We start from the raw sequence: 72089 nt of genomic DNA, 5'->3' as shown, positions 1-72089 counted from the left end.
CTGTTGTAGGGAGCAAGGAACAGACAGAGGAGCTAATTAAACTCCGGGGTGAAAACGACCACCTTTTTACCGGGGCCAAAAATACGGCCACAGTCGGCTGGAGGTAACGGTTGAGGCTTTATTCACTATACGTATTGCATTTGTATGTAAAAGTTACGTAAATTAACCCAAATCATGTACAAAGACCAAAGTATAAAAATATAATATTTGGATCACTTTAAATTATGCCACTTTTTGTGAATCTTGTGTGTTTACCTTTTGTCGTGCTTCTCTCTTGTTTAGAGCAATCCTGCAAAAAAATGGGCCTGGAGGGTGTGGTGGAGCCCCAGCAAGCCAAAATAAAATGGGCCTGGAGGGTGTGGTGGAGCCCCAGCAAGCCAAAATAAAATGGGCCTGGAGGGTGTGGTGGAGCCTCAGCAAGCCAAAAAAAAATGGGACAACTTAAAGAAGAAATATAAAGTATGTGCAGGCTTGGATAATGATAAGGAAAGTACATATGTTTTACCCAGATTAATTAACACTTAAGTAACCTAAAAAAAATCTCCAAGTAACTGTTCCAAAGTAGTTAAAATGCCTTTGTTCTTGGTGTGGTCATATAGCCTACACCTTAAAAACAGTCCTTAAATGCATTTTGGCATCAAGCCTTCATCAGGAAATCAGATTGATCTTCTTTGTTTCTGCATCACCCATTTCAAAGAGCACATTAAACATATATTTTATGAGTCCACTAATTTTTTAACTCTTTAAATAAACATTGCAGAAAATTGTATCTGCTGATTGATTTCCTCTGCTTTAGGAATGCAAAGATCCAGGGACAGGGCAGGGAGTTGGTGGAAAGCCCACTGCTGCTACCTGGCCCTGGTTTGTCCTCATGGATGAGGTATTAGGACAGAGGCCCTCTATTGCCCCGCCTGTCCTAATTGCCTCCATCCCTGAGGACACACCAGGGCAGGGTGCTGCAGAGGGTGAGCAGCATGAGGAGGAAGAGGAGGATGATGATGAGGAGAGGCAGCCAGGAGGGCAAAGGAGAGCAAGGAGGAAGAGGAGGAGAGTGGATGAGGAAATGTTGGTGTGATGCCTTTAGATTAAAGGCATTAGTTTATGGTGGAATTAAGTTGCATAAATAAGGTTTAAATAACTTAGCAGTTAATAAATAGAAGTAAATTCATGTTAAAATTGTTTAAAATATTTTTATGGGTTGAAATTTGAGCAGAGTGAGACATCTCTTGTACAAACCCTCTTTGTTGATTTTGTGTGTTTGGAAACACGAACGAGTGAGCGCTCTTACCTGGCACATATCTTTGTTGTACTTTCTCCGGCAATGTTGTGAGCAACAAGTCAGTAAAATAAGGGAGAAAACGACTCATGCAAATGCTGAATGTGGCTAAAAGCGCCTGTGCCTTGGGAAACATTCGTCTTTGTAAGTAGCAATGTGTTCACAAAGCACTTGTACATGAGCTAAAAGTATTTCGACTGTTTGAATGTAAAGTGATACATGTGTGTAAGCTAGGCTAATTAAGTGTAGAATTTTATATCGCTAGTCATTTATTTTTCCTTTCTGTATTTTTCAGTTACAAAAACAAAAAATAACATTGTTCATCAAAGATCTTCAGTAAAACCAAGAAAAGCAAGCCTTGTCTGGGGACCTTTGTTCAGTTTGTTCGCTGGCTGTCTAGCTCTATATAGTTACGTGGTGTGAGGACAGCACAGTAAAAAGACGACTACTCGGCGGGTTCAGGCATACAGAGCTACATTAAGCAACATGAGTCTACGTTCAGGGAAAAATTATCTGAAAGACTACGCTGCTGAACAGCAAGATAAAACAACCGGTGGTGAACAACAAATAGAGGTTACTGCTCCACCAGCTTCAATGAAACTACAGTCTCAACCATTTGACGCCAAGTCGCAGATATCCAGAGCGCCATCACGGCGGTCTCAACGGACATCATCATCATCAACAGGTTCTGCAGCGGCAACCGCCTACGCCAAAGCTCAAGCAGCGCGAGCTCGTCTGGCCTACGCTGAGAAAGAAGCCCAAATGATGAAGCAGAGGGCCGAGCTGGATGCTCATCTGCATGTCCTTCAGTGCCAAAAGGCAATAGCCGCAGCTGAAGCAGAGGCCTCAGCCTATGAAGAAGCAGAGATTCAGAGTGAGGAGATCTGCAGGGAGCTATGTGTGGAAACTGAGTCCATTAGTACAGAGCAGCGTACTAAGGAGTATGTTCAACAGCAATGTGAGTTACTCTTCCCAGACACTCAGCACAACGCAGTACAGCCTCCTGAAAGAAATTACAATGAAGGAGACATACAAGTCATTACTCAGTTAACTAATCCTGTGGGAACCAACACTCAGACAAACCCCCCACCAGTGAACAGAGAAATTAAACAGGAGCAAACAGTGAACACATGTGTAACCAACACTTACCTGCCCAACCCTACAAGGCACACTGCCAGCCTTAACAACAGCACAACTGAAGCAAACAATGCTCAAGATTTTGCTAAATACCTCATTCGCAGAGAATTAGTGAGTACAGGTCTCCTGCAATTTGACGATAAACCCGAAAACTATTGGGCATGGAAAACCTCATTCATTAGTGCAACTAAAGACCTGAATTTGTCTCCCAGAGAGGAAGTAGACCTGTTACTGAAATGGTTGGGTCCAAAGTCATTTGAACAGGCCAAACGCATTCGTGCTGTACACACCCTCAATCCTGCTGCTGGTGTCAAGATGGTCTGGCAGCGCCTCGAGGAATGTTATGGATCACCTGAGGCCATTGAAGATGCACTCTTAAAAAAGGTAGAGGATTTTCCCAAACTCACTTACAAAGATAATGTTAAGTTGCAAGAGCTTAGTGACATCTTAATGGAGCTACAGTGTGCCAAACAAGATGGCAGCCTTCCTGGGCTTGCATACCTGGACACGGCGAGAGGAGTCAGACAAATAGTTGAAAAACTTCCCTTCAACCTACAAGAAAGGTGGACAACTGTAGGCTCGCAGTTCAAAGAGGCTCATAATGTGTCATTTCCCCCTTTCTCAGTTTTCTCACAATTTGTCCAGCAGCAGGCGAAAATGAGGAACGACCCAAGCTTTGCTATGTCCACTTCTGACAGGCACATCCCTTCTCACACAGAAAAACTGAGAACTTACAGTCGCAAACCTACTGTAGCAGCACAAAAAACGGACATAGCAGCAGAGCACAACCAAAACAGTCCCAGTCCAAAGAAAATGGAGGAACCTGATCGTCAGTGCCCGATCCACAAAAAACCTCACCCGCTCAGAAAATGTAAACTTTTTAGGGACAAACCCATGGAAGAAAGACAGGCCTATCTAAAAGAGCTTCACATCTGCTACAGATGCTGTGGATCTGTTCGACACATTGCAAAGGACTGTAAAGCAGTGGTCAAGTGTATTGAGTGTGAAAGCCCTAAGCATACATCAGCAATGCATCCTGGGCCTGCTGCCGCCCCAAAGAGCACTGCACTGGAGGATGATGGCAGTGAAGAGCAGAGTGAAGACTCCCCTTCAGTCGTGTCAAAGTGTACAGAGGTATGTGGCCAAAGCGATAGTCCACGTTCATGTTCTAAGATCAGTCTGGTAAAAGCATATCCCGCAGGGCACAAAGACAAGGCTATTAAAATGTATGCTGTAATAGATGAACAGTCCAATAGGTCACTGGCCAAGTCTGAGTTTTTTAGCCTTTTTGATATCAAAGCTCCGTCTACTCCATACACCTTAAAGACTTGCTCTGGCAAAGCACAAACCTCAGGTAGGAGAGCTGTAAACTTCGTACTTGAGTCCAGGGATGGAAAAGTTAACATCCAGTGGCCGCCTTTGATTGAATGTGACTCTGTTCCAGACGATAGAACTGAAATACCCTCTCCAGAGTTAGCTCGGCATCAGCCTCACCTCCTCCCAGTTGCAGACAACATCCTACCTGTCGACCACCAGGCGCCAATCCTTTTACTCCTGGGTAGGGACATCCTTAGGGTCCATAAGGTACGTGAACAAATTAACGGACCTCACAATGCTCCATACGCCCAGAGGCTAGACCTAGGATGGGTTATTGTGGGAGAAGTGTGTTTAGGAAGAGCACACAGGCAGTCAGATGTCAATGTCTACAAAACACACACCTTGGAAAATGGTCGTGCATCCTATTATGAGTCCTGCCCGAGCATAATTCATGTTAAAGAGGATTATGGGGTTACTATGCCCACCAGCTGTGACACGGACACTTTAGGACACTCTGTGTTTGTTGGATCTGACTGTGATAACAAACAGGCCATGTCTTTTGATGACAAAGCATTTCTGACAATAATGGAAAACAAAGTTTATCAAAATCAAGAAAACAGCTGGGTTGCACCTCTGCCCTTTTGCTCTCCGAGAAGAAGGCTACCAAACAACAGAGAGCAAGCTCTGAAACGCCTCTGCTCTCTTCGAAAGACTTTGGAAAAGAAACCACAAATGAAATATCATTACATCCAATTCATGCAAAATATGTTGGATAATGACCAAGCCGAGCCTGCTCCGGCCCTGCTCGAAAATAAAGAACATTGGTATCTTCCCACATTCGGTGTATACCACCCACAGAAACCAGATCAAATAAGAGTCGTATTTGACTCAAGTGCAGAATGTGATGGAATCTCCCTCAACCAGGTGCTGCTCAGTGGACCTGATTTAAACAACTCCCTTTTAGGAGTGTTGTTGCGCTTTCGAAAAGAGCCCATAGCTGTGACAGCTGATGTGCAACAAATGTTTTATTGCTTTGTTGTGGATGAAGACCACAGGGACTTTCTGCGTTACCTGTGGTATGAAGACAATGACACTGCAAAAAATATAGTCGAGTTTAGAATGAAAGTTCACGTGTTTGGGAACAGCCCATCACCCGCTGTCGCCATCTACTGTATGAGGAAAGCAGCACAGCAGGGTGAAAAAGAACACGGATCCAAGGCGAGGCATTTTGTTGAACATCAGTTCTATGTTGATGATGGGCTCACATCAGTCGCCACCCCAGAGGAAGCAATCAACCTGCTTGTGAAAACACAAAACATGTTAGCAGAGTCTAACCTACGCCTTCACAAAGTGGCATCAAACAGTAGTCAAGTCATGGAAGCTTTCCCTGCTGAGGATCGTGCAAAGGATTTGAAAGATTTAGACCTAGCAGTGGACCCTCTTCCAGTTCAGAGAAGCTTAGGACTCTTTTGGAACTTAGAATCTGACAGCTTCACTTACCATGTATCAAGCGAGACAAAACCATTCACACGGAGGGGAGTGTTGTCGACAGTCAACAGTCTCTATGACCCTTTGGGCTTTGTTGCTCCTATAATAATGCAGGGAAAAGCTCTACTCAGAGAACTGTCATCTGATGGGAGAGACTGGGACACACGAGAGGTGGGTCTCATGGAGAGACTCTTTGCACGCCCCTTGATAACCTCCTGATGCCAAGGTGCTACCGCCAAGGTGCTACCGCCCAGGTACGTTAAGCACAATGAAACTAAAAGAACTATGCATTTTCTCTGATGCTTCCACTGTAGCTATAGGGGCAGTAGCTTATCTGCGTACAGTCGACAGTGAAGAAAAATGCCATGTGGGCTTTGTGATGGGGAAATCCAAACTTGCACCCCGCCCTGCACACACAGTGCCACGCCTGGAGCTCTGTGCTGCTGTGCTTGCCGTAGAAATGTTTGAGCTCATCAGAGACGAGCTGGACATGCATGTGGACAATGTGACATTTTACACAGACAGTAGAGTTGTGTTAGGCTATATACACAACACTTCCAGACGATTCTACATGTATGTAGCCAACAGGGTGACACGCATTAGGACATCCACACACCCTGATCAATGGCATTATGTGCCAACTGAGTTAAATCCAGCTGACAAAGCTACAAGATTTATTCAAGTAGCTGACCTGCAGAACAGCATCTGGTTCTCAGGTCCATCTTTCCTGTACTCTGACATGCACACAGGTGCACACACTGGCCCTTTTACACTCATTGAACCAGGAAAAGACGGAGAGATACGTCCAGACATGAAGGTTTTGAAAACTACAATTTCAGAGTCACAGCTGGGCTCTGAGCGTTTTGAGAGATACTCAAACTGGACCAAACTATGCAGAGTCATAGCCAAACTCATTCATGTCATCATATCCTTCACACAAAAGACAAGTGGACTAAGAGGATGGAAAAGTTTTAATGAGACACCAAGCATCCAAGAACTCACTCAAGCTAAAGTTGTCATCATTCAAGCTGTCCAACAGGATGCCTACAAAGAGACACTCAAAAACCTTCAGAAAGGTAAACAAACGGACACAAAACTTGACACACTGAAAAAGCTCAATCCTGTAGTTGATGAAAACAACCTGTTACGTGTCGGTGGTCGCCTCTCCTCCACTAACCTCACAGAGGAGGAAAAACACCCTCTGATTATCCCATCTACCAGCCACGTTGCCAAACTACTTGTAAGTCACTGTCATGAACAAGTGGCTCATCAAGGGAGGCACATAACTGAGGGAGCCATCCGTGGTGCTGGTTATTGGATAGTTGGAGGTAAACGTCTTGTTTCGTCTGTCATCCATAAGTGTGTCCTGTGTCGTAAGTTAAGAGGAAAAATGCAGACCCAGAAAATGGCTGACTTACCCAGAGATCGAGTTACCCCTGAACCACCCTTTACCACTGTAGGTCTAGATGTGTTTGGGCCATGGACAATTGTAACACGTCGCACAAGAGGTGGTAGTGCACAGAACAAACGCTGGGCAGTGATATTCACATGCATGTCTACTAGGGCTGTGCATATTGAACTGGTGGAGACTATGTCTGCTGACAGTTTTATCAATGCATTAAGGAGGTTTTTCTGTATTCGGGGCCCAGCCAAGCTTCTGCGCTCAGACAGAGGCACTAATTTTGTGGGAGCTTGTAAGGAACTAGGCCTGGACTCAGAAAACACAACAATAGGAAAGTACCTACAGGAGAGAGGATGTACATGGACATTCAACTCTCCTCATGCATCACACATGGGAGGCTCGTGGGAGCGCCTCATAGGGGTTGCCAGGCGCATTCTAGATGCAATGTTGTCACGAACAGAACAAACATGTCTCACTCATGAGGTGTTAAGCACATTTATGGCCGAGGTGATGGCGATTATTAATGCAAGGCCTCTTGTTCCTGTATCCACCGACCCCGACAGTCCTGCAATACTCACCCCAGCTATGTTACTAACACAGAAGATGAGTGCTATTTCTGCCCCTTCTGGGAGTTTTTCATCAGGACAGTTGTTTGGAAAACAATGGAGACATGCTCAACACCTTGCTGATACCTTTTGGAAGAGGTGGAAGGGAGAGTATCTGTCCACTCTACAAAGCCGTGCGAAGTCGATTGAAACCAGACCTAACATCAAAGAAGGAGATGTAGTCTTATTAAAGGACTCTCAAGTCAGCAGGAATGAATGGCCCATGGGACTCATAGTGAAAACATTCCCCAGCAGTGACAAGAAGGTCCGCAAAGTGGAAGTGCGGACTGTGCGAGATGGGACTGCTAAAGTGTTTCTCAGACCAGTTTCTGAGGTTATTGTTTTGCTTGCAGAGACTGAATGAATATTCTTTGATGCTAAATAATCCATGTGTTTGAATATGGTGCATGATGTTTTGGTGATATAAAGTGTTTATATCAAGTGGGGAGCATGATGCCTTTAGATTAAAGGCATTAGTTTATGGTGGAATTAAGTTGCATAAATAAGGTTTAAATAACTTAGCAGTTAATAAATAGAAGTAAATTCATGTTAAAATTGTTTAAAATATTTTTATGGGTTGAAAAACTATCAGAGTGAGACATCTCTTGTACAAACCCTCTTTGTTGATTTTGTGTGTTTGGAAACACGAACGAGTGAGCGCTCTTACCTGGCACATATCTTTGTACTTTCTCCGGCAATGTTGTGAGCAACAAGTCAGTAAAATAAGGGAGAAAACTACTCATGCAAATGCTGAATGTGGCTAAAAGCGCCTGTGCCTTGGGAAACATTCGTCTTTGTAAGTAGCAATGTGTTCACAAAGCACTTGTACATGAGCTAAAAGTATTTCGACTGTTTGAATGTAAAGTGATACATGTGTGTAAGCTAGGCTAATTAAGTGTAGAATTTTGTATCGCTAGTCATTTATTTTTCCTTTCTGTATTTTTCAGTTACAAAAACAAAAAATAACATTGTTCATCAAAGATCTTCAGTAAAACCAAGAAAAGCAAGCCTTGTCTGGGGACCTTTGTTCAGTTTGTTCGCTGGCTGTCTAGCTCTATATAGTTACGTGGTGTGAGGACAGCACAGTTGGACTTGATCAGAGAGGACATGAGGCTGCAGAGAGAGGCTGAGGAAAGGAGAGAAAGAGAGAGCAGAGAGAGGATGGAGAGACTTTTTAATTTATTGGAGAGGATGGTGGACAGGAGGTGATTTATTTTTCTTTTTTGAAGGTTTACAGTTCTATGTTGTTTGTTATTTAAATTGTTGTTTGTTATTTAAATAAATAATACTTGTTAAATTGTATATTGAATTTTTATTGTCATTGTGTTCCTTGTTACAACAGTAAATGATTTCATTTTTATGTACAAGTATTTAATAAGTCATTTCTATTTACAAGTGGGCATTCTTGAAATGTACAACTATTTACAAATGATCAGCAGAAATGACTATATACAAAGAACATATATACATTTTTGACTGAGCAGGAGTCCCTGGTGGTGCTGCTGGACAGGATGGGATGCCACGTTAAATACCTTGGAGTCCTCTGGCTGTGAGTGGGACATCATCTCGGGGGAGGGGGATGCCTGTCTCCACTGTCCACAACATCGTCCATCAGGGTTTGCAGGGCTGACGGCTGCCATGTTACTAAAGGTGTTTAAAAAGAGCCAAGTAATAATTACTTAAACAGAACTGTTTCCAAAGCAGCTTGAAATTGAAATATAGCTATAAAATGACTATACTTGCCCTCTAAAGGTAATCATGGTCAAGTATACCATCCTCCAGGGCAGACACCTCAGCAGACAGCTGATCCCGCCAGGGAGCCCCACTGGCTACCTCCAGCCCGTTCTCCCCCTCATCCTCCGGCATGTCCTCCTGCACTCCATCCTCTGGGGCCATGATGTCACCGGCACCCAGGCAGATGTTGTGCAGGCAGGCACATGCTGTGATGACCTGTGGAAAAGAAGAAGAAAACGATTTAATTCTTAATTGTAATTCAATTTTATATAATTACTTAAAAGGTATTCACCATTAAACAATAGGCAATAATTCTCTTGTGTAGTGACATACCTGAGGCACAAAGGTGTGGTGCACCTCCAGCGCTTGGAGGAAGATGGCTCGCCACCTCGTCTTCATCATTCCAAAGGCACGCTCTATGATGGAGCGTGCCCTGGAATGACGGCTGTTAAAGCGCTGGGCTGCCACACCTTGTACCGGCTGCTTGTAGGGAGTGATGAGGGGGAGTGGATGCTGGAGACATGGGTACCCGCCGTCTGCCAAGATGAAGTGCCCTGGAGGAGGGTAGATGCCACGCCTGTACAGTGGGCTGTGCCGGAGTACTCTGGAGTCGTGCACCGACCCCGGCCAGCCCACGTACGTGTCAATGAAGCGGCCCTGATGGTCACACACTGCCTGCAATAAAATGGAGGAAAACAGTTTCCTGTTGCGGTAGCAGTGACCATCAGGGCCGCTTGGAGGCTTGATCCTCACATGGCAGCCGTCGATTGCTCCAGCAGCTTTGCGGAAAGCTCTGTGTCTCGCCAGCCCTGCAAACCCCTGGGTTACTGCCGCCAGGTCTTCTGTGGTCTTGGGGAGGTAGATGACCTTGTGGCGAATAGCCACCACCTCCTCAGTAACCCGATGGACGATGCGGTGAACAGTAGAGCGAGGCATCCCGAACACCCTTGCCACCACTCTGTAGGATGTCCCACTCGCCAGCCAGAAGAGGAAAACCAAGGTCTCTATTGTGGCACCCCATCCGTGTCTTCTTTCCTGGTGTAGAAGCTCCAGCAGCACCGCCAGGGACTCTCTGCTCAGCCGGAAGTCTTGGGTGGTGTCATGATCATTGAAAAAGGTTTGTAGAACAGGAACCTGTACATTTATACGGCAGTACATCGGTCTTGTCTGGATGGAGACATGAGGGTAAGAACATGAGGATTAAACTATAGCAATAGAATTATAGCTGATACAGTTCTAGTAAGTGTTAACAGTTCACACCAATAATGCTTTATTTCTTGATCTATTACACTTTGGCTTCTGATGTTTAATGACAACATTAAAGCAGTGATTTAAGTCAGTGTTATTTACAGGGATCTTACACATTTAACTAATCAGTTTAAAGTATTCAAGTCTTACAAATAAAGAAGTTATAAGTTACATTTAATCATATTTGTCAATCTACTGTTTATATGGCTAGCGTTTGCTCAGTAACTGGTATTAATGATTATCAATAGTATGGGTTATTACAGCAGCGGGTTAAGTTACCTCTCCACTGCGCTCTCCCAGCCTGAAATACACGAGTCATCTGTAAGCATGTTTCCTGAGATAAGTATAGCAGAAAAAACGAAATTACCAAATAGGGTAATAGAGCATAAATGGGAAGTATACATGAAGACTGTTAGTCAAAGTAAGGTAATTAATTAAACATGAGGAAGCACACATGGGAAAGGTCAGTACATTCCTACTGAATCTAACATAGTTTTCTTCTAATATCTGCTCTGCCCATCCTTAATACCAGCCATCTCATTTTTTTTTTTAGTGATTACTTTGAATTTTAGAGCGGGCAGTTTTGTGTAAGACGTCGCCATCATCAATCTAAAAGTACAGACGCACAAAAGACACAATTCAGAGACAAGACAGACACAGCTCTATAACAAACACAATCCATACACTGCCTAAAACATCCATTGTTTGGTCTACTTGACAATTATTTTTCAGTTAAATGTTATTATTTTTAATATTAATGTATTCATAATTGTTTTCAACAGATATAATGTAACGTGTCCTAACGACCATAAAAAAATTGGTTCTCAGCCCTGTTAAGATATAAACCGTATATAATATATTTAATGTTACAATATTTAATATTAATATATTTATAACGGTTTTAAGGCCCGTTAAGTTATACAGTCTTATGCAAGTTTGGGGAAAATCACTGCATCCGTTTGTCACTTGCTGAGCTCTTGCTGTGCTGGGACAAGTACAGCCAGCAGTTCCCTATGTTAATCATAAGCCTTTATGATTGATTCCACCTGTCTGTGTAACTGACTAACGAGCCAATCAAAGCAGTTTTTGCTGCAACCTGTCATCTATAAATCCCTACAGGTGCAGAAATGACTGTAAATACAAGGGTGCACATGCCTGTTTTTGATTAAAGGCACAGAAAAATGTTTCTGTTGGGCCAATCAAAATGATTTCACTACTGAAATGTTTCTGTTTCCATAAGGTAGCCTATAACATATGTTAGAGTGAAGCTGCTGCTTGCAAAGCTCAGCAGGTGACAAACTGATGCAGTGATTTTCCTAAGGGTGCCTAAACTTTTGCATAAGACTGTATCTTAACGGGGCTTAATGGCTATAAATAAAGTTTATATATGCTAATATATTTTTAATATTAGAATATTTTAATATTAATATATTTATAATGGTTTTAAGCCCCGTTAAATTATCAACCATTAGCGGATTTAAGCCTGTTAAGCTATAACTTAATCTGTGTTGTTTGGCTTTATTTTGCTGGCTGTAACTACCTTAACTCAGATAAATATGCTTAAATATAATCTAACATTACAATGCTAACAGTAACTTCATCTGTGAAATGTTTAACGGCGAACATTAGCAAATAATTCAATTCAATTCAATTCAGTTTTATTTATATAGCGCATATTACAATCAGACATTGTCTCAAAGCGCTTCACAGGAACCCCCCTAAGAGCACTGTGGCAAGGAAAAACTCCCTTTAAGAGGAAGAAACCTTGAGCAGGACCCGTCAACTTAAGGGGCATAATAAACAGCAACTATAGGCTACTCACCTCACGTCGACAGGAGAAGTGACGCTGCTTAGCTGCTTTAGTCATTACGGTGTGATTGTGCCCTGGAAAGGTTTATATGATTAAAATAAAATTTATATTAAAGGTAGGGCAGGAGATCTTGAAAACTCAGTGAGTAACAGCCAGAATTTGATATAATAATTTAATAATACACACACCCCCTCCTTCTCTCTGAGCCCACCCTGAAGCCACACCTCCATTAGCCAGTTAGCATTGGATGTATGAATCTTCAGTGCATTTCCTCCTGTGTTTATGTTGTTTACAGAGCAGTCTGCTCCCTACAGATATTCAGCTACCTCACATTAGCTGTGTCCCAATTCAGGGTCTGCATCCTTCGGAGTGCGCATTTTAAGGCCGCTTACGTCACAAAGCTGCGCGAAGGCTGTCCCAATTCGCCAAAAGTCGAAGGGTCCTTCAAATGCGTCCTCCAAATGCGTCCTCCTTTTGCCTGAATTTGGAGGATGCATCGCTACCATCCTTCGTGGCCTTAAATATCCCACAATGCTTTGCGGGCCTACTTTTTGTCCAATAGTACAACGACGGACCAAGCGAGCGGCAGCGGCAGGAGTGCCGAATTCACATTTAAATGTAAGTACAGAGCAGTAGTTCGAGAGTTTTAAAATGCTAGCAGTGACAGCGGCATTAAAAAAATGAGTTTCATATTTACAAACATGACGTCCTGTTGATACGAGGCGCTAAAACTAAACGCTTTGATTGAATGTTGTTTCTTGTTGTTTACTGTAGTATAGTATAAAGTATAGTTCACGTGAGGAGCAATATTATCGTTATTATATCAAACGGTCATTCTGCCTGTTGTCATTTTGTTGAAGGAGGAGCAGAGGGAAACAGAAGAAACCTGACAACTGATAACGGAGGAGATGAGACTGGAGAGAGAGGGAGAGGAGAGAGAGGGAGAGGGGGGGGAGAGAGGGAGAGGAGAGAGGGAGAGAGAGAGAGAGAGAGGGAGAGGGAGAGCAGAGAAAGAACGGACAGACCTCAGCTCATACAGAGGATGTTGGACAGCAGTGATTTTATGTTCTGTGTTATTTAAATGGTTACTTATTAAATTGTATATTAAATCGTTCTTGTCTCTGTGTTCTTAAACTCTTCTAACCTTGTTACATATGTGTTTTCACCTATTTATAATTGAAGTAAACTTTTGAACAACGTCTCAGTGACCACAGTAAATCATTTATTGTTCTGTTATGTACAATATTTACAAAGACACAGAACATTTCTAACTATTTACCAGTGGGCATTATGAAAATGTGCAGTTTATTATTTATAAAGATCAGCAGAAAATACTATTCACAAAGAACATATATATAAATGTTTGGCTGAGCAGGAGTCCTTGGTGCTGCTGGACTGGACGATGCCACGGTGAAGACCTTGGAGTCCTCTGGCTGTGAGTGGGACATCATCTGGGGGAGGGGGGTGCCTGTCTCCTCTGTCCACCACATCGTCCATCAGGGTTTGCAGAGCTGACGATCGGCGGCTGCCATGTTACTAAAGATGTTTTTAAAAAGGGCAAAAATAAAAATAATAACTTCCACAGAGCGGCTTCCAAAGCAGCTTAAAATATGAAAAGCTATAAAATATGTATCCTCACCCTCCAGAGGTGATGATGGTCAGTACACCTCCTCCAGGACAGACAGCTGGTCCTGCAGGGAGCCCCACTCTCCTCCACCCAGCAGTAATTCTCTGGTGCAGTGACAGACCTGATGCTTAATGACACATTAAAGCAGTGGTTTAATACAGACCCTGTATCAAGTCTTACGATTGAATCAAATATAAATTACATTTAATCATATTTGTCTATCTACTGGTTATATATCTAGCGTTTGCTCAGTAACTGGTATATTAATTATGATCAATAATATGGTTAAACAGCAGCTTACCGTCACCTCCCCACTGCGCTCTCCCAGCCTGAAGAAAATGAGCCGTCACCGGTTTTGCTGCCGCTGGAGCCGCCTCTCCTCTTCCTCCAACAACAAATAAATATATTAAAAAATTCCAAATGTCTAAATCCACACTGTTGTCCCGCTTGTTGTGTAGTCCGTGTTGTGTCGCTGTCGCTGCTTTTGTTTTTCCCGGGGCAAAATTTATGACGTCGCGCCACAATCAGGAAGTGATTTGAAGGCCAGACTGTCCCATTTACCAACGGTGGAGGATCCTCCGGAGGATCCTCAGGAGGACGCGGCCTCCTGAGACCGCGTAGGCTGCGTCCTCCGAAGGATGCAGACCCTGAATTGGGACACAGCTAGTACCAGACCTACCTGCTCTACTTTAGTCTGAACACCAATCATATTATCATACATGACCTCAGACCTCCTCACCATGGTCCTCCTGCAGCAGGTGCAGCCAGCTGTTGTTTCTGAGGGAGCTGCAGGCTCAGATGATGCTGTGGACAACCTGGTGACTGGTGCATCCTCATGCTGACACACACAGGCCTGTGTAGCAGGGAGGCACCCCACACCTAGAACTGGCCTGTTATCTCTTCAGGTTCTAACATGTTTGGTGCTTCTGTTCTTTTTTTGTTGATCATACATGAGAATAAATATCTGTTCACTGAAAACATGTAACTGTGTTTGTCTATTACAGAAAATATTAAATCTTTGTTATTTTAAAAAGCTGCACAAATAATGAAAACCAGATATGTTGGCAACAGTTCACTGTATTTGGATTTAAATAAAATACATTACATATATATGAACAAAATCAGTGATCATTATTATCACATGCTGTCCTCAGGCAGGTGAAGACTGGTCTGGTGCAGCTTCTGGCCATAAGATCACAGAGCTGTGGAGAGAATATCACAATTACACAATGTACAGTAATTACAGCATAAAGAGAGCAGCAGTAAACTGAACAATGACAACAGCAGCAGGTCTATGACAGAAGACGCTGCTCTGCTCTGCCTCAGCAGAGCTGAGGACGCAGCTACAACAACACAGAGACAACGTAGCAAGTTAAGCAGTGACCATGATAATGACCATGAACAAGAACAAAGTCTTTGTATCCACATCAAGTTTGTCTGCTCATCAGAGAGAAGCTCAGAAAAACCAGTAAATGGAATCAAACCTGCTTCAAAATGCAGAAAGCTGCCGACCAGAGCCTGGTAGCATCATGTTAGCATCATGTTAGCATCATGTTAGCAAACATAGCCTGGTGAAAGCCGACAGCGTCACTAACATCTCCGCTCTTCTCGTACTGGCAAAACATTCATCTCAACAAGTAACTGAACGCTGGTTACGCAGTGATAAAAGATAACACATGTTGTAAAAACAAAAACTCACACATGATCAGCCTACCTGTCTGGAAGAACTGTGCCCACCACAGCATCACTTTGTAGCCGCTTCTGCTCCCTCAGTTGTTGCCACACTGTAAAAAAGGATTAAAGCAATAAGTCAAAGCAACTTACTTCAACTCACTTTAACTTAACAAAATGAGTTATGGTGTGTATGTCATGAGCCTGAGTTGTGATCCCTGTCTTGTTATCATATTGTTTATTTTGTTGGTCCGTTATCTGTTTATCTCTCCTCTGTGTGTCTTCGTCTTCCTCTCTCTCCCTCCTGTTATCTCCCTTCTTCTCTTCTCCTCCTGTCTCTCCTTCTGTTCCTCCGCCCTAATTATCAGCTCCTCCCTGATTGTGTTCACCTGTGTCTCACTCTCCTTATTTAAGCCTTGTGTTTCCCGTTGTCTTTGTCGGATCATTGTTTGCTGTTCCTGCGTTGTGGCTGTCCTGTCGTCGTGTCCTCCCTGCTGTTTCGTCCTCCTTTCCCTCCTTTGGATCATTCAGGGTGAGGTTTGTTTGTTTCTTTGTTTTATTTTTCGTTTATTAGTCCAAGTCTTAGTCTAAGTTTAATTTTAGTTCCCAGTCTTCAGACGAAGATTGTTTGAGTTTACCTTGGCTTTTGAATAAAGCTCGCCTTCCGTTGCCTGAACTTCGCCTGAATTTGGGTCCTCCTTTACACCGCACATAACAGTGTATATATGTGCATGATTGACTTGACTTGGTTGACGGGAATCGAGCAGTATCCAGATATATCCAGATATTTTTTCTGAGTATGAACAATGCAAATGTGGATATATCCAGATTGATTTCAATCCACCTCTCGGAGATGGATGTAGTCGGATTGGCTTACATCTGGCTCAGGTCTGAATGCAAATGCGATGTGATACTTCCGGGTTCACAGGGACAGTGTCGCGTACAAAAGCCGTATGTAAGAAGCCACTTGGGGGAGTGGCAAAACGTCTTCCTCAAAAAAACTATATCCAGTTGCTCCAATTTAAACTCTTGGAAAAGGCCCAAGTCTTGCTTTATGTTACCAGGTTTTGTCTGAGTTTTGAGTTAAAAGAGCTTAAAAGTTCATGTTTCAACAATTCAACAATGGTTGATTGTAACCCAGGTAATGGGGCTAATGCTTTGTGACTAATGGGACAGTGTTAGTTGTAGCGTTGTCCATGCGCTATTATCGTCATTTAGCACACACTGACACAGCAACATGCTCTTTCTGTGACACACTTAACATTGATTGTATGAATTCTATTTATTGCTTGTGTGCAACTGAAGTGAATCATGTACATGTGGAACCTTTAAGTATTGAATCGACATACTGATTTGGTAAGTTAATATTATGTTTCATGTGATGTTAATTGTTGGACCTGTTTTACACAGGCCAGGTCCTACATGCAGATGTCGAGCTACCCTCTAAGAACCTGAGAAAAGCAAATACTTCCTCCAGAGCAGTAGGTGGCATTGTAGCCTAATTCTAACTCACTCACCCACACGGAGACCTGAGACACAGAACTGATTCTGAACTCTGAACTGTTCTGAATACTCTTTTGACTTCATGGAATTCTGAGATCAAGAGAACGGTTTGATGAACTTTGATCATCGACCTTAAGAACGTTCAATTCGGATAAACTTTTATTCTTGGATTGAAACATCTTGATGAACGCTGCTTAAGCGAAAACAAAAACTAAAGTTTCTACTGTGGTATTCTTTGCGTTGTAAATATGGCGGAGAAACAAGCGCAAACAACAAATGTGGTTAAGCTAAGCTACTTTTATTTATTATCTTTCTGAGTTTAAATAAATAATACTTTATCTAAGTTGAGCTTACTCACATTTTTAAGGCAGCAAATGAACTTACGTTTTCAACTTGAACCACATGAATTATTTTTACAGTGCCCAGGTCCTTTGCACAGATGAAAGGAAGCGTCAAATCGCACCGCCGATCATTCCAATACTCAGCTGTAAAGAAACGGTAAAGAAAACACATTTAGACTGGGCACTCTGCTGGTTGAATGAAGAACAACACAAATACAACCTACTATATATGTGCAGGCAGTCTTCCTCTCCAAGATTGTTGGGTTCTCCTTGACCCCATGTTTGGTAGTCAAACTTTGATCCATCAGTCCACATCCACTGTCCTTCCTTTGAAGATTTACACTTAGAGGTAACCATCGTGTCTGACACAGCGCCATCATATGCTACATGTCAGGAAATGTCTTACCTTTACTCCATCATGGCCTCCAACCCATGTAGATGAATATGAGCCACATGCTGTGCGAACAAGTTCGCTGAGGAACGTGTTTTCCGTTCTATTGTGGATGGAGGCCAGATTCCCACCAAGAGAGAGACAGATGCTCTGTTTGCGAAAGACAGAGTTAAAAATGTGGTGTATGTTAAGATTAAGATTAAGAAAACCCTTTACTTCCCACAATGAGGTAACTGACAAAAACAAGCACAGGGTTGGTGTTTGTAGTGTTCTAGTGTTTGGCTAACTAGCTAAAAAAAAGCAGGCTATGCAACATTCCAGTCAGTAGTGAGTGCAGCCATTCCTAACAGGTAAACCGACAATGAGGAAACGTTCTGTGGCAGCCCATCCAGCTGTTGTAAAGATGATTATTTGACATAAGTCCAGCACCTCTGCGTCTGCCGCAGCTTTTTGAACGTTCTGGAAGATGAAACAGCGAGTCTGGAATCGGGTCCAGCCAGGAGGACAACCATGAACTGCAAAACAGTTACTGTTAGACAGGAGTCTACATGAGGGTTCACCAACAGATCTCTCAATAAACACAAGCTTCATTTTACATCTGATGTTTGTAACAAAAATAGTGATAAATAAATATAAGAATGCACTAAATACATGATCAAATCATTCAGCATTTAGTTATTTTCGGTGTGAAAACCTCAGAGTAACCAACCTCCTGTGAAAACCTGTGAAGACAAAAGCAGTTTCAGTCAGTGAGGAGTGATCTTTATAGGTTTATAGATCAGAGTCTGAGTCTGCGGTGAAACTTACACAGCCAGTCAACAGGCTGCTGATCCAGCAGAAGCAAACCAGCTGAAACCCAGAAACCATCTGAAGGGAAGTCCCGAAAGAAAATTCATTCACTGCATGGCAGCATGCAGGGTTCATAGAAACAGTTTCATAATATGAGCAAAGAGAACCTGTAAAATGTTACCTTTGCTGCCGTGAGTCCTGACAGAGACAAACACAGGAACCGTTTCAGAGGGAAACCTGGTCTTTTATACCTGCTCCTTTGTTGGAAGGCTGAAAACACCAGTAGTGTGTTAAAGGAACTGCTAACAAGGAAATACATGATTTCCTCATACTGATCATACTGATACACAATGAAGAAGGTGTTAAGGAAATAAAACACACTGGGAGTGTTTCAATGCCTGGAGAGCCAGTTAGTGTAAAGTGACTTACAGTTTTTTCTGATTGCTTAAACACTATCAATGGTTCTTATAGCACAATTTCTAAAACTATTAATAGTTATAGCAAAATCACTCACTGAGTTTGCAAACTAAAAGCAGAAACACTGCTTTACACTCAGTTTGCACTTTTGTAACACACAATTTGCAATTGTATAAATATAATCCACTTCACAGCATCTGTTTGCTGAACTGTAAACACAACTCACTGCTTTACACACAACTTCCAAATGATCAACACACTCCTAGTAAAACTATACACATGTATGGCTGGTATTTACACTATTTTGCCAACTGTCTGGCTACACTGTCACATGTGAGAACTGTTTTACATCATTAGTTCACTTTGCAATCAGCATGAGCTGTAAATAAGCCACAGCTTCAGTGTGGAGAACAATGGAGGGAGAAGACTGAGAAGAGAGAGAATTAGAGGAGGAACATGAGGAAGAGGAGGAGGACGAAGACTAGGAGGTGAATTTAGAGGAAGAGGATGAGGAGGTGAAGAGGAAGGAGGAAGGGTAAGAAGAAATAGAATTACTGATGTCATCGGAGCTACAATAGTGGATCATGTGATCAACCATGGGATGACCCTGAGGGAAGCTGGACAACAGGTTCAACCTGAGCCGCTACACTGTAGCAAGCATCATAAGGACATATTGATGAGAATGGGTTAGTACAGTTCCCTCACACTAAGTTTTGTAGCTGTACCATACTCTAATGAGAAAAACAACAATACTGTACATGTAAAACTGAAACTGTAACTCCACAGAATTACTAGACATCCAGCATCTGGAAGGAGGCATGCGAGGATATGGACCAGGCATCATGTCAGGCCTGGATACGGCACTCCAGGAGACATGTTCCCCGGTGCCTTGGACTAGAAGACATTGCATGTGATGTTGATGAAATTCTGTGGCCGGACCCAGAGAGACAATGAGACTGATTTTCTCTCTCTTTCAGTGAAATTGTATGTTTTCTTGTGTTTGTTTTGATGTGTGTGAATAAACATTCATACTTGAAATTTGAATCCCTGTGTGTTTATAGAACTATTTATGACAAAAGTTTGACCTCACATGGACAGACCTTGTGCACAGAGAAAGCAAAAGCCAGATGTGTTTTCAGTTACAGTTTTTTCTGATTGCTTAAACACTATCAATGATTCTTATAGCACAATTTCTAAAACTATTAATAGTTTTAGCAAAATCACTCACTGAGTTTGCAAAACTAAAAGCAAAAAAACTGCTTTACACTCAGTTTGCACTTTTGTAACACACAATTTGCAATTGTATAAATATAATCCACTGCACAGCACTCTTTTTGCTGAACTGTAAACACAACTCACTGCTTAACACACAACTTCCAAATGATCAACACACTCCTAGTAAAACTACACACATTTATGGCTGGTATTTACACTATTTTGCCAACTGTCTGGCTACACTGTCACATGTGAGAACTGTTTTACATCATTAGTTCACTTTGCAATCAGCATGAGCACTGTGAATAAGCCACAGGTAAGCTTCAGTGTGGAGAACAATGGAGGGAGAAGAAGACTGAGAAGAGTGAGAATTAGAGGAGGATGAGGACATGAGGAAGCAGGAGGAAGAGGAGGAGGACGAAGACTAGGAGGTGAATTTAGAGGAAGAGGACGAGGAGGTGAAGAGGAAGGAGGAAGAGTAAGAAGAAATAGAATAGCTACAATAGTGGATCATGTGATCAACCATGGAATGACCCTGTGGGAAGCTGCCAACGGGTTCAGCCTGAGCCGCTACACTGTAGCAAGCATCATAAGGACATATTGATGAGAATGGGTTAGTACAGTTCCCTCACACTAAGTTTTGTAGGTGTACCATACTCTAATGAGAAAAACAACAATACTGTACATGTAAAACTGAAACTGTTACTCCACAGAATTACTAGACATCCAGCATCTGGAAGGAGGCATGCGAGGATATGGACCAGGCATCATGTCAGGCCTGGATATGGCACTCCAGGAGATATTTTCCCAGGTGCCTTGGACTAGAAGACATTGCATGCGACGTTGATGAAATTCTGTGGCCGGACCCAGAGAGACAATGAGACTGATTTTCTCTCTCTTTCAGTGAAATTGTATGTTTTCTTGTGTTTGTTTTGATGTGTGTGAATAAACATTCATACTTGAAATTTGAATCCCTGTGTGTTTATAGAACTATTTATGACAAAAGTTTGACCTCACATGGACAGACCTTATGCACAGAGAAAGCAAAAGCCAGATGTGTTTTCAGTTAATACCATCAGTGTGTAGTTGGCACATTGTGTGCTTAGTAATATGATGGTTTGTGTTAACTGTGTGGTACAAAAATACCATTTTTACAAAGGTTTGAAGAGTTAAGCAACATGTGTTAGCTTTTGCAAGAGATCTACAATGTTTTGCTGATTTGGTGTAAGGTTTTTTTATTTGTGTGTAGAGTTTTGCACAAATAGCCAATAGTTACAGAAATGTGCTTAAGCAATCAGAAAAAACTGTAATACCATCAGTGTGTAGTTGGCACATTGTGTGCTTAGTAATATGATGGTTTGTGTAACTGTGTGGTACAAAAATACCATTTTTACAAAGGTTTGAAGAGTTAAGCAAGATGTATTAGCTTTTGCAAGAGATCTACAATGTTTTGCTGATTTGGTGTAAGGTTTTTTTATTTGTGTGTAGAGTTTTGCACAAATAGCCAATAGTTACAGAAATGTGCTTACAGTTTTTTTCTGATTGCTTAAGCACATTTTCTGTGGAATTTACAGTTTTTTCTGATTGCTTAAGCACATTTCTGTAACTATTGGCTATTTGTGCAAAACTCTACACACAAATAAAAAAACCTTACACCAAATCAGCAAAACATTGTAGATCTCTTGCAAAAGCCAATACATCTTGCTTAACTCTTCAAACCTTTGTAAAAATGGTATTTTTGTACCACACAGTTACACAAACCATCATATTACTAAGCACACAATGTGCCAACTACACACTGATGGTATTAACTGAAAACACATCTGGCTTTTGCTTTCTCTGTGCATAAGGTATGTCCATGTGAGGTCAAACTTTTGTCATAAATAGTTTTATAAACACAGGGATTCAAATTTCAAGTATGAATGTTTATTTACACACATCAAAACAAACACAAGAAAACATACAATTTCACTGAAAGAGAGAGAGAGAGAGAGAGAGAGAGAGAGAAAATCAGTCTCATTGTCTCTCTGGGTCTGGCCACAGAATTTCATCAACATCACATGCATGCAATGTCTTCTAGTCCAAGGCACCGGGGAACATGTCTCCTGGAGTGCCGTATCCAGGCCTGACATGATGCCTGGTCCATATCCTCGCATGCCTACTTCCAGATGCTGGATGTCTAGTAATTCTGTGGAGTAACAGTTTCAGTTTTACATGTACAGTATTGTTGTTTTTCTCATTAGAGAAAAACTTCGAGTGAAGGAACTGTACTAACCCATTCTCATCAATATGTCCTCATGATGCTTGCTATATTGTAGCGGCTCAGGCTGAACCCATTGTCCAGCTTCCCTCAGGGTCATTCCATGGTTGATCACATGATCCACTATTGTAGCTCCGATGACATCAGTAATTCTATTTCTTCTTACCCTTCCTCCTTCCTCTTCACCTCCTCGTCCTCTTCCTCTTCCTCCTGCTTCCTCATGTCCTCATCCTCCTCTAATTCTCACTCTTCTCAGTCTCCTTCTCCCTCCATTGTTCTCCACACTGAAGCTTACCTGTGTCTTATTTACAGAGCTCATGCTGATTGCAAAGTGAACTAATGATGTAAAACAGTTCTCACATGTGACAGTGTAGCCAGACAGTTGGCAAAATAGTGTAAATACCAGCCATAAATGTGTGTAGTTTTACTAGGAGTGTGTTGATCATTTGGAAGTTGTGTGTAAAGCAGTGAGTTGTGTTTACAGTTCAGCAAAAAGAGTGCTGTCAAGTGGATTATATTTATACATTTGCAAATTGTGTGTTACAAAAGTGCAAATTGAGTGTAAAGCAGTTTTTTTGCTTTTAGTTTTGCAAACTCAGTGAGTGATTTTGCTATAACTATTAATAGTTTTAGAAATTGTGCTATAAGAATCATTGTTAGTGTTTAAGCAATCAGAAAAAACTGTAAAGTGTGCAGTGAGGGGTTCACAGCCTTAAAGGTACGGTAGGAGATTTCATTCTGATGTACTTTTGGTTAAATTAGTGTAACTTCTCTTTACAGTCCGATTAGTTCGGCAGTTTCACTTTTAAACGAAGAATATTAATGAAGATGTGTTAAAGCACCAGAGTTACTGTCATTTAAAACTGAACAATTTATCACAGTGTCGTGCATTCGCATGAACTTTATTACAGTTTTTTCTGATTGCTTAAGCACATTTCTGTAACTATTGGCTATTTGTGCAAAACTCTACACACAAATAAAAAAACCTTACACCAAATCAGCAAAACATTGTAGATCTCTTGCAAAAGCTAATACATCTTGCTTAACTCTTCAAACCTTTGTAAAAATGGTATTTTTGTACCACACAGTTAACACAAACCATCATATTACTAAGCACACAATGTGCCAACTACACACTGATGGTATTACAGTTTTTTCTGATTGCTTAAGCACATTTCTGTAACTATTGGCTATTTGTGCAAAACTCTACACACAAATAAAAAAACCTTACACCAAATCAGCAAAACATTGTAGATCTTTTGCAAAAGCTAATACATCTTGCTTAACTCTTCAAACCTTTGTAAAAATGGTATTTTTGTACCACACAGTTAACACAAACCACCATATTACTAAGCACACAATGTGCCAACTACACACTGATGGTATTAACTGAAAACACATCTGGCTTTTGCTTTCTCTGTGCACAAGGTCTGTCCATGTGAGGTCAAACTTTTGCCATAAATAGTTCTATAGAAACACAGGGATTCAAATTTCAAGTATGAATGTTTATTCACACACATCAAAACAAACACTAGAAAACATACAATTTCACTGAAAGAGAGAGAGAGAGAGAGAAAATCAGTCTCATTGTCTCTCTGGGTCCGGCCACAGAATTTCATCAACATCACATGCAATGTCTTCTAGTCCAAGTCACAGGGGAAAATATCTCCTGGAGTGCAGTATCCAGGCCTGACATGATGCCTGGTCCATATCCTCGCATGCCTCCTTCCAGATGCTGGATGTCTAGCAATTCTATGGAGTAACAGTTTCAGTTTTACATGTACAGTAATGTAGCTCTCAGCGTAAGTTCAGTCATGAAGACTCTATTCCACATCATTCACCTCTTATCTCTATCCCCTTCCCTCTTCACCATCCTAGCACTCTCCTTCACTGCACTGCACTCTGTCTAGTGACCTCCCACATAGTCAGGTGTTTAATAGATGGCACCTCCCTCACCAATCAGCTGTCGATCTGTCCCTCTCCTGCCCAATCATAACGTAGCAAGAGATTTAAAAGTCTCTGTCTCTTCTCCACCTGCATCTTCAATCTCGCGTCAAACTCCTTATGCCAGATTCTGCTGAAGAAGCTAGTGTTCCCTCTATGCTCACATGCTGGATGATTTCCCCCTCAGACATCCCTGCTTAGTCATCTTCGATCGTGCTGCATGGAGCTTACTGCCTGATGCGCGTATTGATAACGTGAGTCGATCCCTGTACAACGCTATCACGACGATGACGTAGTCGAATTGTCTGCATATTAAGTAGCCATGTGCTTGTGTTTACATGCATTAGACGGTGAGTTCGCTATTCTGTCGTTATAGCTATTGTGCTACGTTTAAATTCATATGGTTCGATAGGACAAACGGTTAGATATTACTAATAATTAAAATAGTTAAATACTGGTTTTAAAAAAAAAAAAAAAAAAAAAAAAACTCCCACCCGGAGTTCCTCAGCATACGCTCATCCCTTCCGACATGAAACCATCTCTCCCCGTTAGAAATGCTGATATAATTTAATAAATAAAAATAAATGAATAAATAAATTTAGAGCGCTTCAAAATCTGCATTCAGATATCTCCAAGCAGCAACTATACCATTCATAAGGCCAACCTTTCACAGCTCCCTTTGGACGGTCCTCCACAGTTCCTAACTTCCGTGTCCATGTTGCCTCGAACCAAGGCTGCAGCATGATCGGTGGACCCGGTCTCTCCTGCTATGAGCTCGCAACATGGTGTTCTTTTAATGATGACGTAGTGCATTCATCCGATTTTCTCAGGTTGTTCACAGATGGTGCACATCCGTGCATGGGTTTTGGGGGGTTCTTTCCTCCAAGGGCAGTGGTCTGCTAGATGCCGGCCTTTAAATTCTCATTGCTTCATTGGAAACACATTTGGTTTAGATAAGGGTGCTCATACTACCTTTCATCAGAACCGTGGCAGCTCACATTCAATTCAATCTCAGGTTATTTATCAAACCATACTATTTAAAGGCATTCGAAGGCTTCTCCCTCTCCTCTAGACTTCCCGTGGCCTATAACCCTTTCAATTCTCCACTAATTGGTTTCAACCCAGATCGGGCGTATTTCTCCTTCCGTTGATCCTCTCCCGGAATCCCTCTTCGCGTAGCTTTTGGTTTTCTTAGAGGAGGCCTCCCATTCCTTCAATCCCTCTAGAAGTCACCTTCGCAGAACTAGTATTCCATCGAACTACTACAAGCTGTTGCAACACCCTAAATGCAGTGGCGCATGTTCAGTAGTCATAGCCTGCACAATTCGTCCTTATGTCCTTTTAAATACATGAGTGGTTCTCTACAGGTTCGTCCCATTCAGATCCTCAAGTCCCTCTGTGACCACAGGAATCTCTCCCTCTGTCTAGGAACTGGTCTTTGCTCATACAACCTCTCGTCAGATCCCCATTGTCCCTTAATCATTATTCGGGTCATCCCTTTAGAATAGGTGCAACTACTTCAGCAGCAACTCAGCGGCTCTGGTTCATGCAAGGCCCTTTAGCTATACTATCACAGCAGTGGGTTCTTTTCATGCAGGCCACATAACCAATGAATTCCTGCTAATCGGCACGCTCGGTCATCTTCTCTCTTCACATTCGTCTTCAGGCCCACCTGGCCTAGCTGGTAGGATTGTTAATAATATTACCGTGATTTCATCATTGTGAGTTTTTCATCATATTACTGGTGGTGGTGTAATGCTCGAATCATGCATGTTATCTCCATGCCCTCCTTTTCTCTATCCTCTCAGCTTTCCCTCAAGCTTTATAATTAATGTACTGTCAGCCGACGGGCTTCGTTTTATTCAAGGCAATGCATCTCAGCCAGTGGGCTTCATTCTGTCAGCTCAAGGTATCCCCTTCATCTCTGCAATCACTTGGTCGATGGTCTTCACTTCCTGTATTGGCCAAAACACCGGACACATGCTCGCATCTCAGAAATCTCTCCGTCCCTGGTGAGTTTCACCTATTATTGCTGTATCGTCAATTCATGTCTGCTAACTTAACTCTCACGGCATTCTCTAGGCCTCATATCAATGCACCAATGCTGGTGGGCTTCATCACGCAAGGCCTTAAACCATCGCATCCATAGCCAGTGGGTTTCGCTCATGCAAGGCCGTAATTCAATGCATCCATAGCCAGTGGGCTTCGTTCACGCTACCCTAAAAATCAGTGCATCCATAGCCAGTGGGCTTCGTTCATGCTACCCCAAAAAATGTATGCATCTATAGTCAGCGGGCCTAGATTCACGTAACCATATCCCCTTATTCACAGCTAGTAGGCTTCGATTCATGCAGACCATACCCCCATGTATTTATAGCCAGTGGGCGTCGATCCATGCAGACCATACCTCCATCCATTCATAGCCAGCAGGCTTCGATTCATGCAACCATATCCCCTTTATTAACAGCCAGCGGGCTTCGATTCATGCAACCATATACCCTTCATTCACAGCCAGTGGGCTTCGATTCATGCAACCATATCCCCTTTATTAACAGCCAGCGGGCTTCGATTCATGCAACCATATCCCCTTTACTAACAGCCAGCGGGCTTTGATTCATGCAACCATATCCCCTTTATTCTCAGCCAGCGGGCTTCGATTCATGCAGACCATACCCCCATGTATTCGTAGTCAGCGGGCCTAGATTCATGCAACCATATCCCCTTTATTCACAGCCAGTGGGCTTCGATTCATGCAACCATATCCCCTTTATCAACAGCCAGCGGGCTTCGATTCATGCAACCATATCCCCTTTATTAAGAGCCAGCGGGCTTCGATTCATGCAACCATATCCCCTTTTTTCTCAGCCAGTGGGCTTCGATTCATGCAACCATATCCCCTTTATTATCAGCCAGTGGGCTTCGATTCATGCAACCATATCCCCTTTATTCACAGCCAGTGGGCTTCGATTCATGCAGACCATACCCCCATGTATTCGTAGTCAGCGGGCCTAGATTCATGCAACCATATCCTTCTTATTCACAGCCAGTGGGCTTCGATTCATACAACCATATCCCCTTTATTATCAGCCAGTGGGCTTCGATTCATACAACCATATCCCCTTTATTATCAGCCAGTGGGCTTCGATTCATGCAACCATATCCCCTTTATTATCAGCCAGTGGGCTTCAATTCACGCAACCCTATCCCCCATTATTCACAGCCAGTGGGCTTCGATTCACGCAACCATATCCCCTTTATTAACAGCCAGTGGGCTTCGATTCATGCCGACCTATCCCCACGTAGTCACAGTCAGCTGCCTTCTTTCATGCAAAGTCTTCTTCCACGCCTTCCCTGCTTCCAGCTCAAGTATATGCTTGCTAAACTGTCTCTATAAATTTTCCCTACTTGAGCGGCACTCGCTAAACTCTCTCCACTCTCCCCTTGGCTTGAGCGCATGCTCGCCAAATCCTCTCTACTTTCCATAGCTCGAGCGCATGCTCGCTAAACCTCTATTCCTCCCCTAGCTTGAGCACTTGCTTGCTAAACACTCTCCCTACATTCCGCAGCTTTAGCGCACGCTCGCTAAAATCCCTATACCTTCTTCGGCTTGAGCGCATGCTCGCTAAACTCTCTCTATACTTAGCTATCCTTAGCTCAAGCATTCGCTCCCTAAGCTCTCTATTCTCCTCTCTATGCTTCGAATCCAACTGCATCTGATTGTCGTAATTTCATTTTGCATGCTGCCTCTAACAATTGTCTTTTCATGCTACATGGTATCTGTTAGTGCCCAAATCATGTAAGTATCAAACTCAATTTTCATCTCCTTCTCTTTTGGGGGGGTCTTCGGATCAGCGGCCTCTCCGCTCGAGCTTTCCCCCCTTTCGGACGTGGTCCTCACGACGGGGTCTAGGACGCCAATGCACATTCACAATTATTGTATTAATAAATTCTTTCTCATTCAGTTCGCTGAGTCTCTCATGATTGAAATGTAGCTCTCAGCGTAAGTTCAGTCATGAAGACTCTATTCCACATCATTCACCTCTTATCTCTATCCCCTTCCCTCTTCACCATCCTAGCACTCTCCTTCACTGCACTGCACTCTGTCTAGTGACCTCCCACATAGTCAGGTGTTTAATAGATGGCACCTCCCTCACCAATCAGCTGTCGATCTGTCCCTCTCCTGCCCAATCATAACGTAGCAAGAGATTTAAAAGTCTCTGTCTCTTCTCCAGCTGTCTCCCGATCGAATCCGGCAACCCTCCTCCACCCCAAGCACCTCCCCATCCTCGCAGTTCAAGGTCTCCCCTCTCCTGCTCTCCTGCTTCTACACCACCACCAGGTCTAGACCCGGGGGGTCTTCGGATCAGCGGCCTCTCCGCTCGAGCTTTCCCCCCTTTCGGACGTGGTCCTCACGACGGGGTCTAGGACGCCAATGCACATTCACAATTATTGTATTAATAAATTCTTTCTCATTCAGTTCGCTGAGTCTCTCATGATTGAATTGATGTTTTTCTCATTAGAGAAAAACTTAGAGTGAAGGAACTGTACTAACCCATTCTCATCAATATGTCCTCATGATGCTTGCTATATTGTAGCGGCTCAGGCTGAACCCGTTGTCCAGCTTCCCTCAGGGTCATTCCATGGTTGATCACATGATCCACTATTGTAGCTCCGATGACATCAGTAATTCTATTTCTTCTTACCCTTCCTCCTTCCTCTTCACCTCCTCGTCCTCTTCCTCTTCCTCCTGCTTCCTCATGTCCTCATCCTCCTCTAATTCTCACTCTTCTCAGTCTCCTTCTCCCTCCATTGTTCTCCACACTGAAGCTTACCTGTGTCTTATTTACAGAGCTCATGCTGATTGCAAAGTGAACTAATGATGTAAAACTGTTCTCACATGTGACAGTGTAGCCAGACAGTTGGCAAAATAGTGTAAATACCAGCCATAAATGTGTGTAGTTTTACTAGGAGTGTGTTGATCATTTGGAAGTTGTGTGTAAAGCAGTGAGTTGTGTTTACAGTTCAGCAAAAAGAGTGCTGTGAAGTTTATTATATTTATACAATTGCAAATTGTGTGTTACAAAAGTGCAAATTGAGTGTAAAGCAGTTTTTTTGCTTTTAGTTTTGCAAACTCAGTGAGTGGTTTTGCTAAAACTATTAATAGTTTTAGAAATTGTGCTATAAGAATCATTGTTAGTGTTTAAGCAATCAGAAAAAACTGTAACTGAAAACACATCTGGCTTTTGCTTTCTCTGTGCACAAGGTATGTCCATGTGAGGTCAAACTTTTGTCATAAATAGTTCTATAAACACACAGGGATTCAAATTTCAAGTATGAATGTTTATTCACACACATCAAAACAAACACAAGAAAACATACAATTTCACTGAAAGAGAGAGAAAATCAGTCTCATTGTCTCTCTGGGTCTGGCCACAGAATTTCATCAACGTCGCATGCAATGTCTTCTAGTCCAAGGCACCGGGGAAAATATCTCCTGGAGTGCCGTATCCAGGCCTGACATGATGCCTGGTCCATATCCTCGCATGCCTCCTTCCAGATGCTGGATGTCTAGTAATTCTGTGGAGTAACAGTTTCAGTTTTACATGTACAGTATTGTTGTTTTTCTCATTAGAGTATGGTACACCTACAAAACTTAGAGTGAAGGAACTGTACTAACCCATTCTCATCAATATGTCCTCATGATGCTTGCTACAGTGTAGCGGCTCAGGCTGAACCCGTTGTCCAGTTTCCCTCAGGGTCATTCCATGGTTGATCACATGATCCACTATTGTAGCTCCGATGACATCAGTAATTCTATTTCTTCTTACCCTTCCTCCTTCCTCTTCACCTCTTCGTCCTCTTCCTCCTGCTTCCTCATGTCCTCATCCTCCTCTAATTCTCTCTCTTCTCAGTCTTCTTCTCCCTCCATTGTTCTCCACACTGAAGCTTACCTGTGGCTTATTTACAGATCTCATGCTGATTGCAAAGTGAACTAATGATGTAAAACAGTTCTCACATGTGACAGTGTAGCCAGACAGTTGGCAAAATAGTGTAAATACCAGCCATAAATGTGTGTAGTTTGACTAGGAGTGTGTTGATCATTTGGAAGTTGTGTGTAAAGCAGTGAGTTGTGTTTACAGTTCAGCAAAAAGAGTGCTGTGAAGTGGATTATATTTATACAATTGCAAATTGTGTGTTACAAAAGTGCAAATTGAGTGTAAAGCAGTTTTTTTGCTTTTAGTTTTGCAAACTCAGTGAGTGATTTTGTTAAAACTATTAATAGTTTTAGAAATTGTGCTATAAGAATCATTGTTAGTGTTTAAGCAATCAGAAAAAACTGTAATACCCATGGAGTCATTGGGTTGTGTGAGCAGCATATACAAGAAGTGACAGTAAACACAATGTTGATTTTCTGTGTCCTCTTCACAGATACTGTGTGTACTACTATACTGCAGTATTTTCTGAGCCAGTCATCTACAATGTTACTAACACAGCCACAACTGTTATTTTGTATGTAATTCAGTGATACAATGATTCTGTACATGGTTGGAAACCTTCAGCTGTAATAGAAGCAGTAGTGCTTTTTATATTGTTAGAATAGAAATGTTTTTTTTCTTCCTTTCAGCTCTTTGGAAAACTCTTCAGATCGATGCTGGATACACCTACACACATATTCTATATAAATAACATTAAACACATTAACACCTACACACATATTCTATATAAATAACACATAGCTATACATACATATACACACACAGTACATATACACACAACTCTGTCTACCTTCTTCACAGGACAATGCCGCGGAAGGGGACGAGGTCCCAGGCCCAAAAGGTGCGCTGGAGGCGGCTGGACCTGGCAGATCGTGGACCACCAGAGGTCACAGCCAGAGACTCTCCTGCTGCACAGGTACATGTTCTTATGTCAGTGTCCCTATTTAAAGTCAAGAAGTGATTAATGCTTCTTCTGTTGTAATATGTTATGATATGGCAATGTTCAGTCAGGTGGTCTTTCAGTAGTCGTAAAGTTGAAATGCTCTGTTCTCCACCATCGACGCCTCCACCACCAACACAGTTGCAGAGAATGGATGCTGCACCCTCCTGCTCCCGTTCTCCAACTGCAGATGTATGTATTTTGCATCTTCCACTCGATTAGTCATGAAATTCTCCTCAGTTTAACAGATCTTAGTACATTCTGTCTCATTCACTGACTGAAGTGAATGAGACAGAATGTACTCCTCACTTCTTAATTGCATAGTTTATTTAGCTTGCATTGTTTCCATCTTGACAGACATTCCGTCATGGTTTTGGTTATTTACATGTACACAATATGCACAACAGCAGTTAAAGTTACATGTGACTTATTTGCTCTCAGATGCTTGAAACACCTCCACCCACCAAACCGTTTTGGCCGTCCCCATCACACTGTTCAGCTTAAATCTCCCATATTTTAATAAGTTTGTTCACTGTATTATTATTCCATCTGTTTAAAATATATATTAAATGAATCTTTTCCCTTCTTTCAGAAATCAACTGAGGTTATGAGGACGATGGCATGTGCCTCAGAGGCTGCCACACCAAGTCGCACAAGTAAGTGTTATAGGTTATACTGTATGTGTGGATGCTCTCATTCTTGGCGGTCTTCAAAACACCATCCTTAAGTCCAGTTGCCTCAATTCTAAACTCTTGTAAATATTATAGGACTATTATAATTTCATGTCAACATGTCGATCTCAACCAACAAGACATTTTTCTCTTATTCAAATGTTCCTTCTGTACAGCGACTGTCTGGATAATGGGGGACAGCTACATCCGACGTGGTGGCGAGAGAGCTGCAGCCACAGTGGGAAACGCCCTTGGGGTCAACAGGACCACCATCTACTGGCTTGGGTGTGGTGGTCTCCGGTGGAGTGATTTCCTCCCCTTCTTCTCCAGGTCCCTACGAGGAAGAGCAGTTCCAGACGTCCTCCTCATCCACTGTGGCGGGTCTTAAGTGTCAGGCTTGTCGCAGCGATGAAGGAGGACCTGCACCGCCTCCGCCTGCAGCATCCAGCTATGAAAATCATCTTCTCTGGGCTCAATCAGAGGTGCAGGTGGAGGGGTGTTGCCAATCCTGGTAACATAGACAAGGCCCGCAGGTTCGTGAACAGTGTTATGGCTGCATATGTCTGTTCAGTTGGTGCACACTTTGTGCATCACACTGACATAAAGTATGACACTCCAGGGCTGTTTTTGCGAGATGGCGTTCATTTAACCGATAGGGGACATGACATTTTTTTAAAGAGTTTCGCCATGGCCATTAAAGCCCAACTTCAACAGCAGGAAGTGTTCTGTCTGACAGTTTGCCTGCAGTTTAACTTGAGTCAAAGGACTTTCAGGCCTCAAAACAGCCCACAGTGTCATATTTTTTTAGCCATAACGCATTCATTTCTGTTTACCAGCTGTGCTCTTCCTCACTCCCACACTCTCTCCCATTCCCTCTGTCCTTCTCTCATACAACGCTAGCCGTCTTGCTGTCTTGCTGAACAGGAAGCAGACCAAAGGATTCCAGGGACCCAGGCAGCTACACTGTGGAGCAGGAATACCAGCTGGACTTCCTCTTTGGTTCAGGTACGTGTTGTAAATGTGACAGGAGGTTGTTTCATGCTCAAAATGTCCCATACACACAGTAACATTTATTTTCATGTTGACATACTTGTTTATAGGACATGAGGACATGAGGAGTCCCTGAAGATTGATCCAGGCCTCAGAGACCATCAGCAGCTGTTGCTCATAAACAGCCAGTAAGTTTGCAGACTGTCATGGCAGTTGTGATAAATGTGAGACATTTTGTGCTTTTTTGTGTGTCTTTCTAGAAAAACCTGAAGACCAACGAAACCTGAAGTTGGCAAACATCAGGCAGAAAGGATGAGAGCAGAGAACTGGTCTGTGGTCAGCACCAGCAGAACCTCTCCTTTATAGGGCTGTCTTGATAACTGCCTCTCATTTCCACCTGTTGTCTGTTCCATTTGCACAACAGCAGCTGAAACTGATCCACAATCAGTGTTGATCCTAACTGGACAGGCTGATTTCAAAGTGCTGCTTCGGACAGTTTGTCAGTGAGGGTGTCAGTGTCAGACACACTCTGTGTCTTCTAACAACCACACCTGCACATAAAAGCCTGGACTGAGCTATAACTGACTGAGACATTAAGAAGACTTTAAGCTTAATTAGTCACCAATGACCTCCTCATGGCATCGGACCGGGGTCTCGTCTCTGTACTCGTTCTACTGGATCTCAGTGCTGCCTTCGACACCGTAGACCATCGCATCCTGCTACACAGATTGGAACACGAGATCAGGATTACAGGAACAGCACTGCGCTGGTTTAAATCATATTTATCTGACAGATTTCATTTTGTTCACACTAACGATGTGTCTTCCACAGGTACAAGGGTTAACCACGGTGTTCCACAGGGTTCTGTGCTCGGACCGATCCTGTTCACCCTCTACATGCTCCCTCTAGGAAACATCATCCAGAAGCACGGCATAAACTTTCATTGTTATGCTGATGATACCCAGCTGTATTTATCCATGAAGCCTGAAGAAACGGAGCCGCTAGTCAGACTACAGGCGTGTCTAAAGGACATAAGGGACTGGATGTCCTCCAACTTTTTACTATTAAACTCGGACAAGACTGAGGTCATTGTTTTTGGACCGAAACATCTCAGAACTAGTTTATCAGATAATACTTTCTCCCTGGATGGAATTACTCTGGCCTCCAGTACGACTGTGAGGAACCTTGGAGTTATCTTTGATCAAGACATGTCGTTTGTCTCTCATATTAAGCAGGTCTCCAGGACCGCTTTCTTTCACCTGCGTAATATTACTAAGATCAGGAGCATCCTCTCTCAGAGTGATGCTGAAAAGCTCATCCATGCTTTTGTCACTTCAAGACTGGACTACTGCAACTCTTTATTGTCAGGATGTCCACATTACTCCATCAACAGTCTGCAGCTGATCCAGAACGCAGCAGCTAGAGTTCTGACAGGAAGCAGCCAAAGGGATCATATCTCTCCTGTCCTAGCGTCTCTTCACTGGCTCCCAGTGGACTCAAGAATACACTTCAAGATCCTTCTTCTAACCTACAAGGCTCTTCATGGACTTGCTCCATTGTATCTGCAGGACCTGATTGTACCATATGTTCCTAATAGGACACTCAGATCTCTGAGTGCAGGTTTACTAGTAGTTCCTAGGATTCATAGAAGTAGAATGGGAGGACGAGCTTTCAGCTATCAGGCACCGCTATTATGGAACCAGTTACCAATCTGGGTCCGAGAGGCAGACACTGCCTCCACCTTTAAGACTAGACTTAAAACTTTTCTGTTTAGTAAGGCGTACAGTTAGCCTTAGACCTAGTGCGTAGCACAGCTATGCTGCTCTAGGCCTACGTTGTCGGGGGGCACAAACATGATCCACTGAGCAGTTTCCCTCTCACCCTCTAACCTCTCCTTTTCTCTCCTTAGTCTGGCTCACACTGGTCTCAAGACCTGGATGATGACCTGCAGTCCGGCCCGTGAAGTCTCTCTTGCTCTACGTTGTCGGGGGGCACAAACACGATCCTCTGAGCACCCTCTGACCTCTCCTCCACTCTCCTTAGTCTGGATCATACTGGGTAATATTGTCTCATAATCTGTGTTAACTGTCTTCCTTGTAGTTCTGTGCCTCGCTCTCGCTCTCTCTCTTTGCAGGTCTCAAGACCTGCATACTGACCTGCAGTCTCTCCTGTGCTCATCGACTTCACTAGCCCCTGCTGCTCATCTTTACTATCAAATTACTATTCCTACTTATGGACCGACGATATATATAGATATCTATTACAATATAATCACTGTTTCATCTTGCTGTCATGTTTGCTCTGTACTGTATCATGTTTGTATCATGTTTGCTCCTCTCTCTCTCTTTCTCCTTCATCCTCTCTCTCTCTCTCTCTCTCTCTCTCTCCCCCTCATCCTCTCTGACTAGCAGCAGGACTGGTTCCCCCTTAAGTTGACGGGTCCTGCTCAAGGTTTCTTCCTCTTAAAAGGGAGTTTTTCCTTGCCACAGTGCTCTTAGGGGGGTTCCTGTGAAGCGCTTTGAGACAATGTCTGATTGTAATATGCGCTATATAAATAAAACTGAATTGAATTGAATTGAATTAATTAGGCGGGCAGGGCTGTTACCATGGTGACAGGCTGACTCACAGAGGCATACAAAGCAGCCATATTTGTAGTCTTTATCAGACTTTAAGCACTATATCACACAGCCTGTGCTTCTTATAGTCTTATGGTTTTATTCCAGCCTTTCATATGGTAAATTCACAGGCTATTCTTTAAGGTCATGACTTCATACTGTTCTTGTCTTCAGCTGTTTCTTTTTCATATCTGCATAATATTAAGATTTTCTGCTTTTCAAAATAAGAGCTTCATCTTTTCAAATTCTTAACCATGTTTCAGCAAATTAAATTCAGATTAACATTCATTTGATAAACATTCAGTTTGCCATGGATACAGGAAAACATTCACAGGCACCTACAGAGGACCTATACTCTGCTTATTGATCAGACTGTGAACATTACAACTGTCATATTGATCATTCTTCAGCTGTCTGTTATTTTTCCACATTCAAATCACAGCCTGAGCTTCTTATAAGCTTAAGATATTATTCCAGCCTCAGACCCTTCATATGGTATATTTCCAGGCTATTCTTTAAGGCTTCATACTGTTCTTGTCTTTAGCATTCTCTACTTTTCAAAATAAAAGAGCTCCATCCGTGCAGATTGGTCAGCGTGTTTCAGCAATTTAAATTCAGATTGCAGATTCTCAGGGAGACAGGCAAACATACACAGGCACATACAGAGGACATCTATCCTGTTTATTGATCAGACTGTAAACATTATATCTGTCATATTGTTCATCATTCAGGTGTTTATTGCCTTTCCACATTATAAAAATCATACAGCCTGTTCTTGTTATAACCTTAAGGTATTATTCCAGACTCAGACCTTTCATATGGCAAATATTCAGACTATTCTTTAACTGCAGCTCTCCAAGTGTTCTCTTTTCAATTCATTAGGGGTGGAGCGGTTCACTAAATCCACGGTTCGGTTCGTATCACGATTCTGAGGTCACAGCTTTCAGTTTGGTTCGTTTTTTTTAACACTCTGGAAATACCAGATGAGCACAAAATATGTATCCTAATTATCCAACATTTACCATATTTAAGAATCAGTTCAGTGTTTCCCATCATTACATCAGGTCAAGTCAATTTCATTTCTTTTTCCATTTAAGAGAACCTTCCTATAGAACAGGTCTACACCTTGTTAAACCTTATTAAACAAACTGAACAGCTCATGTTATTTATCTTATTTGCACGGCAGCATGTCGTTTCTGTCTACATGGTTGTGTGTTTACATTTCACCACTGCTGTCTGCAGACACACACAGACACGTGTGCGCACATACTCTCACCGTCGGACATGCTAGTTGGATAAACTGAACTCTGCAGCTGTGTCTCATTTCAGGGTCTGCATCCTTCACAGTGCGCATTTTAAGGCCGCTTACGTCACAAAGCTGCGCGAAGGCTGTCCCAATTCGCCAAAAGTCGAAGGGTCCTTCAAATGCGTCCTCCTTTTGCCTGAATTTGGAGGACGCATCGCTACCATCCTTCGTGGCCTTAAATATCCCACAATGCTTTGCGGGCCTACTTTTTGTCCAATAGTACAACGACGGACCAAGCGAGCGGCAGCGGCAGGAGTGCCGAATTCACATTTAAATGTAAGTAAAGAGCAGTAGTTCGAGAGTTTTAAAATGCTAGTAGTGACAGCGGCATTAAAAAAATGAGTTTTATATTTACAAACATGACGTCCTGTTGATACGAGGCGCTGTAAACTAAACGCTTTGATTGAATGTTGTTTCTGGACTGTTTACTGTAGTATAGTATAAAGTATAGTTCACGTGAGGAGCAATATTATCGTTATTATATCAAACGGTCATTCTGCCTGTTGTCATTTTGTTGTAGGAGGAGCAGAGGGAAACAGAAGAAACCTGACAATTGATAATGGAGGAGATGAGACTGGAGAGAGAGGGAGAGGAGAGAGAGGGAGAGGGGGGGAGAGAGGGAGAGGGAGGGAGGGAGAGAGGAGAGAGAGAGAGGGAGAGAGAGAGAGAGGGAGAGAGAGGGAGGGAGAGAGAGAGAGAGAAAGAGCGGACAGACCTCAGCTCATACAGAGGACGGTGGACAGCAGTGATTTTATGTTCTGTGTTATTTAAATGTTACTTATTAAATTGTGTATTAAATCGTTCTTGTCTCTGTGTTCTTAAACTCTTCTAACCTTGTTACATTATGTGTTTCATTACCTATTTATAATTGAAGTAAACTTTTGAACAACTTCTCAGTGACCACAGTAAATCATTTATTGTTCTGTTATGTACAATATTTACAAAGACACAGTTTGAACATTTCTAACTATTTACCAGTGGGCATTATGAAAATGTACAGTTTATTATTTATAAAGATCAGCTGAAAATACTATTCACAAAGAACATATATATAAATGTTTGGCTGAGCAGGAGTCCTTGGTGCTGCTGGACTGGATGATGCCACGGTGAAGACCTTGGAGTCCTCTGGCTGTGAGTGGGACATCTGGGGGAGGGGGGTGTCTGTCTCCTCTGTCCACCACATCGTCCATCAGGGTTTGAAGAGCTGACGATCGGCGGCTGCCATGTTACTAAAGATGTTTTTAAAAAGGGCAAAAATAAAAATAATAACTTCCACAGAGCGGTTTCCAAAACAGCTTAAAATATGAAAAGCTATAAAATATGTATCCTCACCCTCCAAAGGGGATGATGGTCAGTACACCTCCTCCAGGACAGACAGCTGGTCCTGCAGGGAGCCCCACTCTCCTCCACCCAGCAGTAACTCTCTGGTGCAGTGACAGACCTGATGCTTAATGACACATTAAAGCAGTGCTTTCAGGGTTATTTGCAGGGTTCTTACACATTTAGCTATTTAATGTAAAGTATTAAAATTACAAACAGACCCTGTATCAAGTCTAACAATTGAATAAAATATAAATGACATTTAACCCTCAGGCGTCACTTTAATTTACTACCCTTTTGTGTCATTAGGGGACAAAAACGTCCACTTCCAAAAAACTGCTATAAAAAATTAACAGATTAATATTTTTTCTTACTTTTTTCTGCATAAATATGTTAAACAACTTCAGCCCTGCTCAAAACTACCAAACATTAAATCATTTTGAGGAACTTAACCCTTTAAATGCCAGTTTGATTACTTGATGTCACAATATTTTTTTTATGAAGAAAACACAAAAAATTAGTTATTTTCCACAAAACAAAAGTTAGATGGCTGAGGCATTATTTTTAAATCTGTCATGGATAGGTCAAAGATTAGCCAAAATATTGAGTTTGATGCATTATTAGTTTTTGTGTAGCAGCAGTTTTAAAATTTACTACCCTTTTGTGTCATTAGGGGACAAAAACATCCACTTCCAAAAAACTGCTATAAAAACTTAACAGATTAATATTTTTTCCCACTTTTTTCTGCATAAACATGTTTAACAACTTCAGCCCTGCTCAAAACTACCAAACATTAAATCATTTTGAGGAATTTAATGGCTGATTTTAGTGGTGAACAGTAGAAAATGTCAAATTTAACTATTTTTTTCAAAAATGAAACCCTTACATCAAGAAATGCATGGTTATATGTTGTTATAGTTATGATATTAAAAAATGTAGTATTATAATAGGAGTTAATGGGACCTAAGTGGAAAATACCATTTTAAACTGCTGCTACACAAAAACTAATAATGCATCAAACTCAATATTTTGGCTAAACTTTGACCTATCCATGACAGATATAAAAATAATGCCTCAGCCACCTAACTTTTGTTTTGTGGAAAATAACTCATTTTTTGTGTTTTCTTCATAAAAAAATTACTGTGACATCAAGTAATCAAACTGGCATTTAAAGGGTTAACCCATTATATTCCTATGCATAAAATCTTTGTGTTTTGGATTGTGTTCAGTAGGCTGTTTTAAGTGTGTGTGCATGTGTTTGTACACGTGTGTATGTGTCCATGTGTGTGCATATGTGTGTGTGTGTGGTGTGGTGTGTGTGTGTGTGCATGCATCTGTGTGCTGTTTCATGTGTGTATGTATTATGGGTGTTGCCGCTTGAGTGACAGGCATATCACAGTGTGAGTTTCCTGCTTCCACGATCGCCCGCCCCCCTAAACCCCGCTCGTGCTCCCCCTCTTTGTCCATATTTGGAGTTTTGGTGGACGTGACGCTGCCAACATGGCGGCGGTCATCAACGTCCTGGAACCTCCCACCGAGCCTCAGAACGGCTCTTCAGAAACAAACGGGTGACGTCACGGAAGCTCTGTCCATAGTTTTTACTGTCAATGGGGTGCACACACACCTGCAGTCTGCCCACAGTTACTGACGTAGCCACTCCATCACACCCCAGCTGACATATGACCGCACCAGGTGGCTGCTGCTATGACAGATGGTGGTTGTCAGCATTCCTCGTTAGTATAGTGGATAGTATCTCCGCCTGTCACGTGGAAGACCGGGGTTCGATTCCCCGACGGGGAGAAAGACTTTTACCAGCAGATAGGATGATACTGACCCTGTACATTGCTGCTGCAATAGAAAACATTTCCCAGTTTGGGATAAAGAAAGTATTTGTTCTGTTCTGTTCTGTTCGTCTTGTGTCTTGTGAGCTTTAGATTATATTATTTCTTGGGCTCTGTGCTCTAAGTGTCTTAAAAATATGTGGTTTCCTTTATTTACAGTGGTGCATGTCATGTGACTTTACTTATGCAACATGTATGATAATGTTCTGTCTCCTCTCATTTCCAGACGTGCAGCCAAAAACATGTGCAGTGATGATATGTGACGGTATCATCATGGTCTCAGAGAGAAGAGCTGAGTGTGTCTGTTCTGATCTTTGTTGTGTCTCTTCTCCCCTGTAGTTTCTGCTTGTTGCTCCGTCACACGTCCTCTGCTGGTGAGCCGCGTCATTACACACAACCGTTAGTTAGTATAATATGGATATACATTTATACACAAAAATGCAATTTCCCCATTGTGGGACTAATAAAGGTTTCTTAATCTTAATCTTAAGACTGTCTGGAGGACACACAGAGTGGACATGGGTCACAGAGTGCTGTTTTATTCAGTCCCAGAGGAGGCTTCTCAGATGGATCGTCACAGTTTGTTAAAGGGGAAAACATAAAGATAAGTATTTTATATTAAAAGTTATTCACCAGATCACTTACACAGAACTGTGCAATGATGCAATTGTTTGTTTTGTCTTTGCTGAACAGGAAGCTGACCAGATTGAATCATTTGACTTTTTCTGCTACAGAAAAGTTTTTCAACTGTAATTTTACAGCTACAGATCCTGCAGAATCAAATCACTGAAGCCGCTTCCGGCGGGGCCTCGCGGTAGCAGCCACCCAGAGAAGCTCCGCACACCGCGGGTGTATTAAGTTGTTTTTCGTAATTTATTCCTACTCTAAACACTCTACTTCGTACTAAATCGAAGTATAAGCGGTCAGGCACTGCAATAATGCGTCTTTTTCGGACTTTCTTCGTGGTCTTCATCGCTTTTGGAGCACTTTTATCATGCCGCGTCTCGGCCGTGACGGAAACACGCCAGGGCTCCATTGTTTACACCAGGGATCAGCTGATGAATCTCCAGCACAGCGGGATGTATGGCCAGCGACACGAAATCCCCAAAGAACTAAGAAGGAAACAATGCGGAAGCAGAGGGGGCAAAAGAAGACAGCTGAGGAAAAGAAGATACAAGCCGTATCTTCCTTCTATCGTCATGGGTAATGTTAGATCACTGGGTAATAAGATGGAAGAGTTAACATCTCTCACAAAGAGCGAGTGTGTGTTTTGTGAGGCGTCTGTAATGTGCTTTACAGAGACGTGGCTGCACGCAAACATACCGGACTCTACCGTGAGTTTAGCCGGCTTTCAGTTGGTATGGGCGGACAGGAACTGCACCGACAGCGGCAGGAAGAAAGGAGGGGGACTTGCGCTCTACGTGAACAACCGGTGGTGCAGCCCGGGACACGTTACGGTAAAGGAGCGTGTGTGCAGCCCGGACATTGAACTGCTAGCGGTGAGTCTACGTCCATATTATTTGCCCAGAGAGTTCTCTCACGCCATTGTACTCGTTGTTTACATTGCTCCCTCGGCTGAGGCGTCGCGGGCTACTGACGTCATCAGCTCTGTGACCGCGAGCACCCAGCACCCTAATGCCTTCATAGCGATTTCTGGCGATTTTAACCATGTTAATCTGAAATCAACTCTGCCCACTTTCAAGCAGTTTGTGGACTGTAAAACAAGAGAAAATAAAAATCTAGATTTACTGTATGCTTATGTTAAAGAGGCATACAGCTCCATAGCTCTCCCTCCCTTGGGCAGATCAGACCATAGCCTAGTCCACCTCAAACCCCAGTATATACCAGCAGTACAGCGGCAGCCGGTGACCACCAAAACTGTACGGAGGTGGACACCGGAAGCCCTGGAGACCCTGCAGGGATGTTTTGAGGTGACTGACTGGGATGTGTTCTGTGACACTCACGGTGAGGATGTAGACACACTCACAGACTGTATCACAGAATATGTTCATTTTTGTACAGATTCTCTAATCCCCACCAGGTCAATACGCTGCTTTCCAAACAATAAACCATGGGTGACAAAGGACATCAAGGCATCACTCAACAGGAAGAAGACAGCCTTCTTGAGTGGAGACAGAGAGGAGATGAGGAGGGCCCAGGCAGAGGTGAAGGAGAAGATTGGAGAGGGCAAGGAGAGCTACAGGAGGAAGCTGGAGAGCCAACTTGCCCGGAACAACTTGAGGGAGGTATGGAGTGGCATGCGAACCATCACCGGCCACAATAGGATCTCCGACCAGCTGATGGATGGAGATCTGCAGGAGGCCAACCAGCTGAACCTGTTTTTCAACAGGTTTGACAGTCCACTCCCTAACCACCCTCCCCCTCCCCCTCCCTGTGATGCACCATTAACACCTGTCTATAACAACAATGTACCTCCTCCCCCTCCCCCTAACCATACTAACCAGTCTCACCACCCCATCAATAACATCACCCTGCCCCCCTTACCCCACCTTCCATTAACAACCCCCCACCCTCCCCCATCAGATCTCTCTCTCTGCTCCACAGTTACCATCACCACAGAGGATGTGAGGAGGGAGTTCAGTCGCCTACGACCGGGAAAAGCTGCAGGACCGGACGGACTCAGCCCCAGAGTACTCAGGGACTGCGCCACACAGCTGTGTGGGGTCTTCCAGCACATCTTCTCCCTGAGTCTGAGCCTGATGACTGTCCCTGCCCTGTGGAAGACAACATGCCTTGTTCCTGTGCCCAAGACCAAACATCCAAGCACACACAGCGACTACAGACCAGTTGCTCTGACTTCACATGTGATGAAGTCTCTGGAGAGGCTGGTCCTGAAACACCTGCGTGCTGTTGTGGAACCATCGCTGGACCCCCTGCAGTTTGCGTACCAGCCCCGTATTGGAGTGGAGGACGCCATCATCTACCTGCTGCACAGAGCACACACCTACTTGGAGGAGGCAGGTAACACTGTTAGAATCATGTTCTTTGATTTTTCCAGTGCGTTTAACACCGTGCAGCCTGCCCTTTTGAATAGGAAGCTCCTGGACATGCAGGTAGAGACCCCACTGGTCACCTGGATCACTAACTATCTTACAGGTCGACCACAATTTGTGAGGCTGAGGAACACCGTCTCGGACACGATAGTGAGCAGCACGGGGGCACCCCAGGGCACTGTACTGTCTCCATTCCTGTTCACACTCTATACATCGGACTTCAGACACTGCTCACAGTCCTGCCACCTGCAGAAGTTCTCGGATGACTCTGCCATTGTGGGCTGTACCAGCAGAGGTCGGGAGGCGGAGTATATGAGTGTGGTGGACAGCTTTGTGGAGTGGTGCGGACAAAACCACCTGCAGCTGAATGTCACAAAGACAAGAGAGCTGGTGGTGGACTTCAGGAAGCACCAGACACTCCCAAACCCGGTCAGCATCAAGGGTACCAACGTGGACATTGTGGACAGCTACAAATACCTGGGTGTCCACATTGACCACAAACTGGACTGGTCCACAAATGCAGAGGCAATATACAGGAAGGGACAGAGTCGCCTGTATCTACTCAGGAGACTCAGGTCCTTTAACGTCTGCCAGACCATGCTGCAGATGTTTTACCACTCGGTGGTCTCCAGCGTCATCTTCTACGCTGTAGTGTGCTGGGGCAGCAGGATGAAGACGGCCGACACCAACAGACTCAACAAGCTCATTAGGAAGGCTGGCTCGGTACTGGGAGTGGAGCTGGAGTCTGTGGTGGAGGTGACGGAGAGGAGGATACTGAGGAAACTCCTCAGTATTCCTAACAACACGTCTCACCCCCTGCACGACACACTGCTGTCCTACAGGAGCACATTCAGCAGTAGACTGAGACTACCGAGGAGCAGCACAGAACGCCACAGGAGGTCCTTCCTGCCAGTGGCCATCAGACTGTATAACTCCTCCCCTTTCTGTAGGGAGAAGCGCTAGATAATCATGTCAGGCATCACTGTCATTCCCTCCACTTGTCTATATTTATGTTTACTTAGCACCTTACATCTCCATATTGTATCCATGTATCATATATTGTGCTCATACTGCGTACTGTACTCTCTTTTGGATTATAGTGACACTTATACTCTGTACTTAACTGCATTTATTGTGACTTGATACCTCTGGCACAAGAATTTCCTTCGGGATTAATAAAGTTTTATCTTATCTTATCTGTATAAAAGTACATGCATCAACACTGGTAATATGAGCTGTTTTGACCTGCACAGTGATCTATGCTAAGCTATTAGCATGAAGAAGAAACTAGCTTAACTTACAGTTGCTGGAGCTCTCAGAATGGTCTGCTCTCTCCCTCTGTCTGCAGCAGAATGTCTTTCCCTCCAAAAGCACCCCGACCGCGCCCGGCCCCTCCCTCTCCCCCAGCCAGATGTCCTGCCTGTCCCCTTTGAGAGGGGGGCCTGTCTGCACTGTGGGACTCTCTGTCCTCTGGGTATCCAAACATGATTTCCAGCACTAACTCAGCAATTCTGTGACACACCTCAGGCCTCCTTCCAATGAAGAAAAAAATCACTTCTTCTAGGAATGTCAGGCTGATATTTGACTATGTTGCTCATTAGCCACTTGCTAAAGCTAAGTAGCTAACTGAGCGGCACACATGTCCAGGGCCCAGAGTTAATGTTCTGAGCCAATTTTGGAGGTTTGGCCATTCTGTGTCTGAATGGCACAGGCTTGAATGTGGAAAAGCCAATCCTGATTTACCGTATTTCCAGCAATTTCTCAGCAATACTTATATAGGCCTTATACATGTGTGCCAAGTTTGAAGGATTTTTTTAGGCCTGAATATCACCTAACTTGCTGCTGATGAGTCTGTGGTTGCCAGTGCCATTTTGTTTGCTGTTGTGTGCTGGGGCAGCAGACTGAAAGCAGTGGACACAAACAGACTCAATAAACTGATCAGAAGGACATGATGGTCTGCTGTGGGTCATGTCTTTGTTCTGCACACGTACAGCTAACATCACCAGTGTTACACAAACACATCATGTGCTGTTCCATTCATGGTAGGAAAGCATGTGGAAGTCACACATTTCAAATCTGTGCTAGCCTCCCTTCATTCAGCCCATATGAAGACAAAGAGTCTGCAGGTCCAGGAAGTTATAATTAACTATCATTAAATAACAAGAACTTATGATGCAGCCAGCACATTTATACCATGAAGACCCCTTTAAAAGAATAAACCTCAGAAACTGGTGTTTTCATCTGCCAAAAAGTGACTGTGGCCCCACAGTAAGTCCAGGGGCATATTTCTGCCTCAAAAGGACTTGATTTCACTCTGGTCTGTGATATTTAACAGATTATTGTTTAATCCAGGAACACTTCAGACTGGTGCTGTAGGTGGACTGACTTGCAGCCACCCTTTCAAATATCTTAGAAATAAAGGTGAGGTTGGAGATCACAGCAGTCTAAAAGCCTGTGGTACTTAACCTGTTGCCAGAGACAGGTTGATCTGGCCACACTTGTGTGAAATCAGCCTGTCTAGTGTAGGGTGAAAGAATTGATTCTGCAGTGTGTGTTCAGATATATAGGAGTGTGCCCCTAACATGAAGTATTCATGTTTAAATGTGTTTATCACTTAATAATGTGATTTTCATAAGTGTTTATGTGTTAGGAAGTTTTATAGAAAATCAAAGTAATTTGAGGATACTGAATGTATTAAGAAGTAATTTCATAGTGTGTCATATAACTTTGTTTTCTGCAGTTCAGGCTGTGGCAGATGAGATCAGTTGTTTTTCTGCTCTCTGGAGCTCCGGTTGGTACGAGATGGTCATAAATTCAGACTAAGGACAGCAGCACCTCTGACCTGATAAAAGCCAGATTCTAAAGGAATGTGTTTTTCTCCTGAGTGCCCATGTTATGGTCATCCCTAGATCGGACTCACAACCTATGAGATTTGAGGAATTGGAGTTTTACCTTATTAGGGAGTAAACACTAATAGTCTATTCGCTGTATGACCCAGGGTCTGCAGGGGGGATAGTAGATGCCCCTGTGGGCCGGCAGGCAGGAACGCCCATGGGGTATATCAATGTGTGAATTCCATGTCCAGTTGTTGTTGCGTTGCTCGTTGTTGCTGTGTGGTTGTTTGTTTTTGTTGGTTGTCCTGTTCTTGTGTTGTTCTTCTTTGGTTCTTTGTGGTCAACAACCCAGAGCTCTGTGACTCAGAATCTGCCTCATTGTTCAATAAATTGTAATCTTCAGACCAGATTTTATCCGCTCCTTCCTCATAAACCAACTCGGGAGGGGATCAGAAGAAACAAGGGGAATTGACCGTTTTTGACCTCCCCATTTTTTCCAGAGTTTCTCACTAATATTGCTTTATTTTTTACAGACCAGACTGGAGCTCTGCCAAGCAATTACTGGGAGATTTCAATTTCCTTAGGCGTCTGACAGACTATGACAAGGATAATAGCAAACCTCAGATCCTGCTGAAGCTGCAAAAATGCATCAACAACTCTGAGTTCCTACCTGAGAAGGTCTGTTTGAATTTCATGTCCAACATTCGGACATGATCTATCGGATCTATCAACAGAACTTCTCTTATCTTTTCTTTTACTTAAAGTAAAAAAAGATTAGAGTTCAGACACTTGGGCAGTTTTGTAGTAAATGTCATGTCAGTATTGGAATGGCAATGTAATTTACATCCTTTATCCACTGTACTGTAGGCTATGTAGATTTAATGATATATATTCTGAAAAAATAGATGGAATTTGACACAGTTTGTTTCAGTGTGCTGGGTGTAATACTTTATCATGTGCTGCTTTTAGGTGGAGAAGGCGTCCAAAGCTTGCGGGTCGTTGTGCATGTGGGTCATAGCTATGGATCTTTACTCCAAAGAAAGAGAAAACATGGTTAAAGCACAGGTCAGTCATAAAGAGTGCAGTTTATTATTACTGATACACATGCACATTTGCAATATTTCTTCACAGTCTGCTGTCTGTTCCTTTGTCACTTTGGCTATTCATCTGCCATGCACCGCTCTGTGTGACTGGTCTGCATACTCTTCTCCCGCTACCCTTACCTACGCAGGCAGAGCTGGATACAACCAAGAAAACACTAAGGGAAAAGCAACAACAACTTAAGGAGGTGGAGGATCAGATGAAGGACCTACAAAATGGCTCTGACACAGGCTCGACTGGACAGAGCAGGGAAACTGACTTCTGCTCTGGGGGACAGCAGATATGCTGGGAAAAAAATGTTGCAAATCTTGAGCAGGACATCAACAGTGTTGTGGGAAATGTATGCATTGCAGCTGCCTGCATTGCCTACTATGGAGCCTTCACTTCCCACCATAGACAGCTGGTAGGTACAGTGTGATGGGATGGTTTAAAACCTTTAGGGCCTCTGTGATAAAGTGTGCAGCTGGTATGGCCAATGTGAGCCTGGTCTAGAGTTTTTTTTTTTAGAAACATATTGTGAAAAAGCAGTAACAGCTAATACCATATACCCTGTTTACTCTTGTTCCCCAGTGGATTAAGCAGTGTCAGAAGCTAAACATACCCATCAGTTCCCCCTTCAGCCTGATCGACTTTCTGAGTGATCCATATGACATCCTCCAGTGGAACACTGAAGGGTTGCCCTGTGACACTGTATCTACAGAGAATGGAATCCTGGTAACCAAAGACCGTCGCTGGCCTCTTATGATCGACCCACAGGATCAGGTGGCGTAAATTAATTCAGAGGACATATGTATTCTATGAAAATAGAACCTCCTTTCAGACACAGTCAGAGACAAAGTCACAGACTGGCCTCCGCCCCAGCATACCTAACGCAACAATACCAAGCTTCCCTTCATACAGTAGAAAGGACACCAACCAGCTCGTTCAGCATTGCAAATTTGCACTAAATTAAGATATTTTCACTGCTTCTTTATTGTGTTTCCATGTCTGATCATGTTTCCTTGAATGCTAATACACTTGGCATCAGCAAGTGTGCACCAGAGACAGTTAGGTCACTATGGAGTGGAATTCACATTCAACAAACCTTTGCTCACAAAATCCCAAACGGCTATCAACTATAATAGGTATTTATGTGCTTTCCAAGAAGCACACATTTGGAATAAAAACAGTATCACACACAAGAACCTTTGTGAATCCTCCTGCCATTGAAGCTACATATTGGGCAGTATAATGAACGCCTGGCATCAAACCATGTTTCTGCAGACATTAAATCACCTGCCAGCTACACCTGTGTGCAATGCCCTTTTGTTCAACACCAGCCAGGAGAGCAGAAGGACCCTGTGAATGCAAGGGTTTACTCCAGTGTTTATTCAAACCAGGGGTTGCATGGTGACTGTAACGGCCGAATAAGTCTGAGGAGCGTTTTTGTTAGACAGAAAAAACAAAGGCACTGATGATGCAGAGTGACATGACAGTTAAATCTTCATAAATTAATTAGTGTTTCATTAGAATTGTAGTGTGTGTGAACCTGGCTTCGATTAATGTAAAATGTGTCCTTTGGCATGTACATTTTTTTCTGTTTTCCAGAAATGTATTAAAGTTACAATCATCAATTTCACTGTGACTGATTCTGGCCTGGAGGACCAACTGCTCAGGTAGACACAAGACAGATATTGAATTCTAACCAAACTTTAAGACTCACATTCACAACCTTACCCTTTTCCTTCTCTTTTCCCCCCTTTCTTCTCCTTTCTCTACCTCCAAAACCCTTGAAAATTACAATTACCCTGCAACTTGTTTCTCTCTTTAAAGTGATGTGGTGCGTCTTGAGAGTCCACATCTTGAGGAACAGAGCAATAAGCTGATTGTTCGCATCAACGCTGACCGCAATCAGCTGAAAGATATCGAGGACCGCATTGTTGAGCTTCTCTCTAACTCTAAGGGGAATATACTTGACAATGAGGAGCTCGTTCAGACTCTCCAGGAGTCAAAGGTGGGGATCTGGCAGAGATCATACCTGTCATCATTTTCAACTTTCTGATCGTTTTCCTAATTGTAATTGAAACTTTTTGTTGTTCTTGTTCTAGTTGTCATGCTCCTCTTTCACTTCTTTTGTCTATTTTTTCTCCACTATCTCCAGGTGACATCAGAGGCCATAAAGCATCACCTGAAGGAGGCAGAGGGGGACTCCTTCCTTGTGTATCTTGGGGAGTCCATACAGGCGTGGAGTGGCTTCCCCAGGATACAGTCTACAGAAGTAGAGCTTGCGGTTAATGATTTGGTCTCAGTTCTAGAATGATTGCTGCTGGGAGTTTGAGCAGACAGCTCTTTACAGGGTCTAAATTGGAATAAAGATTAATCCTGTAAATGCAAACATCCAATCTACTGAAGTTCAAATATGTGGGCTTGTCCAGGATTTGAACCCGGGAATCATACCCCTAGACCAAAGAGCCACATGTGACCTAGTCATGTGAAATAGGTAGTTAAATAGGTAGATACCATCAAGGCCACAGCAACAGCAACTGTAATGTGAGGAACTGGAACCACTTCTTCATCTGAACCATGGGGACGCCAATTTATAACACCTGAAACCACCTCCACTGTCTGCACACACAGGAAGTTCACCCTTAATCAATGCTCTCTGTTTCAGTTAACCTGTTTGCACAGAATTATTCTCTGTAACAACGTAGAGAAGATTGAAGCAAGGCGTCTGGACTTGTAGAGTTTTCTAGAAGAGGTTTCGCTGCTCATCCAAGCAGCTTCATCAGTTGTTGATCTGTTGGTGGGGAAACATGGTTTATATGTGGTTACAGACCTCAGTGGGTGGTCTGGATAAAACTCACAAACAATAGCACTAAATGTTTCCATAATTACCTGTGATGATCTGGCTGCCTGTGCCAGGTGTGTCTAATGACTGGATAACGACTATGAGACTGCTGGTAGACAGCCCATTGTTCTTGCTGTTAGCATGTGACTTGGAGTGAAACTTCCTGGGAATGGATGAAATAACTGCTTTGTATGTGGTAAAAAGATGAGGCCACCACCTCGAGAAGGTTTTACCAGCTTAACATAGATGGCTTCCTTGACTTCCTCTCTGTCTAAAATGTGAACATTGTTGTCCTCAAAGGAGTGTCCTTTGTCTTTGAGGTGGAGGTGAACAGCTGAGTCTTGTCCTGAGGAGGTGGCTCTCCTGTGCTGAGCCATTCTCCTGTGGAGTGGTTGTTCCAATGTACAGATCAGAGCATTCCTCACTGCACTGGACTGCATATATGATATTGCTGTGTTTCTCCCTGGGAGTTTTATCCTTTGGGTGTACCAGTTTCTGTCTCAGGATTGTCCTCCAGTGGAGACTGCAACTTTAACACAGCGCCTTGGACGAAAAGCAGACTTGCAGAATGAAAGGCAGCATTTCGGAATGAAAAGCATTCCAGAATGAAATTCAAATTTCCGGAATGAAAGGCAGTAATCCAGAATAAGTGGCAGCATTCCAGAATAGACATCAGTATTCTGGAATGATAGGCAGAATTCCCGAATAACACTCCACTCCAGAGTGGAACTGTAGAGTGGAACAGAAGTCAGCAAGACATCATTCTGGAATGAAAAGCATCCCAGAATGGAAGAAAGCATTCCCAAATGAAAGGCAGAAATCTAGAATGAGAGCATCCTGGAATTCTGGAATGGTAGACAAAATTCTGGGATTAAACCCCTAACCCAACAGCGGCCTGTGATGTCATGGAAGCGTGCGTTCCAAAATGGAAGGCAACATTCCAGGACAAAAGTCAGCATAACAGAATGAAAAGCAGATTTGCGGAATGAAAGACACCATTCCAGAATGAAAAGCAGTCCATAATGAAAGACAAAATTTTGGAATGAAATGCAGAAATCCAGAATAAACAGTAGCATTCCAGTATAGACATCAGTATTCCGGAATGATAGGCAGAATTCCTGAATAACATCATAACATCATTTAATCAATAGGGCTTGACCGGTTAGCTCGATCCCCATACGGCCAATCTGTGTTTTCATTGTTGAAGCGTGGACATGCCTGTTTCACTTACTGTGTGCTGGTTGGTACATTGGACTCAAGGATTGGTTTTTGAAGACACTCCTCCAAGTGGTGTCTTCAGTTCTGCTACTATTCTGGTTGGGAATCTGAGTTCAGGATCTCTGTGGGTGGATCTTGCAGGAAATCAGACTTTTAATCTGAGGGCCCAGGGTTCAAGTCCCTCTTCAGGAGCAACACTATATATTCCTAACCAGAAATCTTTGTACATATCTTTACCAATGTCAAACTAAGAAAAACATGTGCTTTGTGTTGTTCTTCCACCAACTGAAACATGAAAAGCAAGGAGTCACATGTGGCTCGTTGGTCTAGAGGTATGATTCTCGCTTAGGGTGCGAGAGGTCCCGGGTTCAAATCCCGGACGAGCCCTTATCTTTGAAATTCAGTAGATTAGATAGTCTGTCTCATGTTTACATTTACAGGAATAATCTTCAACCCAAATAGGTTCATATTCCAATTTAGACCCTGTAAACAGCAGTCTGCTCAAACTCCTAGAAGCAATCATTCTAGAACTGATATTGTTTCTTCAAGAGAAGAAGTCTTTGCACTGAGGACTAACGTCGGAAGTAAAGGCTGCACGTAGACATTTTAAGCCAATGATCCCCTCGGCAATAATAAGGAATGTCAACTCACTACTGAATAAGATGGATGAGCTGTTTGCGCTGAACAATCAACAGAGTTACCGTGAGTGCAGCTTATACATCTTCACAGAGATGTGGCTCACTGATATGAGACTGGATGCTAACGTGGATCTACCAGGCTTTACTGCTGTGAGAGCCGACAGAGACATGAACGCTTGTGGGAAGAGCAGAGGTTCATCATATATGTGAATGAACGCCCAGGACATGTCTCAGTGAAAAAGGTACTGTGTTGTCAGGACTTAGAACTGTTAGCCTGCGGCCATATTACTTGCCGAGGGAGCTAAGTCACGTGATCGTGCTCTGTGTTTACGCCCCACCGAGCGCGGACCCATCAGCTGCCTATGAGAAGATACACACAGTAACAGCAAGACTGCAGACAAAGCACCCCGAGGCGTTTATGGTTCTGGTTCACCTGCAGCCACAGTACACCCCCCTGGTCAAAAGGATGTCTAAAACCACACGTTCAATCAGGAAGTGGTCACCTGAGGCAGAGGATGGTCTGAGGGACTGCTTTGACACCACTGACTGGGATGTAATGCTAAAAACACATGTTGAGGACATAGGGAGCAGACTCACTGCACTCAAAAAACTGATTCAAGCCCCTCTTAGAGGTGAAACATTATTATTTTGTTTGTCTTATGAAAATGTTATTAATTCCAACAATACCCAAATATGTTTAGCAGATGTAACATAAATATATATTTGCTTTGACTCCCATGGCCCTCTCAAACCGAATGAGTTCAACTAGCAGAGCAAGAGCATGAGCAGGAGATCAGCCTCTGTCCTACCCACCATCTGCCTCTGCTTGAAACTACTGTTGGTAAGTTTTCTGTCTTCTATTCAATAAGTTTATTATCTTTATGTGAAACAATGTGCATGCCTTAAGATAAATGGACCTTGAGTTTAGGAAGAAATGTCAGTCATTGTTCATGTGAGCTACCCAAGGTCCCCACTGTCTCATGTTTGTATATTTGACTCATTTTCACAGCACTTCATTAGTTTGTTATCATAATCAGCCACCATGTACAGGTGCACCATGTACAGGTGCAGGGAGCTTGGAAATTGGTTAAAACCGAGGGGTCTAGGCCTTTTTTTTTTTTTAAAGAGGCTGCACCGTGGCATGTTTAAAAGAGGATGGAACAGATCCAGAGCTCAGACACAGATTTATAAATTGTAAGCTAAAAGTGTCAACTGTGCAGAAGATCTCTTTAAAAAGACAGGATGGAATGCTGTCAGATTGGCAAGTGGCAGGCCGTAAATTTTTAACAATCTCAGTGAGGTGAGATAGTGAGACAGGCTCAAATTTGTCAAAGACAGCAGAGCTGGGAGAAGAGCTGAGGGGTCCTGGGCAGACTGCGAGAGCGGGTGTCTAAATGCTAAAATTTTACCAATACAAAATTCATTAAAAGCCTTGCACAGAGTAGGAGACGGCTCAATACAGACAGCATCACATGGATTCACCAGAGAATCAAACACATTAAAAAGAACCTGAGGCTTATGAGCATTTGCAGGCACCAATGCGGAGAAATATTCTGTCTTTGCAGCTTTAACAGCCTGCTGGTATGATGTGAGATCGTTTTGGAGGAGATCCCACAAAATTTTAGGTTTGTCCTTTTTCCATCTCCTCTCTGCCTGCCTAGATGCGCGTCTGAGCGCACGAGTGGACTCGTTGAGCCAAGGCTCTTTCTGCAGCCTTACAGGCTTGAGAGTCATGGACGCGATTGAATCCAAAATCACGTCCCCACTGTCTCATGTTTGTATATTTTACTCTTTTTCACAGCACTTCATTCAGTTTGTTATCGTAATCAGCCACCATGTACAGGTGCATCTCCATAAATGAGAATATTGTGGAAAAGTTCAATATTATAAACTAATGATGTCACACTGTGATCAGATGATGAACTCAAAACACCTGCAAAGCAGACACAATCATGGGGAACACTGCTGACTGGACAGATGTTGAATAAATAAAAAATAGTCAGCATGGTTATCCTTAGGAGCAATAATGGGAATATGACTCCCATCCATCCCCCCTGCACACTGAGGGAACCCATCAAGACAGTTATCAGGACCGTTACCTGGATCAGAGCCTCAATCTCACAGGTGACTGTGCCAAAGAAAAGAGAAGGAGGAAGATGGTCTCAGGTTCTGAGGGCGACTCCAAACTGGCGTAGTAGTGTAGTAGTAGACCCACTAAAGGTTCTAGCAGTGGAAGTGAGTTGTAGATAAACTACAGATACAGGTTGGTGAAGAGGTTTCATACCTGTATAAAACCTCAACCACGATGGGACTCGAACCCTCAATCTTCTGATCCGAAGTCAGACGCCTTATCCATTAGGCCACGTGGTCTAGCATGTCACATAAAATTTTCTTGGCAGGTCCTGTAGAAACTGTTGTCTCTTCAAATTAAATGTACTGAATGTCGATCTATAGGAGCCAACTACCAAAGTCTTTATGTGTGGAGACATTTACAGACAGCAAAGGATAAGTTAGGAAAGATATATTCATGATTGTGACGGCCACAGGGCCTAGTGCTTGTTGTGTTTGTTCCACTCTGGTTGCAGGGTTCCATCAGGGTGGAGCTGTGTTGATTGCAGAGGCAGAACCCCTGGCCAGTGTTCTGAATGAAGTATTTAGCTCCACCTGATCCTGCACTGCAGTCTCTTCTCTTCTCCTGCATTCACCACCTGCCTGCTGCTGCGTCCTGTGTGCTCGGCCGTCTCAGTGTTCGTTTTGGTTGTTTTGCTTTGGTCAAATAAATGAATTGCTTTATTTAATTTAATAGCATGTGTCCGACTATTATTGTGATCAGAACGAGCGGGTCATAACACTGATAAAATAAATTCAGCTTCGATTCAGCTCAGTGTCTGGATCTAGCCCAGATCTCTCCTGGTTGGAGGAGTGCTAGGAGGCTCCTGCAGCCCCCTTTATTTTGAACTTTTGTCCCCTCGCTGCGTGTGCCCCCCATTGCCTACACACGTTTGACTTCAATTATTTTTTGGGATTTTCCTTCCTGTTTGTTTCCTGTGCACCTAGCATCAGGGCCACCAGTGTGTTTACAAGCATGGACAATTGAAACAGTGTTTATTATTGAACTGCAGTATGATCATGATGGATATGAACGGCCATTTATAATAGTGGGGTTTTGTTAACTGTTTGTCTTTTGTCTGTGTCATTTAAATATATATGGTACTTCAGCAAATCTTCATCTCCCTGTCTCTATTTGACTCACTCCCAGAGCTGCTCCTACACTTCTGAGCCACTAGTCCAACTCAATACTTCCAGATTTGTAGAGATCATATACATGCTACACAACTCAATGTGTGAGTAATCCAAGTATTCATTTTTCCAGCCTCATAATGTGTTTTTTTAAGCACATTTTTGTTCAGGCTGTGGGTCATGTTTCCTGTTGATGAAGATTCTCAGTCATCCAGGTCATCATACGTAGAGAAGATTGAAGCAAGGACTTGTAGAGTTTTTGTGCAAAGTCCGCACTGCGCACTGCAAAGTCCGCACTGCGCACTGCAAAGTCCGCACTGCAGAGTCCGCACTGCAAAGTCCGCACTGCGCACTGCAAAGTGCGCACTGCAAAGTCCGCACTGCAAAGTCCGCACTGCACACTGCAAAGGCTGCACTGGTCCGCACTGCGCAGTGCAAAGTCCGCACTGCGCACTGCAGAGGCCGTACTGCGCACTGCAAAGTCCGCACTGCAGAGTCCGCACTGCACACTGCAAAGGCTGCACTGGTCCGCACTGCGCACTGCAGAGGCCCCACCAGGGCACACAGTGCAGAGCTGGAGGAGGTGTGTGTAAGAAGGCCACCCATTCACCCCGAACAAGGGTGTGTAAAAACTGCTCTGGATTGGGATGAGTCTGAATAGAACTTTGTTAGCTTTGTAAAGCTATGCAAAGTCCGCACTGCGCACTGCAAAGTCCGCACTGCGCACTGCAAAGGGTGCACTGCAAAGGCCGCACTGCACACTGCGAAGGCTGCACTGCAAAGTCCGCACTGCGCACTGCAAAGTCTGCACTGCGCACTGCAAAGGCTGCACTGCAGAGGCCGCACTGCACACTGCAAAGGCTGTACTGCAGAGGCTGCACTGTACACTGCAAAGTCCGCACTGCACAATGCAAAGGCTGCACTGCAAAGGCAGCACTGCGCACTGCAGAGGCCGCACCAGGGCACACAGTGAAGAGCAGCTCAGATGATGTGAAGACACATTTACAGCATAGTCAAGTGTAGACAGCATGACTGTGTCTCTCCAAGAGTAGATGGGTTGGGAAGATGTTATCGTAATGTGATGAGCCACTCGGCAGAACTGAGGATGCTACTCGGGGGAGTGGCCAAACTCAATGTATTAAAAAGAAAAAGTGAAATACACTCAACAAAAATATAAACGCAACACTTTTGTTTTTGCTCCCATGTTTCATGAGATGGACTTGAAGATCTAAACTTCATTCCAGATACACAATATTACCATTCCTCTCAAACATTGTTCACAAATCTGTCTAAATGTGTGATAGTGAGCACTTCTGCTTTGCTGAGATAATCCATCCCACCTCACAGGTGTGCCACATCAAGATGCTGATCTGACATCATGATTAGTGCACAGGTGTACCTTAAACTGCCCACAATAAAAGGCCACCCTGAAATGTGCATTTTGTTTTCTTTATTGGCGGTCTGGGGACTCAGAACCAGTCAGTATCTGGCGTGACCACCATTTGCCTCATGCAGTGCAACACATCTTCTTCGCATAGAGTTTATCAGATTGTCTATTGTGGCCTGTGGAATGTTGGTCCACTCCTCTTCAATGGCTGTGCGAAGTTGCTGGATATTAGTGGGAACTGGTGGGAACACGCTGTCGTATACGCCGGTCAAGCACATCCCAAACATGTTCAATGGGTGACATGTCCGGTGAGTATGCTGGCCATGCAAGAACTGGGACATTTTCAGCTTCCAAGAATTGTGTACAGATCCTTGCAACATGGGGCCGTGCATTATCTTGCTGAAACATGAGGTGATGTTCATGGATGTATGGCACAACAATGGGCCTCAGGATCTCATCACGGTATCTCTGTGCATTCAAAATGCCATCAATAAAATGCACCTGTGTTCTTCGTCCATAACAGATGCCTGCCCATACCATGACCCCACCACCACCATGGGCCACTCGATCCACAACATTGACATCAGCAAAGCGCTCACCCACACGATGCCACACACGCTGTCTGCCATCTGCCCTGAACAATGTAAACCGAGATTCATCCGTGAAGAGAACACCTCTCCAACGTGCTAGACGCCATCGAATGTGAGCATTTGCCCACTCAAGGCTGTTACGGCGACGATCTGGAGTCAGGTTAAGACCCCGATGAGGACGACGAGCATGCAGTTGAGCTTCCCTGAGACGGTTTCTGACAGTTTGTGCAGAAATTGTTTGGTTATGCAAACCAATTGTTTCAGCAGCTGTCTGAGTGGCTGGTCTCAGACGATCTCGGAGGTGAACCTGCTGGATGTGGAGGTCCTGGGCTGGTGTGGTTACTCGTGGTCTGCGGTTGTGAGGCCGGTTGGATGTACTGCCATATTCTCTGAAACGCCTTTGGAGACGGCTTATGGTGGAGAAATGAACATTCAATGCACAAGCAACAGATCTGGTTGACATTCCTGCTGTCAGCATGCCAATTGCACGCTCCCTCAATGCTTGTGGCATCTGTGGCATTTTGCTGTGAGACAAAACTGCACATTTCAGGGTGGCCTTTTATTGTGGGCAGTTTGAGGTACACCTGTGCACTAATCATGATGTCAGATCAGCATCTTGATGTGGCACACCTGTGAGGTGGGATGGATTATCTCAGCAAAGCAGAAGTGCTCACTATCACACATTTAGACAGATTTGTGAACAATGTTTGAGAGGAATGGTAATATTGTGTATCTGGAATGAAGTTTAGATCTTCAAGTCCATCTCATGAAACATGGGAGCAAAAACAAAAGTGTTGCGTTTATATTTTTGTTGAGTGTATAAGTATTACTACCACAGTTCTGTCTCTGTGAATGCTTGCTCAGGGGTCAGGCTCTGGGTCTCTGTAAAGCACCAGGACTGTTGTGTTGTAGTTAGAAGCTGTTTGTACTCACCATAAATATGGCGTCCTGAGCAGGAGTCTGAACACTGGGTTGCTGCAGTCTGTGACAGAAACATCAGCATTTAACAACACAATCACTTCACTAAGTGTTTTTATGTGTTTTCACTTTAAACAGATACACAACAGTCAACAGACTGGTGAAGAAAATTAATTAATACACAAAATGTGTGTATTAAAAATGAAAACTATCCTGACTCCACACTGTTCAGCTGCATCCAGCAGGTTTGTAATTTGTTCTTCTTCACATCAGTATATTATGAAATATAATAATATGAAGTAGTTGCGATTTCCTGTGGATTTTAACAGTTTGTTAAACTATTTTACCTACAGAAGTAAACACTTACTGACTATTTCAGAGACAGATTCAACAAAAACTCGGTGACAAACAGAAACTAATTCCAAGTGAAACAACAGTTTTGTCAAACATACTGGTGCTACTACACTAACAGCCTCCATATCTGAGGCCTTCTCTCATTTACAGAGACAAAAAACTGGCAAATCCCATAGAAAAATGAACCAAACTGCTTAATGCAGATAATACTGAAACACTAAAAATACTAACTTACAAAAAGATGCATGTCTTTATTTTTATTTGCTTATAAAACTGCTGAATTCACAACAAACCTTGTGGATGTGTTTATAATGATGCACTGCCTCATCTGCTCTAACTCTAACAACTCTAACTCTCTGTGTCTTTGTTAGAATCTCCTCATGTCCACTACTGCTGTAGACGGTATACTAGTTTCCTAGAATTTCCCTCTGGGATTAATAAAGTATCTAAAATACTCAGTAAATGTGGGGGGGTCCAAACGGGCCGTTTTAAAATGTGGGGGGGACACGTCCCCCTCTGATATAATTAGGGATGTCCCGATCCGATCACATGATCGGAAATCGGGCCCGATTACGTGATTTCAGACTCGATCGGAATCGGACATTACCTCCCGATCAGGACTCGGATATTTTTTTAGGGCTGTCAAAGTTAACGCCTTCTGTGCAGGGGTATGACAGCTGCTTTTGGTGCGACAGGTCCTGGTTCGAGACCTCGATGTGCTGCGTGTGTGAAATCTCCCAGTGTGGCGGCACACGCACACACAGGCCTGTCGCTAAACAATAAATCAATTAATTGCACGATAACTTTAAATGGGCTCTAAGTTTTTCGGCCGCGATAAATTACATTTGCACGCTTGTTTGTTTTCCTCTCTCTCTCTCTCTCCCTCTCGCTACCAAAGAGGCTGGATGACAAAAGGCGTCACTCGGTGCGTCGTAGCGTATAAAGTGTGCAAAGTCCGGCCGTCAGATTTAAAATGTCCCGCGGCTTCTGTCTTAAAATGTGTCAAATCAACAGGTAGTTCTTATTTTTTTAACTCATTGTGTGACGTTTACGGGATGTTCTGAGCAGACCACAGTCAGCTCGCTGTCTGCGTCGCCGCGGTGCGTCACAGTGCTGCAGGGATTGGACGCTGGTTACAGCAACACAGAGAGCTGTGAAGCTGCACAACACCGGTTCAACACTTCCACACAATTCACCACAAGACTAAACATGCTTATGAATACAACGTGCCATCAGAGAGAGTCCGCGTTGTACGAGTGAAGTTCTCTGCCTTTTTACCGGCGGCACTCGCGGCAGCGCCACCTAGTCTAGTCCTCTTGCCCAGTCCTCTGGTGCCATCTCTGCTATTTTATGTGTTTCTGTCTACATGGTGGCGTTTTTAAAATTCGCTGATGCGCATACACACACGCAAACGCGTGCGCACACAAACACATGTGCGCACAGGTGAGCCCACTCCCAGCAGCAGGTAGAGTGCGTGTTGTTTGGCTCTGTTGCTCATGACGTGCTAGTTGGTTTGACTTAACTCCATTGACTATGCTCAGATAAGCCATGATAATAGGCCTACCACTACTCATAATAATAATATTAATATCATTAATAATAACAATAATAATAATAGTGTTGATGATTGGGGGCCTTTCCAGTGTTAAATGTTCTTTAGAAATCGTGACAGGCCTACACACACACACACACAGGTTTTGCCGCAATGAGTGCCTTTATAGAAAGTATCGGATCGGGACTCGGTATCGGCAGATACTCAAAATCAAATGACTCAGACTCGGACTCGAGGGCAAAAAAACCTGATCGGGACATCCCTAGATATAATGGTAGCAACGCCTATGGTTAAATCTTCCACTCATCATGTTTCTCTTTCTTTAACATTAAACGATGTGCAGCAGGATGAATCGCAGTCAGACAATGTTGAAGTGTGATGATATAGAGTCTATATCATCACACTGCAGACCTTTGTTATTTCCTTTACTTAAAGCCTTCAGAAACCACCATGAGATGATAACATGACAACATAAATACATACTGATACTTTCTATTATACATCTACAAACACAGACCTGCTTATGGGTCTTTTACAGAGCCAAGCAGACCCACATGATCATTGAAGAACTCTGCTAAGTTACAGAAACAGGACTTAAAGTGGTATCAACATTTTTGAAATGTTCACTTTTCATGGACACAGAGCTGGATCAGTGTCCATGATGGCCACTACAAGAGACTCAAAAACTGTTATCACACAATTTATTTGATCACAATTTGACCAAATTCAACCAAAAATACTGAAGAACAGAAGCCACCTTAAAGTTCTGCACAGGCTGTGTTCAAGTCAGAATAATCAGCAGTGTGAGGTACGTGCAAAAATCCAAACCAGGACCCTGGGAATCTGAGGAGGAGGAGACTAGCTCCTAGCTACATATAGGCTGACAGCTACAGTCGTTTTGGGAAGTTGGTCAAACTTTCTATATTTCTGCATAAATATGACCCGAAACATGATCAATGCTGAATTCTGCAGGCCGACAAAACATAGCTGAGCTAGACAACAGAAAAATGCATAAACCGCTAGCGATTAGCACAATGCTAATTTGCATTGAAAAACACATAAGGTCGCTAGCGCCATTAGCGTCACACTTTTAACCCGTTTTCTTAAACTTAAATAACTTAAAGTGCCTCCTATGAGCGCATGACGTAAGGTAAGGGCTTATGAAACATAATACTTACAGACAGATATTCTCAGACGACTAAAAAACATGTAGCAGGATGAAAAAACACAGCAGAAACTTTCCACTTGGCTCTGGAACCCATTATGCTACTACGGAAGCCTCGTAGGACAATCTCAACTCAAACATAGGATTTTGGCTGACTATAGGGGGCAGCACAATAATATTTACATACAGTGTATGAATCTATCATTTATTTAAATGTTTTATTACTGAAATGTCTTTCCATACTTTGTTTCAGTGGGCTGCCTTTCTAGTACAGTGAGGCAGATGTTTAAGTCATGTTTATGCAGACATATAGAAGATTTTAAATGATTCATACACTTTGAAGCAGCACTGTAAATATGCATTACTCTGTGCTACAGATGCTCCAAACCATCAACCACCTGCAGAGCAAACAGACACATACAACCCCAAGAGTCCAGCAGAGCTCATCACAGCATGGAGACACTTCCAGAGTGATTCTTACCTTTGATCATCAGATGGCTGATCAGCTTTGAATTCAATGGGCTCAACCATCGACCGATCACTTTTCATGGACACACAGCTGGGTCCAGGTCCAGCAGAGTCTGCTCTCACATCCTGGATCCTGATAGAATCACAAACACTGACTCTGAGCTTCTTCTGGAAAAATGATGCTGAACATCATGTTACACTTTAAATGTTTAATAATGATGGAAACAAACTGCAGCTGTGACATTAACTCTGACCTTTGACCCTCAGATGGATCAACATCTTTGAAATAAATGGGATGATCCTTTGACCAATCACTCTTCATGGACACACAGCTGGCAGGTCCAGGTCCAGGTCCAGGTCCAGGCCCAGGCCCAGGTCCAGGTCCAGGTCCAGCAGAGTGTGCAGTGTGCTGCTGCTTTGTTCTTGAACACACACAGATGTGTGAATAATGTGAGTGTGAGCTCTGACATGGAGAAGAGTCATGGACAGTCAGAGACGGTCCTCTTACCTCTGAGCTTTGGTCCGGCTCTCATGGTCCCCACACAGAGGGCTTTTAGAGGGAGGGACTCCCTCCTCTCTGTCCTCACACTGACTCATAGCAGAGCTCACACCTTCACACAAACACAGCAACATGACACAGAAACACACAGTCAGCATGTTGTTATTGATCCTTCATGTAGATGCTAACAGGCTAATCATGCTGTTAGCTTAGCATCAGAGCCTCAGACCAGGTTTGGTTCTCAGGCTTTTATTTTGGTGAGTCTGTAAACACACCAACATCTCTGATGCTGTTATTATTGATGTCACATGCTGTAAGTGGAACAGTGCACACACACATTCAGTGTTTGCTTCAGAATTCTGTCACTTCTCTCCATGTGTGAACATGTGAATAAATGAACATGTGTTCATGTGTGTTTCTGTCACAGTGTGAACAGACTGAGTGAAGCACTGAGACCTTCCTCTGTAACAGTCTGTGGACTGTTTTCTATAGAAAGGACAAACACATGAGCAGCTACTGTCTGAGCTCTGAGGACTGACACACTTCTCCTCATGGCAAATATTAGATTCACATATTTATGAACCCTTGAAGAGAAAATGTTTCTTCTGATGAGTTTCAATCATCGATATGAATTCATGAAAAATAAAACGCAGCACAGGCGTGTTAAACCTGAAACAGACTGATCTGATAAAGTCAGAATAAAGCGACCTTTTCTCCGCTTGAAGCTTTGAACGAGTCGATCTGAGTAGATCAAATGAAGCTACTGAACTTTACAGAGACAACGATCAACAGAGACGCTTTTTGTTTGTCTGTCTGACATGAATTGAATTACAGTAACTCCACACAGCTCAGTGAACACAAAAACTCAGAAAGCTGTCAGACGGGTTCTGACACTCCCTGCATTCCTCACTGATCATGTGACCTGAGAGCTGTGTTCTACAGTCTGCTGTGACTCGAACAGAAAAACACTACAAGTAACAACTTGTTCTGAAACAGCTGTTCATCTGCTATAAAAGTCATCAAAGAGCAAAGAGAAAGCAGCCAATCAGCAGCAGAAACATCTGTACTGTACCATCAGTCAGTGATGCAGCACAGTGTGATCAGACATGGAGAAATTTCTCTGGAAGGACTCTCACCTGCTGGATCAGTTCAGATGGACTTACAGACACGTTCCAGCTTCCTGTGTGGAGAAGAAGCTGCTCCTGGTCCTCCTCAGTCCTGCTGTCTGACACAATCTGATCTGAGGACGCCGTCACTTCCTCACAGCCTCACAGTCTGAACACGTCAGTGACGGTGAAACCGGTCCGACAAGTGTCTGAAAGACATTTCCTGATTCACTTCTACTGTCTGTCCACTAGATGGAGCTCAGCAATCAATGAACTGCAGATCAGCACAGGATGGAGCAGAGCAGAAGCAGCATGGATCACACACCTTACAGTCAGTAAGCCTCAGCACCATGGAACTCTCAGCTTAAGGCAAGACACAAAGACAACTGGTAAAGACTGGACTTTGTAAATAGACAAATGTACTACTTGTGTTCATGAACAATTTAAGTTGAAGTTAGCAAAAATAGCTACAATGTTATGCTTTAGTTAAGTTTATTGTGTTATCTTGAAAAGTGTTTAACACCAGGTTAAATTTGTCTTTAAGGTTATCAACCTAGGCGATTCTAGGCGGTTAAGTGATTCTAATCAAACCAAACCAAGCAATCACCATTGCCACTGCAACTTAATGTCATCATACCAACATGCAATAAAAGGAAAAGAAGAGCTTTGAGTTGTCAGTTGAAAAGTGCCTTCACCAAACAAGCAAACTACCTGAGCTGGGCTGCTGGGAACATGACAAAGACTGAGCTACAAGAGGAGTTCAAAACACTTACCCTTCATGCCAGGAAAGTCAGGGAGTAATGATGACTACTGGACCGGACTGTTGGCGGACATCACAGAGGCTGAAGGGGTGGATAAAGAAGCTAAGCTGAGCGCACAGTTGCAGGCAGACCTGGGAAAGACAATGAAAGATTGTGAAACCAGACTGGAGGAAGTCAAAAGGACAGTCCAGCACAATCTCTGGTCCAAGTATGGAGAGGATGAGATTGAGTCTGCTCTCTCTAACTAGGGATGTGCGATTTGACAATAAATGATCGTGAAGGATTTGAATGTGTCAACGATGTGCCAGAACAGAAACATGAACCTGATTGGAGCGGACAGTTTGTTTGATCTGTACCTATTCATGATCAATGTTTATAGATCAGAACAATTTAAGTGTGATGTAACTGTTTTTGTACACTTGTTTCATTTATTGTGTTCATCACGTGTAAAGAACTGTGACATAAAAACAGCTTTTATGTCACTAACTGTGTCCCTGCTGTGACGGCGCTCTGCCAGCAGGTGGCGCTGCAGTGCAGCCTCAGATGGCTCAGTCTTCTTTTATTTCACTGTATATATTACTTCTATATTGTGGATTTATGGTCTGTATTCTCCAATATTCTTTGCATGTTATTCTTAAGATAACACACATCTGTTCAGGAGGACTGTGGAGTTCATGGAGTTTATTCATGTCTGTGTGAGCTCATAAAATATAAGAAATAAAATAAACTGTATTTATATACCCTGGATCTCACTGCCTGCATTCCATCAATAAAATGTAATTTCAAACTGCTGAAGATGGTTGAAATGTTGGAGTTGATCAGAACATGTGACTCATACAACATGTGCGCACAGCTCTCTGTCACTGTGCAGACTTTGTTGAGTCCCCTGTTGTGTGACGCTGCAGGAAGGAACAACGATCACATGACGTCAGAAAGCGGCCGCAGGTTATCATGACTGTAAACAGTCACATGATGAAACAACAGAGTGCTGAGGCTGCAGCTCTGAAGTGTGGAGCTGAACTAGAGCTTCTCTTATTCAGCAGTGATCTGCTCATTAACGGTCTGCTGCTCCATGTACAGCAGCCTCCCTGTTGTTGCTCTGTCTGTGTCTGTTTACATGATAACAGCTGTGACACAAACAGAACAGTGATGGACTTTATTCAACCTGCTCAGCGACAGAAGCAGCGAGCAGCTCTGATAGAAGTCTGTCTGCTCGGCCAGTCGTCGCCAGGTGAAGTCGTACCGATAACCACTCTTGTCTCACATCTTTCTGCATCAAGACATTTTCTGGTTGTGGCTTTTCCGACTCACTGGTAATTTCTCTGCCATATTGCGCCGTATTCGGTGTTTTCACCAGTTGAGTCTCGCTGTAACTCAGCACTGACGCTCATTGAGTGCGCGTACTTCTTCTCCGGTGCACAGAGCAGGAAGAGAGTGACAGCCAGCCGATAGTTCCTTACAGGGTCCGCCAGGAGGCCGGCATGATGTGTTTAGCGTCTTATCGCTTCCACAAATTCTTAATATTCTCCCTTTTGATGCAACACTGTCTACAACTTTGCCTGGTGTCAGTGTTTTGCAGCCAGTCACGTCAATACGATAGATAGCGCATGTTGAGTTTAACTGACCACACGTCCGATGTTCCCTGAAGGCACCATGGCCGAGCTAAGGCCTCAGCCCAGAGCGCGCTCTGCCTCAGCATCATTGTCATGCTGTCACTCAGCAGTCCACACCCATGTCCCACCCCCCGCAAAATCGGGGTCAAAACCTCAAAGGTGAAAAAAGGAGAGGCGAAAGTGGAAAAAAGATTTGACCCTGAAGAAACAAGATGTGAAACTGTAAAAAATTAAGATTTGAATCTGAAAACAAAAACTCGGAAACTGAAAAAATAAAATGGTAAATATGAAAATAATGAATGACATGAAACCTGAAAATAAACTATTTATTCAAAAGAATTTCAAAGTTGATTCAAAAAAAATTTTGAGCTGAAAAAAATCAACATCAAAACATACATTTTCAGTTTCAAGTTTTAATGTTTGAATGAATTTTATTTTTTCAGGTTAACAAAACTTATGACCCCGATTTGGCTCCATACACCTGGTTCACTGGGGTTTGTTTTGTTAGTGTTAGTTCATGTGTTTACTTATATACTAAAGCAGTGATAAACCTATATTTACTAAACATATAAAACTATAGAAACAATACATGAATATTTTCAAGAATGACTTTATTAATCCCTGTGGTTAAATTACATGATGAGTCTGATGGCGGACTGCAGGAGTCACCGCCTGTACCGTTCCTGGAGCAGCAGAGTTTTTTAGTGTTATCATTCCATAGGTCATCATGCTTTTACACATAATAAACCTATACTTATTAAAGCTATTTATAAATGATATTATGTATTTATTGTAAAACATTTATTATAGTTTCCTGTTAAATATTCCTCGGTGTCAGTTTGATATTACATCCTTGAACCAACCAATAAATAAATGTCCCTGAGACGGACCATTATTCATCTTGAAGAGTTCAACATGTGTATTATTACACTGCATCTTACAAAAGATAAAAGATGATATTTATTTCAGAAGAGACTGATTATTCTGTGCATCAGACAGAGTGATGAGCAGCAGAGGCAGAGGATGAGGAGCCGCTCTTTAGAGGACACTGAGGTGGCTCTTAAAGAGCCGCTGTGGTTTGAGGAGCCGCGGACACTTCAAGCTCTCTCTCCGTGGATGCAGCGGGCCAGCTGGATGTCTTTGGGCGTGATGGTGAGCCTCTTGGCGTGGATGGCGCACAGGTTGGTGTCCTCGAACAGGCCGACCAGGTGCTGGCCTCCTGCAGAGCCATGACAGCGGAGCTCTGGAAGTAGTCAGCTCCATGTTTGATTATTCTAGATGCTTTAAGGCTGTGAACCACTCACTGCACACTTTAAACTCCGTTCTCTCTGTTTAAACACTGTCAGAGTTCAAACCTTCGTAGGAAATAAGTCCAGTATTACAGAATGAAACCAAAGATCAAACCTGTTTTCAGCAACCCTAACCCTGCGTTATAGGAGGGACCTCTTTAATTTCCTCCTTAGTATCGTGGATAGTATCTCAGCCTGTCACGTGGAAGACCGGGGTTCGATTCCCCGACGGGGAGAAAGACTTTTACCACCAGATAGGATGATACTGACCCTGTACATTGCTGCTGCAATAGAAAACATTTCCCAGTTTGGGATAAATAAAGTATTTGTTCTGTTCTGTTCTGTTCGTCTTGTGTCTTGTGAGCTTTAGATTATATTATTTCTTGGGCTCTATGCTCTAAGTGTCTTAAAAATATGTGGTTTCCTTTATTTACAGTGGTGCATGTCATGTGACTTTACTTATGCAACATGTATGATAATGTTCTGTCTCCTCTCATTTCCAGACGTGCAGCCAAAAACATGTGCAGTGATGATATGTGACGGTATCATCATGGTCTCAGAGAGAAGAGCTGAGTGTGTCTGTTCTGATCTTTGTTGTGTCTCTTCTCCTCTGTAGTTTCTGCTTGTTGCTCCGTCACACGCCCTCTGCTGGTGAGCCGCGTCATTACGCACAACCTCTGCTGCTGTCAGACTGTATAATAACCACTTCTGATAGGAGCAATATTCACACACCACAGTGTACAACACATTATTTATTTAGTTTCTGATGCACTATGTACAGTTTTCTTACAGACCACTTCTCCCTCCACTCACCTGTGCAATAACTGTTCATATGTAAACTGTTGATGATTCTATTCTATATTTTATTGGTAGTTTATTTTATCATATATATCTTTTCTTAACTTATCCTTTGCTGTCTGTACCTGCTGTTGCAAAAATGCAATTTCCCCATTGTTTTTTTATTCCCCACACTTAGTTGGATGGAGGACTGCGACACTGACAATCATGAAAGAAAATGCCATGCATGCAGAAGATGTATTGAAGCAAGATTTAAAGAAAAAGAAAAAAACTTCTCACCGGTGTACACGAGAGTGAAAGACAGCAGGTTCAAATAAGGATCCCGTCAGCTCTCCCTCCTCTAGTGGCTCCCTGCTTCTAGCGGAGGCAAGGCCCTCGTCAGTGTGCACTATCAAGCAGCCGCCAGAGAAGTGAGTGCGTATTGGGATCCGGCTCGAAGGACCAATTTATGTTAGAAAAATACACAAGAGATAATAGCTGGAGTTCACTCAAGTGTGTTTATTCCTGCAGGAAGGAGCAGTCACAGACACAGACAGTAGCCTCTGTAGGAGTGCTCAAGGTCTTTTCAGAGCAGCTCCCTTCTTATACCCTCTGTTATCTGACAGACTCAGCTTCTCAGAATACACACATCTTAGAATAGGCACAAGCACAATCATAAAACAGGATCACAGGACTACGATAGTAATGATTAATCACTATACACTATAATTAATTAATAGTAAAAAACAAATTAAGGTAGAATTCTTCCAACAGAACTCAACATCAGTGCAGTTACACAGGACACACTCTGACATGACCTGACTAAATATACAACGATACACAACTATTATTCATGTAAACAATGTGACATTTTCTGTGCCAACATGGTGCCAGCATGGCCTCCATGTTGGTGGGAGGGGGTTGATACAAACAGAGGGCGGAGCTTCAAAGTGAAACATAAACTTCCTCTCTGTGAATCTAACAGTACGAGTCAGTGTGTGTCTGACTGCTACAGACAACTCTCCAGCAGGACGTGTGGATCCACTGCAGCAGGACTACAGTAAGGTTCAGCAGCTCTGCATTCTTCTGGTCTTTTCCTCTAGAACTGCATGTAAAGTTAGAAATGTGAGTCCCTGGTTAGTGTAACTAGTTTATTCCTTTCTAGTGTTTTTGTACGCGGCCTGGATACCCTCCCCGTGAACCTGGAAGTTTGACGGTGCTAGCGGGAGTCGCTAGCTGCATTTGCATTCAGAGCTTAGCCAGATTCCAGCGATTCTGTGTGAACAGGGTCTAAAATAACATGACACAGCTACCAGAGGTTTGCTAGTGTTTCCATGCAATGTTGGTTAGATTATAGAGGCAGTAGAAAGTTTGTCTGAAAGGTGAAGCAGTGCTGAGAGCTACAGAGTCCACCTGCAGTAAGGACACAGAGGACAGTTCCATCATCACAGTGTACTTTATTCAGAAAGCTGCACTGTTCACTGTTTAATGTCCAAAAGTGCAGGAAGTGTCCCTCACTGTTTTGTGTTATTATTTCAAGTTTCAATGTGTAACTGGGCACAGTGTTATCATGTGAAATCCAAACCCAGATGTAGACCTCATCCTGACCCTGGTCCCTGTGACTGTTGCCTCTGTGCTTTCTAATTTACTGAACACTGAGTTTTATTCCACTGTTTGATCACAATCATGTGCACAACTTCAGTTTCATGTTGTTTTCACTCTGAGCTGTTACGATGTAAATTGTTACACACTCGGCTTCAGGATCTTCCTGGTGTGTCCTCATAGATAATGGACTTCTCACTAGAAGAATTAGAGTCTCCTGAGAGCCTGGAGGTTATGCAGCTCATCCAACGTCTCATGGTGAGTTATTTCAACCTCACCCTTCAGTAAAGTGTCTAAAATGATTGTTTTTGTCATCACACTAACGTGCATGTGTGTGTTATAGGACAGCTGTTGTGACCCTGCTGTATCCAGGGAGGACCTCCGCAGGCAACTTGTAGAGATTGAATGTAAAGTTGTGGACATATTAACAAGACGTGCTCTTAAACTCGAGGCCATGGAAAAGGAAATGGCTCTTCTTACACAGCAGTTACACGAGAATGAAGAATAACTGAGAGAACTGAACGAGGCCCTCCAACGACGGCTGTCAGAGAAGAAGGTAACTATTGACAGGACAAATCGTATTTCACACGTGATGTGTCACACATACAACTAAACACTGTGTTTTTTCTTACTCGGATTGATGCTGAGCAGCTGTTAGTGGAGGATCCTGGGGAAGAAATCAAACGTCCCCGTAATGGCTGACGACCAACACAGAAGCACAGGGTGGCTGTGTGAGAGGAAGCAGCCATTGTTACAGCAGTGTGTCATTTCTTTCATGTCTGCATGCTATTTGTTTTTTTTGCTGTGTATTTAAAGAAAATACTGTTTTCCAAAATTCATTCTTATTTGATTCACATTCTTAGCAATTCATTGATTCATATGAACAAGCTCTCAGTCAAACCTCAATCACATGACAACCGTTCTGCTAAGCTGTTCTTTTGTGTTACTGACATGCAGACACATGAGTCTCTTCTCATTCCACACTTTAGTATTTAATACCATTTAGTACTTACATTAAATATAACAAGTCGTGGTAAAACATCATGAAAACATCTGAGCAGCAGCATCATAAATCACACATTCTACATGTAAACATCAACAAATGAAAACAGTCCCTTTGAATTAGGACTCCTGGAGACAAAGAAGCTGAGCATCAGGTTTGCAGTCATTTCAGGAGGAGGAGGAAGATTTGTTGATACTATTCATGATTCCATGGTTTTGCTTTTTTGCCCAAACACCAGTTTCCTTAATGTGTAACAAGCTGATAATGTTCAGAGGTGGGCGTGTACGTGCGCCTAGCATGATAATAGACTGAACCACAGGTCTGGCAGACAGTACTGTTTGACCTGTGTGGATTCTCAGTTAGTGGAGAGGCTTTTCCACTTTTCTCCAATCACTACACACTTTTCAAAATTCTGACCAATTACACAACAGTATTTAAATATGACCCCAGAAAAAAAGTTGTGCTCAGAGGAGGAGAACACGCTGTGAGACCTCCCAAACACACTGTTGTTTTGTTTGGACTCTTTTTTGGTAACAGAAATAAACAGGACATATGAGAAGATTTTGTAAAACACTGATGGGAGTAATAACAACATTACACCCAGCAGACACTTTATTATGTACACCTGTTCAACACAATGTATTAATAACGGGTGGTCCAAGAAGTAAGAAGCAGCAGCAGTGTCTCCAGTGGAGCTCACAGCAGGATCCTCCTCCTATTATTCAGAGACCTGTTTGAAAATCTCAGCAGTCAAAGACACTTATTGAACAAAAGTCCACATCTGCCTTCTACATGGGTCTAGCTGATGTTACAAGTACACACTACACACACTGTGCTGACGTCATTTCATCACAAAGTGTCTGTGAAATGATGTTGTCAGATGTGGAAAGAGGTAAGGAAATGCTCAATATCATTTTCATCAGTCAATTTTTGCACTTCTGGTTCTGTTTAGCTTGTGGGCCAAAAATAACACATTGTAAAACAGAAGCTATGGACCTTATAAAATCTGACATCCAAACAGGACTACACAGTCCATCAAATGATACCATCATATGTAGCACTGAGGTCTGAATGATTTCAGCTGAGCTGTGCAGGTCCTCTAAAGCCATCATTTACCAGTAGTCCAAATTGTTATGTATTTTGGTCCCTACGGGTAACCATAGTTACGTTGTACGTAAGCATGTAATGTTGAGTATGCCCCTGTATGAGGATGAGTTGAGCTCTGCCAAGTTGCTAGACAGAGGCTAATAAATTGTGTCGTTTCTAATAACTATTTCCTCATTTCCCTCACCTGAAATAATGATGGAAGATACAACAAATTGTTGTTGTTCTGTACATTCTTTTGAAATATGAGAACTGAGGTCAATAAAGCTCACATCTACAAAACCAACAGTCACAAAGACAACTGTAGACAGGCAAACTCAGAGTCAGAGTCTTTATTGCAGATCAAAAATGATACGAGAAGACCTGAGTCAGCAACCGGTTGCAAAAACAAGGCATAATCCCTTCCTTCTAAAGCCATCAAGCCCCTCCTTGACTGCTACTCATCTTTTAATCTTCTGCCACTGTCCATCCATGGCACCTGGCCGTGTGTGTGTGCCTACTTGTGCCGGGTTAGCCCCCTGTCTCGCCAGGGTCAGCTGTTTTACACCACTGCTACAGCTGGGCAGCCCCTCTTTTTCTTACCAGGGCCCACCTACTTGCTGCCCTGCCACCACATAGCAGCACATTGTCACACTTTTCTCTCTTGTTTAAACAGTCTCAAAATTCAAACCTTCGTAGAAAAATAAGTCAGGTATTATAGAATTAATTTGAATTTATTAATTGACAACTGTCTACAGACAATCAGGGCTATCAAGTGTTATATGCTATGTTAAGGAAATGATACTGCAGAAATGCAGTACAATTGATTGAACATGTCCCAGCATGCTTTACCTCCATCACATTCTGAGATACAGCTGATATACCTGAAGGCGCTGTGGCTTAGTTGGTCAAAGCGCCTGTCTTGTAAACAGGAGACCCTGGGTTCAAATCCCAGCAAAGCCAAATCCCTTTGTGTTTTCGGGGTAGCAGCGCCACAGTGGTATAGCAGGGTTGTCCAATAACCGGAAGGTTGGTGGTTCAATCCCAACTCCTCCCTAAAGTCAATGTTGTGTGTCTTTGGGCAAAACACTTCACCCTAGCCTGTGGCGCACCTTGCTAGTCATTGTATGACACTGCTTGGCAGCAGCCTTAAAGAACTTCCCTCTGGGATTACTAAAGCATCTAAAATAAAAAAA

General features: G+C 43.1%; 2 protein-coding genes and 3 non-coding genes across 5 annotated transcripts; 2 read left to right on the top strand and 3 right to left on the bottom strand.

The window, feature by feature from the left end:
- Positions 1 to 8971: 8971 nt before the first annotated feature.
- On the bottom strand, positions 8972 to 10117 carry LOC114430560 (protein ALP1-like). Its single transcript, XM_028398635.1, has 3 exons — positions 9713 to 10117; positions 9293 to 9634; positions 8972 to 9175 (listed from the first exon to the last, which is right to left on the bottom strand). The coding sequence occupies exons 1-3, from the start codon at positions 10115 to 10117 to the stop codon at positions 8972 to 8974; spliced, it is 951 nt and encodes a 316-aa protein (XP_028254436.1).
- A 4696-nt stretch (positions 10118 to 14813) lies between these two features.
- On the bottom strand, positions 14814 to 18141 carry LOC114430559 (galactose-specific lectin nattectin-like). Its single transcript, XM_028398634.1, has 7 exons — positions 18111 to 18141; positions 17980 to 18065; positions 17566 to 17832; positions 17386 to 17486; positions 17203 to 17311; positions 15359 to 15428; positions 14814 to 14846 (listed from the first exon to the last, which is right to left on the bottom strand). Exons 1-6 carry the CDS (start codon positions 18139 to 18141, stop codon positions 15414 to 15416), a joined length of 609 nt encoding a protein of 202 aa, XP_028254435.1. The 3' UTR covers positions 14814 to 14846; positions 15359 to 15413.
- A 33022-nt stretch (positions 18142 to 51163) lies between these two features.
- trnap-agg (transfer RNA proline (anticodon AGG)) lies at positions 51164 to 51235 on the top strand. Its single transcript has one exon. It is a non-coding gene; the product is annotated as a tRNA-Pro (tRNA).
- Positions 51236 to 53783: 2548 nt separating this feature from the next.
- Positions 53784 to 53856, bottom strand: trnar-ucg (transfer RNA arginine (anticodon UCG)). The gene has a single exon. It is a non-coding gene; the product is annotated as a tRNA-Arg (tRNA).
- Positions 53857 to 71782: 17926 nt separating this feature from the next.
- Positions 71783 to 71856, top strand: trnat-ugu (transfer RNA threonine (anticodon UGU)). Its single transcript has one exon. It is a non-coding gene; the product is annotated as a tRNA-Thr (tRNA).
- The last annotated feature ends 233 nt before the right edge of the window (positions 71857 to 72089 follow it).

This window comes from Parambassis ranga, unplaced genomic scaffold, assembly GCF_900634625.1.
Source record: "Parambassis ranga unplaced genomic scaffold, fParRan2.1 scaffold_24_arrow_ctg1, whole genome shotgun sequence".
Classification (NCBI taxonomy): domain Eukaryota; kingdom Metazoa; phylum Chordata; class Actinopteri; family Ambassidae; genus Parambassis; species Parambassis ranga.
This window is presented reverse-complemented; position numbering and strand designations above follow the sequence as displayed.

Bases quoted from the DNA above. Each gene is read 5' to 3' on its own strand.
- LOC114430560 (XM_028398635.1), bottom strand. From the start codon at position 10,117: ATGTACTGCCGTATAAATGTACAGGTTCCTGTTCTACAAACCTTTTTC. The intron at 9,635-9,712 runs GTGAGGATCAAG...ATTTTATTGCAG, and splicing joins GAGCAATCGACGGCTGCCAT to GCAGTGTGTGACCATCAGGG. The intron at 9,176-9,292 runs GTATGTCACTAC...TCTTTTCCACAG, and splicing joins ACCACACCTTTGTGCCTCAG to GTCATCACAGCATGTGCCTG.
- LOC114430559 (XM_028398634.1), bottom strand. From the start codon at position 18,141: ATGAAGCTTGTGTTTATTGAGAGATCTGTTG. The intron at 18,066-18,110 runs GTGAACCCTCAT...ACTGTTTTGCAG, and splicing joins GTTTATTGAGAGATCTGTTG to TTCATGGTTGTCCTCCTGGC. The intron at 17,487-17,565 runs GTAAGACATTTC...AAATCTTCAAAG, and splicing joins GAGGCCATGATGGAGTAAAG to GAAGGACAGTGGATGTGGAC.